At 35.2% G+C, this 60,458-nt stretch overlaps 6 protein-coding genes and 1 long non-coding RNA gene across 7 annotated transcripts; 5 read left to right on the forward strand and 2 right to left on the reverse strand.

The window, feature by feature from the left end:
• Window positions 1-477: 477 nt before the first annotated feature.
• LOC128679088 (luciferin 4-monooxygenase-like) lies at window positions 478-8,124 on the forward strand. The gene is made up of 12 exons (XM_053761080.2): window positions 478-541; window positions 980-1,142; window positions 2,165-2,372; window positions 3,090-3,288; window positions 3,736-3,861; window positions 4,440-4,614; window positions 5,093-5,233; window positions 5,649-5,774; window positions 6,298-6,381; window positions 6,898-7,044; window positions 7,282-7,450; window positions 7,954-8,124. Exons 2-12 carry the CDS (start codon window positions 987-989, stop codon window positions 8,079-8,081), a joined length of 1,659 nt encoding a protein of 552 aa, XP_053617055.1. The 5' UTR covers window positions 478-541; window positions 980-986; the 3' UTR covers window positions 8,082-8,124.
• On the reverse strand, window positions 6,910-7,997 carry LOC128679090 (uncharacterized). Its single transcript, XR_008405717.1, has 3 exons — window positions 7,882-7,997; window positions 7,276-7,425; window positions 6,910-7,023 (listed from the first exon to the last, which is right to left on the reverse strand). It is a non-coding gene; the product is annotated as an uncharacterized LOC128679090 (long non-coding RNA).
• A 1,014-nt stretch (window positions 8,125-9,138) lies between the features above and the next one.
• LOC128679089 (luciferin 4-monooxygenase-like) lies at window positions 9,139-19,301 on the forward strand. The gene is made up of 11 exons (XM_053761081.2): window positions 9,139-9,418; window positions 9,834-10,041; window positions 11,284-11,482; window positions 12,896-13,018; window positions 13,709-13,883; window positions 14,678-14,818; window positions 14,887-15,012; window positions 15,592-15,675; window positions 16,152-16,298; window positions 16,707-16,872; window positions 19,003-19,301. Exons 1-11 carry the CDS (start codon window positions 9,248-9,250, stop codon window positions 19,116-19,118), a joined length of 1,656 nt encoding a protein of 551 aa, XP_053617056.1. The 5' UTR covers window positions 9,139-9,247; the 3' UTR covers window positions 19,119-19,301.
• A 5-nt stretch (window positions 19,302-19,306) lies between these two features.
• Window positions 19,307-21,377, reverse strand: LOC128679087 (uncharacterized). The gene has a single exon (XM_053761079.1). The coding sequence runs from the start codon at window positions 21,256-21,258 to the stop codon at window positions 19,327-19,329; it is 1,932 nt and encodes a 643-aa protein (XP_053617054.1). The 5' UTR covers window positions 21,259-21,377; the 3' UTR covers window positions 19,307-19,326.
• Window positions 21,378-21,479: 102 nt separating this feature from the next.
• Window positions 21,480-32,864, forward strand: kz (kurz). Its single transcript, XM_053761077.1, has 19 exons — window positions 21,480-21,763; window positions 21,923-22,105; window positions 22,379-22,556; window positions 23,006-23,464; window positions 23,810-24,025; window positions 24,466-24,707; window positions 25,117-25,263; window positions 25,564-25,710; window positions 26,424-26,586; window positions 27,234-27,453; window positions 28,040-28,268; window positions 28,843-28,968; window positions 29,529-29,669; window positions 29,999-30,154; window positions 30,329-30,524; window positions 30,950-31,174; window positions 31,709-31,850; window positions 32,322-32,524; window positions 32,733-32,864. Exons 1-19 carry the CDS (start codon window positions 21,689-21,691, stop codon window positions 32,807-32,809), a joined length of 3,525 nt encoding a protein of 1,174 aa, XP_053617052.1. The 5' UTR covers window positions 21,480-21,688; the 3' UTR covers window positions 32,810-32,864.
• A 2,330-nt stretch (window positions 32,865-35,194) lies between these two features.
• On the forward strand, window positions 35,195-46,747 carry LOC128679266 (apyrase-like). The gene is made up of 11 exons (XM_053761386.2): window positions 35,195-35,432; window positions 38,073-38,295; window positions 39,692-39,889; window positions 41,769-41,899; window positions 43,131-43,278; window positions 43,676-43,802; window positions 44,086-44,243; window positions 44,538-44,619; window positions 45,290-45,448; window positions 45,600-45,748; window positions 46,034-46,747. Exons 1-11 carry the CDS (start codon window positions 35,302-35,304, stop codon window positions 46,160-46,162), a joined length of 1,635 nt encoding a protein of 544 aa, XP_053617361.1. The 5' UTR covers window positions 35,195-35,301; the 3' UTR covers window positions 46,163-46,747.
• A 4,490-nt stretch (window positions 46,748-51,237) lies between these two features.
• On the forward strand, window positions 51,238-56,578 carry LOC128679472 (uncharacterized protein K02A2.6-like). Its single transcript, XM_053761753.2, has 2 exons — window positions 51,238-51,392; window positions 52,581-56,578. The coding sequence occupies exon 2, from the start codon at window positions 52,605-52,607 to the stop codon at window positions 56,463-56,465; it is 3,861 nt and encodes a 1,286-aa protein (XP_053617728.1). The 5' UTR covers window positions 51,238-51,392; window positions 52,581-52,604; the 3' UTR covers window positions 56,466-56,578.
• The last annotated feature ends 3,880 nt before the right edge of the window (window positions 56,579-60,458 follow it).

The raw sequence follows: 60,458 nt of genomic DNA on the forward strand, positions 1-60,458 counted from the left end.
ATACATGTACAAAAATTAAAAAAAAATGTTGTGGCTTCTATTTGGTCCCATAAAAACCCCAATAATTATTGTTCTTCAATATTTTCTATGTTATGTACAGAAATAGTTCACTTACAGTTTTATTACATATCTATCTTCTTCTTCATAGTCGTATTCCTCACGGCTGAGGATCGTGGTAATTACGTGGAATGAAACATGGGTACCTACACAAGAACTTTTTGGCATTATTAATGGAGTGGTTTGCCATTGCCATTTAACACACAAGTTAATAATAATCAACCAGTGTGCAGGTTTCCTCACGATGTTTTCCTTCACCGGAAGCAAGTGGTGGTCGATGAAAACTACTATATATGAGTCAGATTTGTATACAAACTCATGTGGCACAAGTAGGATTCGAACCTGGGACCTTTCGAACCACAGTCTTAACCTTTACACCACCACCACTTGTATAGATATAGAATGTAGATTACCTGCCTCGATTGATAACACCAAAAGAGTGGCATTGATCGTCTCGATACTTATACGTCTAGACATTTTCTGGGTAAGTACGCTTGGCTGTAATAAAAGCAAAAATACTTGTAGAATAAATTTTAACACATTGCCCAAAAATATCCCTACAAAATAGTTCCATGTTGGGGATATTATCACCGCATTTTTTTAGAAAAATTAAGCCTCACTGTGCTGAATAGAAGGTCCGATTGATTGGTGCACAGATACAATAAATTGCCTTTGGATTTACTGAAAAATGTACAACATCATTATAATAAAGATCGATAATAATATGTTCATCTATTTTTTATACCAACCTGTTCAACTCTTATTCTTTTTTTTTAAATATTCCAAAAGATTGCCTGCGAGAAATTATTTACAGCGATAAGGCCGCCTTTGGCCCATGTAATTAAGATTATAACTGTATCTATATTTTTATTACGTGCAATAAAGGGTTATTTTATTATATTGTATTAATATTAAATTTTAGTTAAATAATGCACGCCCGGCCCAGAAGGAACGCGTCAATATATTTGTTCCTCGATGATTTGACCTCCAGGGTCGTCGCCAGGAGTGGCATCCCCTCAGACAGGCACCATATCGGGAAATTGATACAGCAGAGCTTGCGGGATGACCCTAACTTTATTTTGCAAGTAGGTACTTTCGTAAAATAGTATTTCAACTAGGTATATGTCTATTTTTTTTATTATCTCTCTAATCCGACCTGTACTGGGTACAATTTTTCCACTTCAACAGTTTTTTTCATATCAAAAGGTAAGAAATCGTTAAAGTGTTATGGCTGCCTTTTGTGCATTTATTGTTCACTTATTTAGGTTTTCAGTTATATTTGTAATACATTTTGTATGTGCAATAAAGAATTTTGTCTTGTATTGTACTTTATTCACAATTAGCGACTTGTCCAAACTTCGCTCGGATAAAACCAGGGTAAAACATAATAAATTTGTACAACCTTCCTTAGGATTTTCACTCATTCACACTCTATTTGTGAAAACTCATGAAAAGTTTATAAGTTTTTCGCGAATAGTAGAGGACTTTGTTTTATAATTTGTAAGGCTCGGGATTTTTTTAGATATACATTTTTAAAAGATGACCTAAAGGGAGCTGGGCGGGAGATTGTTTACCGTGTGCAGGTTGTGTTGTGATTGAATAGAGCCATTTATTTAATTTGTACGAGTATATTCGTTTATAACAAACAAGCTCGAAAACGACTGGACCCAATTTTATGAAATTTGACATTAGAGTAGAATACCGCCAGGAGTACCAGAAAAAAATCCTGGACAATGTAGCAAGCGTGACCGCTTGCTACATTGTCCAATTGCTACGGTGTCAAGCTAGTACGTAAAGTAGTACGAAAAAAAATAAAATTTTAAGTTTATTCTAGAAAAATAAAAAGTACAGTAAATATATTAAATAAAAGAAATTACCAGGGCAATACTTTATTGCCGATAATGACCACAGATCAAAACGCTGTTACCAATGTAAGTACTAGAATAAGTAGAAAGTAAACATCAGATACATTAATTAGGTGATCAGTTAAGGTAAAAAATATTCTAAGGTAATTTATCATTATTACTAATATTAAAGTCTTAATGTTTGTCGAAACGATTGTCATAACCATAGATAAAAGAAATATATGGTCATAACATACTTTTAGATTGATGCATCTACCGATACAAGAGAGACTAGTGGGTCAGTACTCAGAAGATCCACGCAATTTGCTATAGCAATGAACAACTTTGGGATCAAATGTGGTGACGTCATCGGCCTGGTTGTACCAAACCGTCGGGAAGTCTGTATAGTCATGTACGCTGCTCTGTACCTTGGCGCGGCTGTCGCTTGCCTTGATGTTAACATGGGAATTAGTGAGTATTCGTCTATTTATATTCTATTATCTGTATTCTTCCTAAGATCCACTTTCGTAATTTTTCTATCCTAATTAGCACTGTCTTCTGCACCATCATTGTTCGGACAATGATGTTTTTGGGCGTATGTTCTGTCTAGACGATTTTTGATGTCATTTTTCGTAGTTGCCCCTTCACGTGAGGACGCATTGGTGCCTTTCGTGATTGAGAATGCACCCGTCTCTTATCTAGAATTATAACGACGATAAATATATTAAAGCTTATCACGTAAATGACAATTGACCTTGCAAGGTTAGTGAATGAAAATTCATGGTTAATCAGCCGTCTAGCGCCATCCTAAATCGTGATAACTAAATCGTGATGCGGGTTGCCAATTCACTTCACTTTTCACTATCCAATTTTTTGACAATGAGACGCATACGTAGAGGCATTGTGATGCGATGCGAAGTGGAATTTGATTATTGATTGGCTGTCTCACATTGAACAGTGAATTGAAAAGTCACACTACGAGTTCAAGTAGGAATGATTAGATTTATTATTAAAAGTACAATTTTTTTCTTCTTCTTCCACTGTAAATTTCTTTTGGATACCGTTTTATTTAACTAATGTATTATACTGAGCATTTCTATTGTAAAAAAGGAAGTGTTCGAAAATACATAGGTACCCTGTATACAATGAAATTTCGACAAATATTTATGTACTTTTACGATTTTTTAGATGAAATGCAAGAGGTTCTAGACAACGTAAAACCACAGATTGTGTTCAGCATGAACGACTACATTAAAACCGTTGGAGAATCCGTAACAAGAGCGAAACTGTCCTCAGAAATAGTCACTCTAGATGCTAATGATGACCACTTAGATATTGAAACATTTTTGCGAAAATTCGGCGATGTTTCGAAAGTTGACGTGTTCAAGTAAGTTATTCAGCTATAAATTAAGTTATATATTTCAAAGTTGTTCCTCCTTGCAAGGTAGTCTCCAGGTTGTCACAGCGTTTCTTGGCAATGTGTCCTAGTATTCTTCGCAGGCCAGTGTAGTCGTTGTTGGAAGACGTAAGTTCGTTGGTTTGGTGTGCTGTCGCATATTACCCCATTCTGATAATAATAATAAAAATTAAACCCAATAACATCAAAACTCTCCAAAGGGCCTTTAGGTACGTGTTGGATCTATTATATCAACCACATGCGCAAGCCTTTCAAGACCGGACTTTAGGTATGCCGTGAATCCCAAAAGAAGAAACAACAATAAAATAAAACTTACTAAATAATTGGAATTCTCTGATAGAGACTAATAATTTAGACTAGCAGAAAAACATTAAATTAAAGAATGTCCCGAAAACAAAACATTTTTGGTGTCTTCAGGCCAACTGAATTTGATCCATCTCAGACGATCTCATTCCTCATGATGACCAGTGGAACAACCGGTGGCGCAGTCAAATTTGCAGCTCTTTCACATGCCAGCATTTTGTATGGATGCGTGGATATTTGGTAAGACCATAATCCTACTAATATTATAAATTCGAAAGATGTATGTTGTTTGTCACTCATTCACGCAAAATCTGCTGGACCGATTATTATGAAATTTGGTACATGGGTAGAATATAACCTGAAATAACACATAGGGTACTTTTTATTCCGAAATTTCCACCGGAGCGAAGCCCCGGCTAGTAATATATATATATATATATATAATACTTATTGATCTTTAAGATATTTCATGACTTTGTTGACCAATCGAATCAAATTCGATCAACAATCTAATTATATGTGCTCAATACCATATCTTAACATGGATAATGTTCTGCTCTGCTACTTGCAGTATGCTGTATGTGTTCTGCTGATTCTTATCAGCGACTTCTATTAAAATATATTATATTTTAAATATAAGTCGCTGTCGTATCTATCCGTATGAGCGCGATAAACTCAATAACTACTGAACAGATTTTGTACAGTTTTGACTAATGGATAATGTGGTTCCTGATGAAGAATTTTGTGTATAATGTTTTTGGTTTTACCTGAGTAAAGCCGGGATGGGCCACTAGAAATAAATAAAGAATGATCACCAGGTCTCGACAACACAAGTTCCCTGACCCAGAGAGAATGGCGTTGATCCTGTCTCCGCTGCAGTGGGTGTCAGCTATATTCCACTACGTATTGTCTCCAGTACTCAGATACACAAGACTTCAGTCTCCATTACGACTTGACAAGCCTTATATTTATACCATGATTAATAAGTACAGGGTAAGATTTTTTTCATTTCTTTAAAAAATATATTCTTGATTGTCACATTATAATAGAGTGGAGATAGAATGAGCATTCGCTTGCTTGATGTAAATCAGCCTTTATGTTAATTTATTTATCCATCCTTTTCTACCACTTGCCATTTCATTCAACACTTGACAACATTCAACACCAATGTTGCAATCCAAATGTCTCTTCTTTATGAATTCTCATTAATACTTAATTTCAAAGTTGTATGTTTATTATCTCTCATATCATAGCATGTCAAGCTCCTGCACTAATGGGAACACTCCATGTCCGTCGGTGGATATCATACGAGGTGATTAAGGGCTAACACTTAATCGTATTAATGTCGTAAGACAACCATGGGCGGTTTATCATATTTTTGAGTTCTCATATTCACTTTCTTTTATATTACACACCATGCAATGTTTTATTATATTTATGTTATTAATAACTTAAATTTCTTCTTTTCCAGCCCACTCATATGATCTGCAGTCCTCCATTAATGGCTAGTTTGTTGAATATGGACGATACCAACAGCTGTGATCTCTCTTGTTTCAACTACATCGTAGTGGGAGGCAGCTATGTCAGTCCAGCATTACTTAAAGCCATCCAGGTGTTTATTACCATTTTTGTATTGTGTGATTCTTACAGAATTTTATTATAATTAGGTACTAAACCTACTAATATTAATAAACAAAGTCGCCCTACGCCTCTCTTTGTTTCTAACTTTAACTACGCACCGGATTTTGATGCTGTTTTACTGTTAAGTATTTAGAACAGTATATTCCTCGAAGGTTTATCCATATGTATGTAAATGACCCCATGCGAAACCGTACCAAGTAGCTAGTATTGATTTTTAAAAGAAAACTTAATTATTTACCACAAAAAAATGGAGAAATCGAGACCTTTGTTGACACGACCTTTGTGCCTACTATATGTACATTGTACACTGTGTCACAAACTTTTTTTTTGTTAATCTTTAGAAAACAACAAAAAAATATTTTTATTTATAAAATGTTTTATTACAGAAAACTGTGCCTAATACTGATGTACAAGTGTTATACGGACAAACAGAAATGTCTGGCATGATAGTGTCAGCTGATGATAAACCTATAGAATCCGTTGGTAGACTCATAGAAACTGTTCAGTTTAGAGTAAGTATACTTAGTACAAAACTTTAGAACATTTCCCAATCGAGACAATGAAAATAATTTCATTCATATAATTTACGTTTGTTTCATCTGAGGATTTTCGTGGTTTTTTCTCATCTGTCGAGCGACGGATAGTCCGCAATATTCGTTTTCCTTCTTTTTCGTCTCTCTGTCACGGTCGTCGGCATCCCTAGTTGTCAGACCATTGGCACGCATATCATTCTTGATGACATCAGCTACAATTATACTCATTCACTTATTTATTCTTTACGGGGTATGCAGAGTCATATAGTAGGGAAATCCGAAGGCCATCTTAAATAATTATTTTATGCAACATGATAAACTATAGAAACCATTAGCTTTCAACATTTTGTCATTTCATTCATTCATTTAATTTATTTGCAAACACCTACCTAAACAGTAAGTATATACCTAATTTATAGACATGTCTATCAAGGCAATTTAAATATTTTAAGATATAATAAATAAATACATTTAATCAAATTATGATGTCTATTATGTTCAGTTAATTGACCACAATACTCACGAAGACATTGTCGAACCAAACAAGACTGGAGAACTTTGGGTGAAAGGACCAGGATTGTTCAAGGTAGGTACGGCCAGAGTAAAACTTTCTTGTATCCGTTTATTTTACATTGCTTTCTTTATATTTATTATAACATATTAATTATGTAACAAATTAAAATCATACAAATTATATTAAATTACCCTTACAAATTAAAATTATTAAATTTACACGTACTTGTAAAAATACACGTGATTTCGGAGTTAAAAATGCTAAAAAAACGTCACGTCCCCCAAGAACCTACTCATCTATACTATGATTATAAAGAGGAAGGCGTTTGTGAATTTGTGAGTATGTATGTTTCAGGCGAGTAATCTCCGAAACAACCGAACGGATTTCAAAAATTCTTTCACCATTAAAAAGGTACATTATAATACTAGATGTTGTCCGGGGCTTCGCTCCCGTGGCAATTTAGGCATACTATCAGATAGCATCTACTTATAGCAATCTTGTATAATTTAGTACCAGTACAAACTCACAAACGCTTACCTCTTTATAATATAGTATAGATATATATAAATATTTTTTGCATTTCCATAGGGTTATTACAACGATCCAGGAAGAACAAAGGAGACATTTTCAGACGATGGTTGGTTCAAAACTGGCGATCTTTTGTACATGGATGAACATCGCTACTTGTATTTCGTAGATCGATTGAAAATGCTGCTGAAATACAAAAATCATCATGTTAGTATGTTTACAACTTTTTATTTAACTTGCAATGTGTATATGCACATAGTTATGAGGGCATAAAAATCTAGAGCATCAATATTGAAGCAGATATCCTCAACCGATTGAGGTGAAATTTTGTATAAGTACAATTTAAGTTTAGATGACAGTAATTCATTCGTTATACGAGATTTTTAACGTTTAAAGGATTGTTTTTTACTATTTTCAAAGACTGAATATTATTAATACGCGTAGGTATCTCCTGTGGAAATCGAGAACGTGATCCAACAGCACCCTGGAGTGTACCAAGTGGCCGTGACTGGCATAGTGGAGGACTTGGAGTCTGGAGACCTGCCCGTGGCATGTGTCGTAAGGAGACCTGGCCATGACGTTACAACACTGGAAATCAAGGAGCTTGTTAAAAGTAGGTCGATAAGTTATGGTTAACAACGCGATAGTCGATTTGGTCTGAAGACGTATAGTTTGTGTATAGTATGCTCAGTTCGTATACCAATCCGACCATAATACGACTCATGTACCTATTAGTTTTCATCGACCACCACTTGTTTCCAATATCATGATGGATGGACATTGCGCACTCTAGTCGATTATATCATATAGTAAGTATGTGTAAAGATTTTTATTTATTTATTTATTTAACCAAAGTTATGAATATATTAGTAGGAAAGTATGGAAATAGACTAACATTTGGTATGTAGTATGAATATGGATAATAGGTATTTATTTACTTGAAATAGATCACACTAGATCATCGAAAATCGGTTGAATTTTTGTACGATTTTTACCATTAGATAGTCTCATTCCTGAGGATGGTTTAGATGTATAATTTATTACGGTTTTACTCAGGCGAATCCGGGACGGGCCGCTATATGTACTAAATGAAAGCACATTTTCCATCCTTTTCAGACTCTCTGTCAGATACGAAGCAGCTGAGAGGCGGAGTCATATTCATGGACCAGTTACCTATGACAGCTTCCAGCAAAATCAATAGATCTCTGCTAAAGAAGATTGTTACTGAATTAACAAAGGAATAATGGATTTATATTTTATTTACTAAATAAATACATTTTTATCTAATTTTCATTTCGTTTTTATTTCGTTTTTATTTCGTTTTTATTTCGTTTTTATTTCGTTTTTATTTCGTTTTTATTTCGTTTTTATTTCGTTTTTATTTCATTTTTATTTCATTTTCATTGCCAACAGAAGTTGTCGAACAACCCGCCGAACCAGTTTTTAGAGTCTCTCTACAAAATAAATAAACAAACCATTTAAGGTTTGTGGTGCTGTTTATTACGTAGGTATGTGATGTAGGTTTGGTCACTACTTGCCGTTAGATAGTGGTAGGTAGTCGTAAAAGTAATGTCAGATCCCTTTTTTTTTGGAAAGTTTTCCAAAAAAAGGAATCTGACATTACTTACTTAACATTATCTACATCTAGGCGACTTTCGTAAAGTCTAACACCAGGCGTAGTTTATATGTGAGGTTTTTTACCGCTAGGAAAATCCAGCAATGTACATAACGTCGAAACCACCAACGTTCGGCGAACAGTTTTTTTATATGCCGGCACAATAGCAAAACGTGGCCTTTGATTTTCGCAACCTGAACCTGTGCCCTGGACACTAGTACACACCGTAAGGAATAACATATATTTCCAAATTTATAATTAATACATAGCTAAGTATACAAGGTATAGCGGTCCATGGGGCTCCGATGCTCAAAGGCTGAGGAAGGAACCGGGAATACGCTTAGATGAGAGAAAGAGCTAAGTATTCAAAGGTACTAAGGCTAAATATATGTATTGATTTCTATTTTAAAACTCAACTGACTAGATGTATAACCAAATAAAGTACACAAAGTATATATAATATACCTACTACATGAGACTAAAATATTTAAAGTATACCTAGTCAAAGCCAACGATGGTAAAAAGTACATTTATTTATGGAGATAACATAATATAATTGTGAGACGGTGTTAATTGTTCCAAATTCTCGTCAGAACTACATGATATCAACGTTATCTACGTCACCTAATTTTTTAGCCTCACACTAATAGCTATACGGATCCCTCGACTGACAAACGATATTCATTCAAATGATAAATAAGTTCAACGCACACAATATAGATAAATTAGATCTATTATATAGCAGACCATACTTCATTCATACTATATCGTTGTTGGCAAGTTAACATATTCATAATGAACGGTATTTTGGACAATTTCCAATTCAAACCTAGTGACGAAGTCAATTGGTACTTCGAGGAGTTGACAGCGAAAGTTGTAGCCGATAGTGGAATTCCAACGGATATTTATCATGTGGGAAAAAACTTGCTGAGGGTTTTTAAAGATAATCCTAATACAATTTCTCGGGTAGGTACAGTACCATATTTTTTGTTTGTAATGTGATTTAATTAGCTAATTAATCAATAATTATTATTGATTCAAAATATATACTTTTTACTTAAGTTAAGTTTAAGCAATGCTTTCAAAAAGTCGCTTTCTTTGGTTGACGGTCGACTTATATAAAAATAATTGATAAATAATAACTTCATTGGTTTTTGTTTTTTATAGATTACTTTTACCTAAGTCACGGTAGTTAAGTTATATCTAGTAACTGGGATCACATTTATGTAAATCTAATCATTATATTGAAAATATCAATGAACAATATTAACATTGCTGGTTTTATATTGCGGTAAATCAAATCTCACATTAAAACTACGCAATGTAAACGCATTCGGCTAGGGTGTAGCCGACATAACAATAACATGATCTCTATCACCAGATCGACGGCGCCGTGGGCCAACACTACACGAACCGACAAGTTTTGGAAAAATCCGTCAAATGTGCCACAGCATTCAGAAAACTGGGAATAAGAAAAGGCGACGTGGTGTTGATACTAGCCCCTAATCATCTGGACCTGACTGTACCTTTCTATGCCTGCTTTTATATCGGCGTCATAGCCGCTGGGATCGATAGAACACTTCGTACAAGTGAGTGCATAAAAAACCCTCTTTCTCTCATTTCAGCGTATTCCTGGTTTCTTCCTCAGGCTTTGACCGTCGAAACCCAGGGTTCGCTTTCTTTTTCGTCTCCACTTTGCACGATCATCGGCAACTGTGGTTGTCAGACCATTGGCACACGTATATAATACTCGATGACACCAAGCCAGCATTTCTTGGGTGTGCCACTTCTGTCAAAGCTAGGCGGGAGTGGCATAGCCAGACATTTGTTCCCTACGTAATTTGCGGGTCTGCGCAAAAGGTGGCCGTACCAGGGCAGGCGGCAGGCGGCACTCCTGGAGTTTGTGGCTATGTCAATGTTACGGACATGAAGACTTCCACGAATACGTGAGTCAGGTAAGTGTATTTATGAATGATTATTTTTATGTTATGTCCGACCTAATATTGGAATCGATGGTTTTGGCAGAAATCGAAATTTTCGGTTACTAAATTAGGAGATAAAGTCGTCTACTACTTCGGGTAGGTTGCACCATTCAACTTTGACGTTAACTTTAACATACTTTATGCTTTGCGTTTTTATGCGCCGGTTAAAGTTCACATCAAAGTGGACTGCTGCAACCCACTCTTAGTAGTTTTATCTCCTAATTTAGATAAGAATCTACTGTAATAAAGTTTATGTTGATCATAAAATACTAAATACCTAAATTGGAAAATTCCACGGTCGCACGTAGCACGATAATCTGTAACTATCATTGTAATATTTTTATGTCATAACGAACAATTCTTGTTTTTTATCCTTAAAATTGTAACTGAGGAAACAACCCTGAAAATGTCAAAAGATAGAAGAATAGATAATAGATAGTAGAAGATAAAGTTGACAAAGATTTTGATTTGGTCTCATCTTTTTTCCTCACACGGTAGATAAAGCCAAGAGTCACATATTTATATAAAAAAATGTTTAAAATGGGTCTCTCGACATGGTGTCGAATGACGTCGAATCGACATACGTTGTGGCGAAAATATTTCAGTGTGGTACATTGGAGTGAAAACTTAATGAAGCCACACCCATTAAGTCGAATGACACCACAGCGACGTGAGTTGTGGAGAAAAAGAATTGTAATTTATGTGCATATTATTACAGGCCAGTTTAAATTATTTCGCCACAACGTCATTCGACACCACGTATGGGATTCGATTAAAATTTATAGTCCTTTGAGCCAGGCCCTTTGCCTCGGTCCATAAATTAAAGAAATAAATATTTAATGATTTCAGAGGAACTGTCAAACGTTTTCACTATAACTAAGCCGAAGATAATCTTTTGCCAAGATGAGAAATCTAATGAAGTTCAAAAAGCATTGAACAATGAAAAGCTGGATTCGCTCATTATCACTTTTGATAAAGGAGACACTCACACGAGTTTTTCACAATTCTTAGAAGAATATGGGGGGCAGGAACCTGTTGAAGATTTCAAGTAATTCTTTTTTTTCTATTAAAATCAATATACTAGTTATTCGCCGCGAACATAGACAGATTTTACAAAATTGTGAATATTTCGAAAACGACTTAGCCGATTTTGATGCTCCACGACTTTATTTTATTGACCTACATACATCAGACCAACGTTTCGAAACTCATTTACTTATCCTTTCATCTCATTTTTCGTTTAAAATTTTATATATAGTGAAAAATAGTCATAATTATCCATCGATATAGGGTTAAGGCAAAATTTAATAGTGCGACATAATACTGTAATGTCCGTTACAGTGTTTAGCCATGTCCTAAATACTACTACTTAACTTCTGGATGCAATAAAATATACATTCAATCAAATATCTCAAAACACCTTTTTCAAAGTTACAGTCTTTTGGCTTCACACGGCAGCGCGTGCCGTGTTCAACAATAATAGCTATCTACCTACATTTTTAATTCCACGATATTTTAGAATCTATTCATCCAATTTATGTGCTATAAAAGACAAAATTTATTCTCATGAAACTATCTTGATGATTAAATAACTTTTAATCATAAGGATTAATATGCTTGTGTAAAAATAATTGTCAAAATGCACCTTTTAATTTACATTATCTCTTTACATATAAAATGCCTTATAGTTACTTAATTATAAAAGATAGATGTATAGTGTCGCGGAATTTTTTATGGATCTACTAAAAAACTATATTTTTGTAGTACATTATATACATATATAACCAACATTAGAGCCAACGCACGCACGTAAAGATTTTAGGTAGTGCTTTTTTTCGGATTAGGTACTTTATAAGTGTTCATTGATATGGTTGAAAAATAATTTATTTAAAAATAAATATATACCTATAGCAATCTCTGATAATGTAGCTTTCTAATGGTGAAAGAATTGTTGAATGCGGTTTGGTAGCTTCGGAGATTACCCGCCTCAAACATACAAACAAACTCACCTCAATATTTTTTTTACAAAATTGTGAATATTTCAAAAAAGTATTTTGTTGCCCCACGAACTTAGAATTTCCATTGGCAGATCCTACATACCTTTTAAATTTTATCAAAATCGGACCAACGGTTCGAAAGTTGTCGCATTACAAACGGTCAATAAAATCAATGAATGCCATTGCATATTTTTCTTCTAGGGTATTTGTTTATACTACCAAGCAGGGGCATCATACGCGCTTTGCATACTATGTGCATTTTGATCTTTTGCCACAGTACCCTGTAATTACACTGCCTCTCTTGCCATTCAAACGGGAACACAATAATGAAAGCACTGCTGTAAACTGGCAGTAGAAATATAGCTCCTGACTATATGTAGTTAAAGTAATATTAATGGTAACGTAACTAGAATTCTGATTATCCACAAATTTATGTATCTTAATGTTTATCGAATTATTTTCAGAGCAACAGATTTCGACCCAGCTGATACGATTGGATACTTGCTCTCAACTAGCGGTTCAACAGGTCTACCCAAATTAGCCGCGATAACTCACAAAAATTTATCGATCGGAGGAAGATTGGCATGGTATCTATTTTATGATAGAATAGCTGCGCCCCGAGGCTTCGCTCCCGTGGGAATTTCGGGACAAAAAGTATCCTACGAGTTTTTCCAGGTTGTAGGTTAATTAGGTTATAGGTTATTTTACCCGTGCACCAAATTTCATAATTTGTCCAGTAGATTTCGCGTGAAAGTCGTGAAAGTACTCTTTCACGCGCATTTATAATATTATTATGATTTTATTATATAAAATTAAGATTTAATTATAAAAAATAGTGTATATCTATCTATATATATATAAAATTCTTGCGTTACTGAGTGACTGATTGACTGACTGACGGACGGTTCCCTGGGGAGTGTAAGTGAGCACTAAGAGTGGGTATTTGGAAATTTCACCCCGATGAATGGGGTGAAAACATTTTATATGAAAGTTCTACACCGTTGAAGTTAGTGACTTGAAAATTTGGGTTTTTCACAACAAATTAATAAATACGTGTTTCAGATTTTTCTGAAAATTTAACCTCCACCCCTACAAAATTTGGGTGAAAATTTGTATGGGACTTAAAACAATTTTCAAGATAAAAAGCTGAAAATTGGTAAACATAGGTACTCTTCATCATTTTTCTTAAGGAATGATTTTACTATGAAATTCAAGCGGGCGAATTCGCGGGCAAAAGCTAGTTTGTTATATAATTACCTATTAAAATTAAATTTCAGGGCAAACTACACAAAGTTCCCTGAATGCATAAAGATGCACTTCAACATATCGCCGCTGCAGTGGCAGTCTGCTGCTCTGATGCACATCACGACTCCCCTATTGAAGATCCCTCAGTTGATAACCTCAGGATCATTGACGCAGGAACACTTCCATTATCTACTAAGAAAGTACCAGGTAAGGATTTAGCATTTTTAAAAGTTATTTTGCACGCAAAAACTACTGGGTAGATTTTTACAATTGTTTAGCTCTTAGAAGGTCTGACTTAACTCTTATATAGGTTTCATCGCGATATCAATAATGACAGATATCAATGAGTTTCGAACCGTTGGTCTGATGTATGTAGGATCTGTCAATAGAATTTTTAAGTTCGTGGGGGCATCAAAATCGGCTACCTAAGTCGTTTTCGAAATATTCACAATTTTGTAAAATCTCATCAAAATTTATTGTATTCGCGAGGTCTAACTATTTTCCTATAGTTAAGCTGGATCATTATGAATCTTCTTCAGGAGTTTCAGATCTTCGATTTTTATACATCAACAGAAAATGCTCATCAAACTGAACAATGTTTGTTAAGTCGTCATTTCTATATTTCCTATAGTTTATATGCACCGTTATGGGTCTACATCAGATCTTCCAGATCTTCGATTTTTATATCTCAACAGAAAATGCTCGTCAGGCTGAACAACTTCTGTTAAGGCGTCATTTCTATATTTCCTATAGTTTAGCTGTACCATCATTGTTCTCCATCAGGTGTTCCAGTTTTCAAAATCATTTATACCCTATATGTTGCCCAGGCTTAATAGCTATATAACAAAAAAGTTTCATTCAAATACGTCCAGTAGTGCCGAAGATTAGCGTGTACAATCAGACATACAGACAGATTTTTTTTTCAGATTCTTACTCTGTTACATAACTATGTAAATTTATTTAATGTACAAGATTTGTTTTATTATATGTATTGATTTCAGCCCAACCTATTACTGAGCAGTCCAAATCTAATGACTACACTACTGAAACCAAGCAAGAACGACTCGACACTTTTGTCCTGTCTAAATATAATTTACTTAGGAGGAAGTACAGTCTCCAAAGAATTGGTTCAACAGATCAAGGTATGAATAATATTGAGAAAAAAAGATCGGTTTCAAAACGTCAAATATTTTTTAAAATGTTTTTTTAGGATATAACGCCGAAAACATCTGTGGTATGTGTGTACGGTTCAACAGAAATGTCCACTATAGCTTTCGTTTTGGCAGACAGCCCATTGGGATGTGTCGGCAGAGAGGCTCCTTGCTTCAAGTATAAAGTGAGTACCTATATACAGAGTAACTTCTATCCTAACTAAAATTATAAATGCGAAAGTAAGTTTGTTTGTTACCTCAAACAATCTTTTAGAAATTTTGCATAAGTATGGAGAAGGACGGAGGGTACCTGCTTTCATTCTGGAAAATTAACGTGGGCGAAGCCGCGGGCAAAACTAGTACTAAATATATTCTCAAACATCCTTTGAAACATCAGCTACAACAAATAAAAGATATAAAACAAAGTTCTCCTTTGCGCCCTGTTTCTAAGCCTTTTACTACGCAACAGATTTTTATGATGTTTTCCCTGTTATTTAGACAATTTACTACGAAAATTTTAAAGACCTCATGAGAAAACGTGCCAGATAGCTGGTTAATAATAAATTAATTTCAAAGGATTTGCATTAATCGTGATCTCATCTAGCCATGATGGATGCAACTCCATTGAAACGTCAGCCGAAATAATGTCCCGCAGATAAAATATATTAGCTAATAACTATCATGATTACTTCTTATTTCACATATTTTCTTGGTTTTATAAAATTTTGTAGTTTATTAATGTATTCGTTGGTTTCAAATTTTAGTTGGTAAATACAGAAACGAAAGAAGTTATTAACGAGCCCAACGTGCCAGGAGAATTATGGGTCAAAGGCCCTTCTGTATTCAAGGTAAGTACATAAAATAAAACGGCAAACACAAAGCACTTACACAATAAAACACACACACACACTTATAAAAGTGTTTTCTATTAAGTACTCTATCTATATAATCTAGCTAATCAAGTCATTTTCAACCGATACGCGTGTGTAGACCTTAGTTTACACTTTTATGTGTGGTGTAAATAAACTTTTTATCTATATAACAAGACTGAGGCCGAATGGGTACATTTTGGTACAAGAAGGAGTAATGATCGAAAAGGTTAGGGTTAAAAAGACGTGAGTCCTTTTTTTGGATTACCTATTACCAGTTTTTAAAGTTGGGATTTCAAAAATTCATTCTCGTGGATTTTTAGGTACAAAGCAAGCATTATTGTACCTAATAATGCTCCTCAGTAGATTCTGCTGCAAGCACATAAGTAATGTAAAACAAAGTGATGAACACAAAGATTCAATACATTTATAACTACACTTTTTCAATTCGGCAGGGATATTATAATAATCGTGAAGAAACGATAAAAGTATTTTCAGAGGACGGATGGCTAATGACTGGGGATTTGCTATATAGGGACGAGAAAGATAACTACTTCTTTAGCGACAGACAAAAGTTTCTACTCAAATACATGAACAATCAAGTAAGTAGGTACTTCATTATTTATTACTTCTCAAAAGCTACAGTAGTTTGTAGCTTTGGGAAACATTATTTAATTTAAACGTCAAAAGGTAACCTACCCGTAACATTTCGAAATCTTCAAAATTATGGTTTATTTTTCAAGCGCTTTCAAGAGAGAGATAGAGAGAGAATAAGACATTTAAGAGGAATAGTGATCAGCTGCGAACTGAGTTAGCTGGCTGATAGTGGATTGACAGAAGAAATCATTGTACCTAGCTTAGTAGAAATATAGTAAAACCATTAATAGTACTATAAAAAATAAACGTAAAAACCTAAAATAACGTGGTTCTGTAAACAGTCTGGAAGGCAAAAAATTGTTTTAGGTTTATTTTTCTTTCTCTAGTACCTAGGAATTATGTGTTCATCCTAGATATCACCAACGGAGTTAGAACAAGTAATCCGAAGCCATCCAGCGGTCCTCGATGTTGTGGTGACTGGCAGACCAGATTCGATGGTTGGAGATTTAGCAGTAGCTGTTGTTGTGCCTTCTCCGGGGAAGGTTATTAAGGCGGAAGAAATTATAGATATCGTTAAAGGTGACTTTGAAGCTACTAGTTCCTTACAACATATATCGAATATTTCCATGGTTTGATGAGAATCTTACCTATATTACTGGAAGTCCCTATTATACTACGAGGGCTGCTATTTATGTATCCGGAATAACAAAATTAAACAAACATATATTATTACATATGGTTTTATTGTTTCTCGAAGTATTCTCCGCGATGATCTATGCACTTCTGCATACGATGAAACCAATTTTCAAAGCACTTTTTCCATTCTGATTGAGGTATGTCCAAAACGTGTGTTTTGAACGCATCAACAGCCTCTTCGCGGCTCGAAAAACGTTGACCACGTAATTTATTTTTAATGTTTGGAAATAAATAAAAATCATTGGGTGCCAGGTCGGGGCTGTACGGCGGATGACCCGTCAATTCAATCTTTTGACCCTCCAAAAAATTATTTGTTTCAGCCGACTTGTGGCAGCTAGCATTGTCGTGATGAAGTATGATTCTGCGTTGTGGGTTGTTCTTTCGTATTTTTTCAAAGACTTCTGGCAAACAAATGGTGGTGTACCATTCAGAATTAACCGTCCTACTATTCTCTAGTGGCACTGTAGCTACATGTCCGTTGATACCAAAAAAACAAGCGACCATTTGCTTTAAAGTGCTTCTCGCACGAACAACTTTTGTTGGATTCGGTTCATCTTGAAAGACCCACACCGTTGACTGCTGTTTAGTTTCAGGGTCATAAGCATAGATCCAGGTTTCGTCACCTGTGTAGATATTATAAACAGCTTTTGACGTGCCACGGTTGTATTTTTTTATCATTTTCTTACACCAGTCGACACGAGCCTGTTTTTGATCTACGCTCAAGTTGTGCGGAATCCAACGCGAACAAATTTTTTTAACAATTAAATGTTCGTGTAATATCGCGTGTATACTCGTCATACTAATGCCCAGAGACGCCTCTATCTCGCGGTATGTAACATGACGATCTTGCATTACTAATTGTCGCACAGCATCAATATTTTGTTGTACCACTACCGATTTAGGACGACCCTCCTTAATGTCATCCGTGAGCATAGACCGTCCACGTTGAAATTCCTTAAACCAATAATACACAGTGGTTTTCGATGGTGCTTCATCTCCAAAAGTTAAAATCAGTTGTTCGATGCACTGTTTTTGAGTTAATCCACGCCGAAAATCATAATAAATCATCGCGCGAAAATGTTCACGAGTTAAATCCATGGCAATGAAGACAAGCTATTTTCAAAATTGGCGCCAATTGAAAAAAACAAATGACAGGGACATGAAAAATATTTATTCTCTAGCCGAAGAGTTCTATTTTCTAATGTTGTAATTACTTTTTAAATATTCTAGAATTATTGGCCAGTTCCGGATACATAAATAGCAGCCCTCGTATATTACTACCTATATAGTAAACTGTCATATTACCGTGAGAACAGTTACCTTTATGATACCCGTGAGGCATATTTTTGTAGGAGCTAAAACTAAGTCAATATACTTATCCCATCTCTTTTAATTTTTATGTTGATTTAGTTAATTTATTTATCATTTCAAATTCCCATCGTTTTCCGATTTGAAATATAGAACATTTACTATCCAAATTCATTGCATATTAGTTAGCGTCATTTATATTAAAGAATTTATTATTGTAATAAACCCTGAGTTTGAACACGCTAATCTATTTAATCTCTAGAACAATTTGGAAAATTCTGTATGTGATGATGTTTGTGTATGTGTATGATGAGCTCACGCTTGCGCGATGTTTCTTTTCTACAAAACAAATTCTGTCATCCATCAGTTTTAGCTGTTGTTACCTTTAAATGTATTTGCTAGTGATTTACCAGCCCTTCTTTATCGAATACCGAGTATAATTATTTATAATATACTCAGACAAGATTTTATAGTTTGGTCCTTCGTGGAAAAGCGAGCAAGGCAATCGAATGGACGATCAATGAAAAATTTATAGATATCTACGCGATGGTCTTTGATGGCAATGGCGGCAGATCAAAAAAGATTCTGAAAATAAAAGGCGTGATATTCCACCAGCATATTCTTACATATGATGCTATATTGACGAAGAAGGCTATCAACAAATATGCGGGGTGCAAATGAAGTAATTCATTAAATACTTTACAGATAATCTCTCGGAGTCGAAGCAATTACGAGGTGGTGTAGTCTTCCTTAAAGAAATGCCGCTTCTTGCCTCTGGAAAGATCGATCGTCAGAAACTGAAGAATTTAGTTAGTAACTAATTAGTCGTGGTGTGCCCTTCACCAAGGTTCTCCACTTGAGTGAAGCACGTGGACTTAAGGTCCGGTGCCGTAATTATTCTCTAATTTTAATAGATAATTGTATAGTATTAAGTATATTTAAAAATATATAGATATTTTAAGTACTGAATTATTTGCATTTGGAACATCTATTATAATAAAACTAAATATTATTATAATGACGTTTTTATTAACACTTTTGTAAATGTTTATCACAGAAAATGCATTTCGCTTTCCTATTATACAATTCAATTCTTGCAGTAATACCACAGACCACACAAATAAGATAGTCACTTGTCTCAATAGGCAGAAATGATACGGGACAAAACATATTAAGGTGACCACTATCACATGAGAAGCCTTCAATTTCATTGTCACAACATTGACAGGTATATTTTTTCTCCTCATTCAATGAGTTATACACAATTGGAGAAATCAAACTTTCTAATTTCAGATTATATTTTTGACTATAGTAGTTTAAATAACTCTTTGTTGCGTTAAATGATTCTTTATCAAAATTACTAATACAATTTTGTATAATCAGCTTGTGAAATTCATTCAATTGAGACTGAGCATGTTTTAAAATAACTTTTTCTTTGACTTTTTCTACATCAACTGGTAACAGTTTTCGAGAATTAGGAATTCTCAGATTATTTTCTAAAGTTTGCCATACATTTGCTATAACTAAATACAATTTCAAGTAATAAGTGTCCATTTCGCCATCTGCGATCAATTGTGTTAATTCAGAAAGTGGTAAGATCTTCGATTTCAATATATTTTGTCGCACCAAAACAATAGCATCCCACAGATTTATAATGGATTTTATTTCATTATGAATTAAAAAAGGCAAATTTGAATTGTCATTCAATTCTGTTGTGAGGAATAGAATATCAATTTGAAGATTTCTTTTTCTAATGTTAACTGATCTGTCTACAGCAACTGCAGTGATCATTCTTCTGTTCTGAGATGAACCCAAATCCAATACCTCATAATTATTATAAGAGTCTTTAATTTCAATTAAACTGTGTTTTACAACTAGATTACCATTTGAAAAATCAAAATTTATTTGGAATATTTGAAAATTGGTAGTTGCTAATAAGAACTCATTTGAATTTACCGCAATGGAGGAAATTTTATAATCATTAATATTTTCTGCATACTGTGACAGCACTTTGTAATTTTCATCTAATGTTTGAACAATAAAATGCCTATGTTTGTCATAGAATAATATAATTTTATTATTAACTTTAGTGTAATTCAGATACTGAGTAACCATATTATCTCTGTGAGGCCAAATAAGATGTTTATTTAGCATTTTAATTTTCGTATTTATGCTACATTCATATAGAATAATTTGTCCAATAACATTGGAGACTACTAACAAACCATTTTTACCACACTTTTCTATCCATAAAACACATTTCACTTCATTAGAATTATCTTCTATGCTGCCTCGAAAATAAGCTATTAAGTTATCATCATTTTTAACTTTAAGAGACCACAAATGTATGTTTCCATTCTTTTGTCCTAAAATTATAGAACACGATTCATCATTGGTTGGTATAAAACACAGAGCACTGGACTCCACAGTGTCAGCTTTGGTCTTCAAGTCCTCCACGCATGTCGGTAGTACCAAATTCAATTCTTTGTTGACACATGCAGACAAATCAAGCAAGTTTGTCCAAGTGCCATTTTGTTTTCCAAATAGAGTTACATTTCCAATATTGTTAAGGACTGCTAATAACGGTTCACGATTAAAAGAGGCATCAGGCGACCATTTACAATCAATTACAGAAGCCATTTCTTGTACAATTTGAGCACTGTGAGGCCACAATGAAGGGTCCATGATAAGTTGCGTAAGTTCGAAGTTACTCACACCGTACTTGATAAAATTGTTTGAAACTAAGTAGGTGGCTGGGCTTGACTTCGGCGTTGGTATCATATATTGATTCATATTTATCGTTTTGTCCATATAATTGATATCATAGGCAAATTCGAAAATATAAATTTCTTTAGGAGTCCGCACTGCAAACACTGTATTGTGCCAACATATAGATGCTTCATCTGTTTTCGAGACAGTAATAGATTGTCTGCAAAATTCTTTCAATGAATGTCGAAGCATATTTGGTTTAATAAATCTATATATTTATTTAAAAATAGTTAACAACAAAAAAACAGGCGCTCGTCACGTTACACCAAACTTACACTCCATTTCAAAGCTTCACAGTGATATTGGCAGTTGTCATATCAGACATGACGTTTTCCCCGATTAGGTTGTAAGTGACTCATTCACTGTCCTGCTAAAACCTCTCTTTGTGTCCTGCATTACGCACAGCAAAGGTTTAGCTTACTTCTATGCTTGCAATAGGTACATTATTAAAAATTGGTAGTATGTCATATAAATCAAGTCAAATGACAATCAAAAGTCAAAAGCACATGCGAAATGTGAATGAAACACATGAAACGAGAGAGAAGTTTATTCATTGAATTTAGAAATATTATGTTAAATAATTTTAATATCAAAGAAATAACTTAATTTACATTTACGTAAGATGGGAAAATCTAGACATAATGCGAAGGCGCGGCAAGTCGTCAAAACCAACATTGATAACACAGAGACTCATGGGGTAAGTAAATAAATATAATTTATTTGGAACGCTATCCAAGTTATAGCTGTTCAAGTTTAGCAGAACCAATATTTACACATTGGTTTTGCTAATTTCTTTATTAGTTTGCTTTTCCATCTAACTGCAAGCCGATTTTTTTAATAATTGTATTATCAACAGATACAAATTGAATTTTCTACAAACGAATATGGAGCATCGGACCCTAGCAATCTTCTTGTCCTACCATCAAAAAAAAGACAGACTAAGGTTATATCAGAGAAGAAAGAAAAAGCAAGATTTTTATCTAAAGCTCAGAGGAAGCAATTAGAAAAAATTGTTGACAAGAAAAAAAAGAAGGAGAATGTAAGTACTTATAAATGTTATTTGACCATAGGATTCTTCCTTTGAACCTTCATATTCCTGGACAACTGATTCTGTAGTGTGAGTTTTAGTAAGTAAATGTTAACTTTAACTCAGATGTTTATAGGATCAAAGCAACTCTAATTGTTTGGCACCTGATAGCATTGTTATCCTATTATTTAAATTTTTATATAAGCGTAACCTCAAAATAAGGCCTCAGTTCTGTTACTATAGTTATTGTTTTAGATATTATTTTGATAAAAAACTTTGTTTCAGAGATCAGCACTTCTAGAGTCTTTATCACGAGTGCAAGCATCTCCCTCAGAGGTGCAACAGATGACTGCCATATCAGCTGTTCAGACCATTGGCCTGAGAAAGTTGAATGAGTTCAACCTCGAAGCTAAAGTGGAGGCTCAGGAACCAGCACAAAATAAGAAATTTAGCAGCATTGCTGGTAATTAAATGTCTCTCTTTCATCCTCACATGTTCCCAGTTAAATACCATAATGTACCTAAATTTTGAAGATTCAGAATTTTATATCACCATGCTGTTATTTCCTCTACACCAACTTCTTCATTAAAGTAGGTGTATGTGACTTCGTTTTTACACTACTGACAGACATGCGGCCCACCGGATGGTGCTTGATCACCCTTGAACACCTTCAGTACAAGTCACAACTCATTTCCTAAATTAGAATAGAACTTAGACTACTTTGTAGCCTTTAGGTCTTTTAGTATCAATTCCATACACTCCAACTCCATACACTTCAACCAGATAAACTATCATTATTAAATAGTATATACTATAAGTGCAATTAGTTCTACCATAAAACTTATGATAGAACTAATTGCACTTACTAATGAGGGCAGAGTTGTAGTAATCAACAATAAATAACAATTTCAGGAGCCAAAAAGCGCCTACGCCTTCTTAAAATGGACAATGCAGGGAAAACGAAAAAGAACAAATATGATCCCAATGTAGTAGGTCTTGATGAAACCTCCAGTGAAGAAGGCAGTTCTGAAACTGATGATGAATTAGAAGTTGTACAAAATGGCCATGAAAATTCAATTCACAATAGTATTAACAAAGAAAATAATGTAAATATAAATATAGAAGAAATTTATGAAGAGAAAGAGACAGTAGTATCTCAACAAAAAGAGAAAGAATTACTGGAAATTCCTAAAGAAGATGTGAAGGTAGAAAAAAAGAAACCATTGTTGGAACATACTACAGTTCACATAGAAGTTAAAAGAGACCCTAAAGTGCAAGTGGCAAGGTTGAAATTGCCTATATTGGGAGAGGAGCAAAGGATCATGGAGTTGGTTAATGAAAATGAACTCTTGCTTGTGTCTGGTGAAACTGGTAAGTAAATGATGATGCTGAGAATGCTTGTTATACATATAATCTGCATATAATGAGAAAAAACCCTAAAATATTTTTTTAATATATTTTATCGTAAAGTGGTGGTTGCCTGATGAAGTTGATGTACAATAAAGAACCAAAAGGACCCACTCAGTGAATCAACTTTTGCAGGGCTAAATTTAAATTTGAAGGAGTCTTGAACCCCTTCCTCACTTGTCTGCCACAGCCTCGCTTATTATCATACAACTTTTGTTAAGAGTAATGGCAATAGGAGATGTCTGTCTGTCTCCTCTTTGATTTTGCTATGCGGTGTTCCCATATTAATTTGTAAATTTAAATTTTCAGGTAGTGGAAAAACTACTCAAATACCCCAATTTCTCTACGAGGCTGGTTATGCTGAGCAGAAAATGATAGCGATAACTGAGCCGCGTAGGGTGGCTACTGTGGCAATGGCGGCCCGAGTGGGCTATGAGTTGGGGCTTTCAAGCAAGGAGGTGTCCTATTTGATGCGGTTCGAGGGAAACGTCACTAAGGATACCAAGATTAAGTTTATGACTGACGGTAACTGTTTTTTTTATTGTGTTCCTTTAGGAGGATTTGGAGTAATGAGGCATTGTATTTGTGGCATGGTAGATATTGCTACATATTCATAATGTTATATTATGTATAACTAAATATATTATAAGACTAGAGGGAGATAGAGAATTATTTGAAGCAAAGGTGACCCAGTGGTTTAGACTGAACAGACCAACTGTGATTGTTCCAGTTTGAATCCTTCTCAGGCCACATGAGTTTGCATACCAATCTGATTAATGAAAATAAGTTTTCATAAACCACAACATGAGTAGTTGATAAATTTATCATCCAGTGCGTGAAATGGAGAAGACAATGGCAAACCACTCTATTAATATTGCCAAGAAAAATAAGAACTTTGGCCTAGGAGCCTAGGAGCAGTCAGTGAGAGGTGTGAGGTTACAAACTATTCTTTTTTTAATTTCTAGGTGTTCTCCTAAAAGAGATTCAGTCAGATTTCCTCCTAAGCAAATACTCTGTGGTGATCATAGATGAAGCCCACGAAAGGAGTGTGTACACTGATATTCTCCTAGGTTTATTATCTAGAATAGTGCCCCTGCGCAGGAAAAGAGGGAACCCTTTAAGGCTAATCATCATGTCTGCCACATTAAGGCTGCAAGATTTTACTGAAAATAGTAGATTGTTTAAGGAGCCACCGCCAGTTGTCAAAGTAAGTGTTTTTTTTTATTTATTTCAATATTTTTGTTTTTTTTTCTCTGGTTATTTACATATGATAAAAAATGTACACCGCATTAGCCGCAATTCTTTATATGTAATAAATATTATCATACAATGCTTTAAGAAATATAAGTTTCGAATCCTGCGACCTTTCTAATATTATCCAGTATGAGCTAAAAATGTCTGATATTAGACCTCCATGGCGTAGTGGTCATCAGGGTTGTTCGCAATCTGGAGGTCCTAGGCTCGTTTCCCAGCACATGCAAGTATTTTACCTGTGATTACACATATTGGTCTGCGGTTCTGTGTGTGTTGTGTCCGTTTCGGTAATTGTGTCTTAGCTTAGAGTTTAGTTGGCCGTTGGGTGTTGTCCATTTACTTAATTATTTATTTACTTTCAGATAGACTCTAGACAGTTCCCGGTGACTGTGCATTTCAACAAACACACGAACAGCGACTACTTGAAGGAAGCGTACACGAAGACTGTCAAAATACACACGAGGTTGCCCGAAGGTGGCATCCTCATATTTGTTACTGGACAACAAGAGGTACATAACATTTTATATTTAAAAGTTTGACGTGAAAAAGTGCCTGTGAAGGTCTCATTTCTGAAATGATTTGATTTTGATTAAATCTTCAAAAAATTAAGGATGAATAACCTCAAGATTTTGAAATAGGACGCCTGCTTTGCATTAACCCTCCTTGGAAATGCTATTGTTGCCTATCAGCTGCGTAGGCTATGCGTCCCTTAGTCGCCTCGTACGACATCCACGGGAGGATATGTTGTGGTTCTATTGTAGGGCGGAAGCACACGGTCGATGTGTATATGTATATTATATATCTTCCAGGTTCATTACCTGGTGCGCAAACTTCGCTCGTCATTCCCGTACCGCAAGGACGTGGACTACTCCAAGCTGATCGTGAAGAGGCAGCCGGTGGCCGACGCGGACGCCGCCTTCTCTGAACCCGAGGACATTGAGTCTGATGATGATGAGGTTAGCATCTGTGCCAGTCTAATGCCAGTAGTTTGTAGCTTTTTGAGAGATTGCTACATACTTGATTGCTTGACGACCTCGGTGGCACTGTGGCACTTTACCACAAACCCGGGACCTCTCGCTTCAGAGGTCCCGGGTTGGATCCCCGGTCATGATGGAAAATGATCTTTTTCTGATTGGCCCCGGTCTTGGATGTTTATCTATTTAAGTATATGTTATAAAATATAGTATCGTTCAGTTAGTATCCCATAACACAAGTCTCGAACTTACTTTGGGGTTAGCTCAATTTGTGTGATTTGTCCTAATATATTTATTTATTATGTATACTGTTTCATATTGCTCGCGTAAATTTCCACGAGAACAATTATTTTTACAGGAATGAAAGGTACCCTATGTCCTTCTCCATTTTTAAAACTACAATGTGCGAATTTTTTAAAGCTGATTCCGAGTTTCGGAGCCTCACAGCCCTGAATGCAACTAAAGTACGTGAGGATGGAATAGTGTAAACTGTTTCAAATGAAGTCAATATTAAAGTCTTTGTTCTTTGAACTGTCAAGTTTGAATTAACTTTATTGCAACAAAAAGGAAAGACAAAATAAAACAAACGGATGTAGCAACAGCGGAATTATCCCATAGAGGGATCTCTTCCAGTCAACTGACAGGAAAATAAATACAAATGCATATTTCAGCCGCTCACAAATTTTTATTTGCAGGTAGAAAAAGAAATGAAGCGCATAAGAAAAGCGCGCAAGAAAGCAAAGTTAAAGTCCAAAGTTCTGCCGAAGATAAACTTGGACGATTATGACATGCCAGATGACGATGGTCAAGCCGATTTGGTTGATGATGAAGACAGCGATGGACACCTCAGTGATTCCGGTAAGATATAACTAAACGCCGATTATTAATTCCACGGAACATTCTGACATTTCATAAATGTTGCCAACATTGAAACAGCGGAACTGAAAATGAAAAACATTTGAGCAAATTAAAAAAAATAACCTAATAATTAATTTTACGTTTCGTATAGAAAAACTTGAAATTTAAAATTATAATTGCGAAATAGTAATTAGATTTTTTATTGTCGTATTATCTAAGCTATTTTGTTTATTTGGGAAAGATGATTTGTATTTAAAAAATGGTAAGCCCTTCTGGCATAATAGGGACCAACACTGTTTGAATGAGTTACTTTTGGCATTTCTTCTCAGCAGTGGTCGTTCCGAAATGCTAGTAGTTTGTAGCTTTGGTAAATATAATTTAATTTAGAATATGACGTGAAAAAGTGCCTGTGAAGGCCTAATTTCTGAATAAATTATTTGATTTTGTCTCGAAGATAGCTCAATGTTAGAATAGTGTGAGCGACCGTTACAACTTGAAAAGTAGTATCTATCATTGGCAAACTGGGGTACTTTATATAGATCTTGAGTATTTAGTACATAGGCTACTATTTACCTCAGGCGGACTTTTACATGATAGTTTATAAATTCAAGTGCTACGTCACCATAACCTCAAAATTTTTGAAACAGATGCGGAAGAAGACAATTTAACGGCGTCCATAAAATCCTGCCGCCAACCTCTATGGGTCCTACCATTGTATTCCATGTTGAGTTCGAGTAAGCAGTCCCGTGTGTTCGACGCCGTGCCCGCGGGCGCGAGGCTCTGCGTCGTTAGTACTGATGTCGCCGAGACGTCGCTCACGATACCGCATGTGAAGTATGTGGTTGATTGCGGCAAGAAGAAAATGCGGTTAGTTTCTCAATAAAATTTTCTTCCTCCTTGCATTGTATCCTCATTGTTGAGAGCCCGATCTTTATGTGTCACCTTTTTGTGCACTGTGTTCCACTATTCAGATCTATGTTCCACTGTTTGAATGGCGTCGTCTTGGGTGAATGGGTCGAGCGAATCTGGTCGGACTAACGTAAGGGACATAACGTCCTCTGAATCTCTTTCCATGTATTTCAGTTTATAGGAGCTTTATATAAATTGTTTTAGATCCTATCAATATATTCCATGGTAAATTCGAGGAATAATTCACATACCGTGGCTTGAAACTCAAATAAATATTTGTAAATTGTGCGAAAATTGAATTGTGTTATTTCAGCCAGTTAAATATTCTCTGCTAAATCTGTCCGCGTATAGGTCGATAGCACTAGTCATGTTATTTTTAAAATAGAATGCTATAATTAATACACATTACATAGTAAGATTTAGAAATAAGTGACAGGGTGAACAAGGATGAACAAAGTACAATATTCTTCCTTTTCATTGTGTCAGTATCACAAACTGATCCAAAAACGACATTTTTTTTGAGAAAAATCCGAATGGATTCCAGCGTGTACGACCACGTGACGGGCGCGAGCGCGTGGCGCGTGGTGTGGACGTCGCAGGCCAGCGCGGAGCAGCGCGCGGGGCGCGCGGGGCGCGGGGGCGCGGGGCACGTGTACCGCCTCTACAGCAGCGCCGTGCTGCAGCACGACTGTCCGCCGCGCCATGCGCCCGACCTCTGTCGTCGGCCCGTCGACGATCTGGTGCTCATGATGAAGTGCATGGGCATCGATAAAGTGAGTCTCGTTATTCTAGGTCATACAGTGCATATTACCGTTACAGAGTTACCGTTTTATACTACTGAGCAAGCAAACGGGCATGTCAGGTGGTCACCGCTGTCTATGGTCGCCTCCAACACTGTGTTGTCACACACACATTGCCAGCTTTGAATTAATCTTTTCAGTTTTATAATAATTGTGTAATATTCTCAAGCATTTTTTTTTGTTCTTATCTAGCCAGCCCCGAATTAAAGTTCGTAAAGTATTTATAAGCAACTTTCAAGAATGTTCTTTTAAATTCTCCCACATACTTTTACATATTATCGAAATAATCTAACTGTCGCACCTCTCTGTCTGAACGCGATAAATTCAAAAACAACCGGACGATTTTTTGTTCGATTTCACCAAAAGAGATTTGGTTGTATAACTTTATTGTTTTATCCGAACGAAGCCGGGACGGGCTGCTAGTATATATATTTTATGCAAGATTTATATAAACTACCTAATTGTTTTATTTTTCTCATATTTTTTCAAAACTAAAACATATATATATTTAATATATTACAGCGTACTCATTTTTTCATATTATCAGGTGGTAAACTTCCCATTCCCTACGGCGCCCGACAGGCTACTGCTGCGATTGGCTGAGAAACGTCTAGAAACTCTAGGCATTCTAGAGAAACACGAAGACAAGAAGAAGAAGATCGATGATGAAGACGTGAGATGACTTACATGTGTAACATTTAAAAAATAATAGTCTTGTAACGAGAATAATAACACAACGCACGAACTCGAATACTTTCCTTGTCACCTGTCCTGCTCGACGCGCAACGATGACGTCTTAAGTTTGCACACGGCACCATCCATGGACCGCCTTTATAAGCCGTACGCGCCACTCCAAGCTCACTTAGCTAGCAGCAGCCGACACTCATACTATAACCTTTATGTGGTCTTTCAGTAGCGGTTAGTCTGGGTCCCAGAGAGCGATAGCCTTTACGTAGTCCTCTCTGTAAAACCCTAGGGAAGGCAAGGAATGCGATAGCCCTTATGTAGTCCGTTCCGAAACCTTCAATTAGGAATTCACTTTTAAAAAATCCGATACAAGTGGATTCGTGGATGGTGCCGCTGGTTTCCCTTTGATTTCTTTGATTGATATCTTTGATTTTGGTTTTTACGTTTCGTTTCTATAAGTTTTAGGAGTAAAGTTTAAAGATTTTCACATAACTTTCATTGTAAAATTTTATATAAGTGTGGTTTATATGAATTTGAATGTCACAGGTCTTAAAAGTAACTCCGCTAGGAAAGGCAGTGTCGGCATTCCCGTTGCTACCGCGATATGGCAAGATGTTAGCGCTCAGTCACCAACAGAATCTCCTGCCCTATACAGTCGCCCTGGTGGCCGCACTCACTGTGCCTGAGGTAACAATTTTTAATGTACATTATTGATACAGCATCACGTCTTTATATACCTATAATATATAATTATATATTTAATAGACATGCATAAAAGGGGTATAATTTAGCAAAATACTACCCACATGTTATAGCTATATTCAAAATATTTTTAAAAATGCATTATTATGATATGAATAACCTAATGTTAATGACTTCTGGCGAGGTACAAATCCTCAAAGGTTTATTGCAAGAACACGATGTTTTTGTCACGTTTTCAATGCAATAAGATCTCTCTGGCGACAATAAAAGCTTCAAAAATGTTATTTTTGAAAAAAAAAAAACAATGATTTTAGATAATGAGTGGCAACTCGTCCAGTTGGCCGGCGACTGGCCACACTCTGTTGCTGGGCGACCCCGGCGTGTTGCTGCGAGTGGTGGGCGCTGCGGAGCACGCGCACTTTAGGGGGGAGGAGGAGTTGTTTTGTGCTAAATACGGACTAAGAGAGAAAGTGAGTTACTTCTTTGATTGGCTAAGATTATGAGTTAGCTGAGATTTGACAACCTTTATTACGTCCAAATAACGTCCAAAATTTGACTACCTTGACTATAATAATAATATCCAAAATTTGACTACCTTTTAGACGAGTATGAAACCGTATTAATTTATCCAAATTCTCCTTCAGGCCATAAAAGAAATCCGCAAAATCCGTAAACAGCTGACCTCGGAAATAAACCTAAGCGTGGCCGGAGTAGACGCGGCCATAGACCCTGAGATGAAACCGCCCACAGACAATCAAGCCAGATTGCTGAGGCAGCTTGTTTTGAGTGGTTTGGGAGACCAAGTCGGCAGGAAGATAGCCTTAGATGAAGTCAAACAAGGTTTGTTTATTAAGCCCCGAATACACTATGTGTTTATGCCAGTCATATGGCTGTATTGCTTAATTGTCACTAGCTAACTTTTTAATTTCCAAAATGTCAAAACTGTCAAAGTCACGTTACTTTTTTACTCTATCTGCTCAAATTTGGCGCGCTTACCTGCTACGCATTTTTCGATGTAAAAACTTTCATAATTACATGAATACAAATAATTCACAAGTTTATCGTTATTGATTTTCATTGGTTTCGGTGTGTCGGCGAAGATAGTAAAAAACATTTGACGCGCAACATATTTTTCTTTCCTTTTCAGTACAATATACATACATGAGTTAATATCAGAAATTAGATCTTAGGAATTTTTCACGTCATATTCTAAAGGAGAGAGAGAGAGAGAGAGAGAAAGAGAAACAAAGTTATTATTTTTCTAGGCGAAGACAAGCGCAAATTTAAATACGCTTACCACTGCGGCGAACTGGAGGAACCAGTTCACCTCCACTCTTCATCCATACTCCGGAAGACTATTCCTGAATGGGTGGTGTACCAGGAGTTATATGAGACAGGGGCCGACGATCGCAGGAAGATGGTCATGAGGAATGTCACTGCTATCGAACCAGAATGGCTGCCAGTCTATGTGCCACAGCTGTGTAACTTAGGTAAGGTCTTTATTTTTAACAAAAAAAAAACTATGGGTAAGGGTGCCTCTCCAACTAGTGAAGGTTAGCTATCAGTATTCTTAAGTGCTTTTTGTTTTTGGCTCTGCGCAATGACGCATATGCTTTTTAACTAATTTTCAAAATTAATGAGTAGAGAAAATTCTGTCAATGTAGTCACAATACTAAATGGATATTGTGGGCACTGTTACCGTTTTAGTGAATTGTGTCCAATAGAAAGCTACTTTCTAATAAATCTATCTAGTACTACTTTATTAGGCTTATGGTATTTTTAAATTTTCGAGATCGATAAATATGTGATGATGTGGCTAGCGAGCCAGGAGTGCTCTCTAACAGACCTTAAGCCTAATTTCCATTACAATATTAATGACACTAAATTTCACGTTTGACGTCAAGTTAAGTTTCAGAAGTCTACTTGAATTCGACAAAATTTAAATAAAGTCACTGAATTATTTTTGTGTCGCTAGTTTGGTAATGAAAATTCGGCTTAAATAAAGTAAGCATTTGAATAAACAGGTGAGCCGCTATCAGATCCGCCACCGCGTTATGACGACAAATCCGGCAGAGTGAAATGCCACTTCCAGGGCTCGTTCGGGAAGGCCGGCTGGGAATTGCCCACCGTGGAGATTGATTACCCTGATAAAATGGAGCGGTATAGGTGAGTTCTATCCTACACTACAATTTTTAGTTGAAGACCTTATCTAGTCGCACATTAGAGCCAACATTAACATTGTTAGATTTTTCGCAAATAAATTGATCAAAATATACCTAATGATGGCGCTTGTGTGAGTTTATAACGATATTGGAAAGGCGCGACTTATTTTAATGTATTTTTTTTATATTTTAATAAATAACAATAATGTATTTTCATAAATTTAACATTACTATGCAACGGGACCCTATTTGTCAAAAATGCGGCTTTGCATTTTTGTCGCTATTTCTCTAAAAATGTCAGTGTATAAATAAGAAGGCCCCAGCGCCTGTTTAACAATAACCTCAAAAATTACTATGTTCGCAATAACCTCAAAAATTACTACAGTTTCTTGTCATGATATTTTAGCGTATAATTTACGCGGGCGAAGCTGGAGATAAAAGTTACAAAAAATAACTTCAAATTGTCTTCTCGCAGATGGTTTGCACGTTTCCTGCTAGAAGGCGCAGTGTTCCCCAAACTGCGTAAATACGCGAGTTCACTCCTTTCTCCACCATCGACCATGGTCAAAAGTTGGTCTAAGTTACAACCGAGGACGGAAATATTGCTGAAGGCATTGATAATGAAGAGAGCCGGCACTAGAGATGCGATGAAGAAAGTTTGGGAGGACCAGCCAACTTGTGAGTATATTTTTGAGAAACAATCCTTAAATTAATATTTAAGGAATTAGTGTTAGAAATTATATATTTATTAAAATAAATTAGATTTTTAACTTGCACTTATTATAGATATATATTAGATTTTTAAAGCACAAACTGACGGACTGAGTGACTTATGACTGAAATGTATTACTCGCACTATGCAATATGGTTATAAATGTTGTTTCAGACCTGCTGGACGAATATTTGAAATGGCTACCGGAGTCTGCACACAATGAAGCGACATTATATTGGCCTCCATTGTGAATTGACGTTTAAAAAAAATATTTGTAATATATGTAAATAAAATGTATTTACCTTATTGTATTGAGTTATTGTCTGTTAGCGCCATGCCCTATAGCTACGTTGTGACGACGCGACAACGCATATTAAAAACGATTGATTCTTTCTATTGAGTTTAGAAATATTTTCATGCAATGATAACCCTTACAATTAAGTCAACGCTCTGATTTCATTTGGGATAAAACAAAAGATGATAATGATTCAAGATAGCGATGAAATCTGTGGGCGGGAAATCCCGATAATTATACGTAGATAAGATACAACAATTTATATTGCCAGCTTTAAAAAATACGAAAACAATTTGACAAAATAATTTTGTAATGACAAAGAGTATATAATTCGTAATAAAATTATCGAAATATGATTTTATTCCGCATTAATATGTATGTATAAATATTGTTTGGACATGTTACATTGAAGATTGAATAGGATGCGAACTCTACGATTTTTATTCTCACCTAATTAAATTAAAAATCCCAAAGTTTGTAGCTCGTTGTAACCCAGTAGTTTGTAGCTTATGAGAAATAACTATTTAATATAACAATTGACGTGAAAAGGTGCCTGTGAAGGTCTAATTTCTGAATAAATGTTTTGAATTTGAATTAAAGCTTCTCGGTGAAGAACCATTTAAAACTAGCGGCGTGTGGAGCAGAAGAAGAAGAATCAGCGCCTACTTTTTATTTAACTTTTTTATTATTACTTATTACAATATGTAATGACGACTCCACGCACAATCACTGGACCAGTTCACCGAACTTGGCGGATTCAGCATACATTGCTAGTTTTTTATTAACAATGACATGAATATTGCGTAGTTTGTATGAGTTTTAATTTCGTTCGCGTCAGTATATTTATCCGAATTCGGCGATAGTGTGTAGCCGGCATGAAATGAGGCTTTTTCTACTAGTCAACCAGGAAGTGTTGTGGAAAGAAAAGCTTTTCAGTTTTTGTATATAATAATCAGTAATCATAATCAATATTATATAAAACTCTTTCCTTACTGAGTGACTGACAGACGACGTACAGCCGAAACTACTGGGCGTAGGAAGCTGAAATTTGGCATGTAGGTTCCCTGGGGAGTGTAGGTGAGCATTAAGAGAGGATTTTTGGTAATTCCACCCCGAAGGAGGTGAAAGGGGTGTAAAACTTTTACTACACCGTTGAAGTTAGTGACTAGAAAATTTGGGTTTTAGTTGTTTACAACAAATTAATACATACGTGTATCTGATTTTTTATATAATTAACCCTCAACCTTCAAAAGGGGGGGTGAAAGACTTAATACAATTTTCAAAATAAAGTGCTGAAAATTGGGTAAACATACTCTTCATGATTTTTCTTGAAGAATGACCGATATTTTACTATGCAATTTACGCGGGCGATGCCGCGGCCAATAGCTAGTACTTTATATAATACTTAATACTCCTATTTTCTTACAATGCACGTTTATCTTACGCTACCTTACTTTGTGCGTTACCTAAATTATTTCCTTTCAAATACTTGGTTAACTCGAAGAAATCCCTTTCTGGGATAAGTCCGCCTTAGTAGTAAAATAAAGAAAGAGACGCGTACACGCGTCTATTTCTTTATTTTACTATTTTCTCAGTATGTGTTTTCTTCGTGCAATAAAGAGTTTACAAACAAACAAACAATAATATCCCGTTATATATGATTATACTGACCTATGATTCAGGAATCCCCTTTAATGTATTTATGTAAATAAAATAATTTAAGGTCAAAGTTTAAGCAAACAAAAAAGTTAGTTTCAAACACGATGATGAAATATTTTGAAATTCAAAATTTCCGAAACCTCTGATGCTTTTTAAAAATAAAATAAATAATTGCATGTGCAGAGGTACAATTTTAAAAGCTTTGAGGAATTCTATCATGTGCATGGATTTAGAAAAGTACTTCGATGGAGTACCTGCTAATTCCATTGGCGTTAGCGGGTACTCCGTCCTTTTAAAGTACTTTTAAATCCAGGATTGAAATAACCATAAAGCTATTTTCATTGTGATGTTGTCGCATGTCAAATATATTCAATGATATAAAAACGCCAAATGTTATCTATTATTTTTTCAAGATTTCTTAACAATAATATCAAACATTTATTTTATTTGAAACTAGAAATAATTACAATTTTAAAACATTATTTAAAAATTAACATTAACTTTTATCAACCTTTTATACGGTCCCAATTTTTCACCTATTTCTATAATAATTTATTAATTAAGTACCTATTTTTCTTATCCAAATGCCGTAGTAAAGTTGGCATTCTCCGTTTTGGGATGATAAAATGAGTCAGTTCAAGCATACGGCTACCATTCATAAATAGACATCCTTCAATTATATTATCAGTATCGAATTTGCTTTCGACAGAAGTGATCGTGTGCGGTGGAGTGTAGTGCGACCGTGAGATCTTGAGCATGTAAACATTGCGATTGTTAATCAAGATCAAGATGGGTCCAGTAGGTTTTAAATTGTTTTTAGGGTTAGCAATTTGTAGTGTTTGTTCTGTTTGCAGTATTGCGCTTCCGTTTGAAGGACTTTATGACTTAGACATCATTCATTATAATGATTTTCATGCAAGGTAAGTACAATAATATATATTTTATACTAAGTATTTGTCGTCATTATGAAAAAAATAATTCTAATAGGTATGTACCATGGGAAATTTTGAATATAAGTCGATGTTAGTTCAATACCAATTCATTAAATTCAGATTCAAATATACCTACCTAATTAAGAACTGAAATAAAAATAATTTAATTAATGAAAAATAATTTAATTAATGAAAAATAATTTAATTAATGAAAAATAATTTAATTAATGAAAAATAATTTAATTAATGAAAAATAATTTAATTAATGAAAAATAATTTAATTAATGAAAAATAATTTAATTAATGAAAAATAATTTAATTATTGAAAAATAATTTAATTAATGAAAAATAATTTAATTAATGAAACATAATTTAATTAATGAAAAATAATTTAAAACTATTTTCTTATACAAATTATAAGAAGGTATATTTTTGTTTATATATTACTGATGAAATGAATCATGTGAAATTGGACTCTAGACTACAAAAATAGATACCTACTTAAAGAACTCTACTTGTGTGCGTATATGTAGTTAATATTATTTTTCTTTGAATTCCAACATAGTTGGCATAATGAGATCATTGTCTTATCCAAACATTTAGCCTTTTGTTTTATGAAACAGCGCTTCTGTGGATTCTTCCATTGTGAAAGTAATTTATTCAGCATTTGTGAATTAATTGTCTAGTGTTTGCGAAAACTGTTTCTCGGCCGCAAAATTATTTGAATCATAAGTTTTGTTTTTAAATTTTTTCTTTCACAAAAATAAATTTATTCGATAATGTTATACAATTTATATTATTATTATTATATATGTTTGGTCAAGATGTTTTATATTTTGTACACTTTAAAAGAAAATTGGTACCTACCTACATACAACACAATTTGGAATACCTAATTACTTAATACAGTCGTCTTTAACCACTAAATTTCAGTTATTGTTATTGTTAGGCACTTCGTGCGATGTCTCCAGATCGCGGGAAAATTGCCGGTTACGAATCCCACGCAAACAAAACTGCTGACAAAAACTAGTATATTGAAAGTGTCAAATTGAACTCATAACACCTAAGGTTGGTTTTTGTTACGAGTCCTAACTTATAAAACTTTACAGTACTTAATAATGTTGAATTTTTTCAAAATAAATGAAATATTAGTTAAAACCTAATATTATTTTATCACCATTTTAAATGAAAACATTTATTAACCACGGAAGGAATTTTCCTTCATTTATATGTATATTGCCAATCATATTGGAAACTAAACTTATTGTTTTATATAATATATTGCTGTAAATCATAAAAATACATTGATAAGACTTCCTAGAAAAAACAACATTTTACTTATAACTTTTATAAAGTATATATTTAATAATTACGTACTGGTTGTGAATGTACCAAAGGCCAGAGACAATCGATTTACTTTTCCTCGAGCGATTTGTTTAACGAAACGTGTCCTACAGGAAGTGACTGCGATTGCCGCATAGCTTCCTGTAAGTACTTAGCTACTTACTTAGATCAATATCCGCGAGGACGAAGAAAATTGATAACACTTAGTCCACCCGGTGATAAGTTTATCGATAAATAAATTGACACCACTCAACAACCCACATACACACACACACACACACACTCTATTTGGTGGATAAAACACAGGAAAAATACAGATAAATCTGGAAAAACTAAAATATTTGGCCGCACTTAGAATTGAATCCAGAACCTCCAAATGTTTGATGGACGGGTATGCTCCACAGAGTCAAAGTGTTCTTTTCTATGGAGTCATTTGCAGGTTATTCGCTTCATACACCGTGGCATTTGTAATATGATGTGGCAGTGGTGTAAACTGACAAGGGACTTTTGGCAAAATATGATTTTCAGAAATTCAAACTACTTAGTTATATTTTGTCACGGTCCAACTGGTATTTCGTCAGAAAGCCGTCAAACAAGGTTTTATTGGGTCAGCGAATGCATCGAAGTGTAAAATAATAAAGTCATAATTTTTATGTCGACCGAACTAGGGTTATTTAATTATATTGAGATAATAAATATTAGCTGTTCCCCGCTGCTGCGTCCGATAATAAGTAGCCTATGTCGCTCTCTAGGTTTCTCCACACCAAAGATCATACGCAATACGCATCATAGATCCAACGCCCTAATTTGAGGTAAATGAAGGACATACATACTTTCACATATTGGGATATGAATGTATATGGACCAAATATTATTTAGGTAACTTTAATATAATTGTTAATTTGAATATTAGTAGCAGGTATCAGTTTTACTACCTACTAGTTAAACAGTACTTACCTAAGTATAAAATATAGATCCAATAACTATTTTTTTTGTATACGGCACAATTGGTATTATTTCGCGTCACATAAGGCCGCAGACTGGGACAATGACAACTGACAACAACAACGAGGCAAATTACCTACTTTTTGTCTTAAATCTCATCAAATCAAATATATAAAAGATTACATACTACTTAGCTAGATAATTATTTTAAAACTTTAATGATTTATTATGACGCGCTATCCCCGATTTTAAATTCATCTAATTTCCAAGTTTTCATCCTACATCGGGCCGCTGTAAGCAGCCCTGCCTTAAACCTAATCTTGTCAAATTCATTTCCAGATTCGAAGAAACATCAGTATCATTCCCGACATGCCGTTTCAACAACAACTCTTGCCTGGGCGGGTTCCCGCGGCTGTACCACGAGATCCAGGTCTTGCTGGAGGAGAAACCAGACGCCGTACTGTTGAACGCTGGCGACAGCTTCCAGGGCACCTACTGGTATACACTACTCAAGTGGAACATCACCCAGGAGTTTATGAATCTCCTGCCTCATGATGCACATGTGAGTGTATTGTAGCGAAATTTACAAAACAGTAATCTTACAACTTTAAGGAAAGAAGTTATAAATGTGGCGATTGTTCCATTTGCCGTGCTCGACAAGGCCCACAAATATACTTTTAATTCAGAATAAAACGATAGGTATAGTCAACAGTACATCAAGTTATCCTGCATGAAGCTCTATGTCGCGGTAATAGCAGCGAGTTTGCAATGAATTTGGGCAGGTTGATGTGCTGTTGACTGTACAAAGGTGGGTGTTGACTTACAGAGGTCATCATGGCAACTTTACAAAAAATTATGATTATTGTCAGAAGGCTCGTGCGGGAAGAAATGTGTGGACCTAGCTAGAAACAATTTGGCCTCGCGGTATACAAAGGGCCTCGCGTAACTCATGTTTAACATAGTTGCTCGTGAATGTATATTGCCTTCTGTTACCTAAAAATGGCCTTTATAAAATGTTCGCTGGGCTTCGTGAATTGGGACGTTGCCTGATGAATCCAAATCCTAGTAAGGTCCACGTGTAGGCGTGACTAGGCCTTTGTATGTGCTAAGTAAATATCGCCACAATGATTTTGTAGTGTAAACGTGACAAATCTTTCTGTAATAGGTAAGTACGTTACATTCTTATCAATGTTTTGTATTCGTAATGTCACCTGTTGCATAACTCATTATTTTATAGCATGTCTCTAAATTTCGACACTCTAGTACCTGTTGGCAAGAAGAAAGGATTTTTAAAAAATAACGGTACAGCAAATAAATCAATATTTTTGTAAATAGTAAGTTTTCTTAGTAAGTGAATTATTTTATGTAATTCTTATGAGAATAAAGTAATTCTAAACCTAATAACAGTAGCTACTAAGTAGAAAAGTATTTATAGCTTCTGAACACAATAAATTTTCAAGAACAAGTAAGTTTTTTAAGTAGGTCATTACTAATACTATTTCCTACGTTATACAAATGGTATGTTACTTATTGGTATATAACCAATATGGTTACACATTAGGGCAAACTGAACGAATTTAGAAATAAATAAAATGGCTTAGGGGCCGAATAAAAATAAGAGCACAATACAGGGTAGGTAGGTACTTTAGAAGTAGGTAGGTAAGGGTATCAAAATTCTCATTGGATAGAAGAGCAGATTTCGAGAGGAAATTACAATAAAAAATATTATTTTTTATTTAAATGAAAAACATTAAATTATTGAAGTAAAAATAAATAAAAAATATAACGAAACCTGTATTTTGGTAGAGGCATAATTCCAAAGCGCAAGTGAAGAAGGCGCAACTCTAGTCCTGCAGCCTTTTATAGCAAAAATTAATCTTCAAGAGTAACATGGCTATTGTTTATCGCGAAAAACGTGGGAGTCGCTTGTTAATCTACTAAAATTGCAAATTCCCCAGGCCATAGGCAACCATGAATTCGACGACGGACCAGAAGGCCTGGCCCCTTACCTCGCTGCTCTCCGGGCCCCCGTGCTGGCAGCCAACATGGACACCAGCGACGAACCTTCCATGCAAGGGCTGTACAAACCCCACATAATAGTGGAGAGAAAGGGACGGAAGATTGGTATCATCGGGCTCATTACCACTGACACTAAGGTGAGGTGCTTTTATCACGAAGTCTGACGACCTTTGTAGTCTATTGGTCATCATACTGGACTGTTACACTGGAGGTACAGGGTTCAAACCCCGGTCAAGTCAAGTTTGATCTGGGTCTTGGATGTTTATTCATGTATTTAAAATAATAAATAAAATATGTTTTTATTCATCTACCATAGATCCAAATAATTTAGTAAAAATTTGGCTTAATACTTACTAACTAATGTTAGTAAATATATAATAAGATGTCCTCATCTATCTTGTTGACATAATTTTCCATTCTAAAGCGGCTTTTAAAAAACTTCCATTTTACCCGATAGACAAGCTTATAAAGCAGGGACCGGACATGCCGTTCGTTTGCTTAATCCTTTGAAAAGCTTTCCCATATTCTTATGTAACCTGTTCAATGTCTAACACCCAATCCAATGACTATCCCATATGGTGACTAACCCTTTCAAAGGATTTCCCATATGATATGGCTAACTCTTTCGAAGGGGTAACCCGTTCGTTATAGCGCTTACCCTGTTTGGCTTTCCCCTTAAATGCCTGCGGGGGGAGAGGAGTGTAGTTTTCATCACACCCCGCTCCTGTGCAAATTTGCGTAGCTCCGTGTGTGAAGAGCCTAAAAGACACGAAACGACACGTTGAATCGTGTATATAATAACGCACCGCTGTACCGCACGCGCTTAGTAGGTATTTATTGTGCATTCCAATATATTCAAATTAAGACCGTATGGCCTGAGCTTAAAGCATAAATTAGCCTGCTATCTGAACGGGTAATCCCTTCGTATGACTTACCTTAAAGAAAGGGTTTTATAGTCGTTGATATATATGTATAGTCGTCGCTTACCAAAGCAAATAAAACCCCATCAAAACCCGTGAAAGGGATAACGGTCCGGTCCCTGTTATAAAGTAGTGTGTGTAATATTATGGTAGAGTATCTCACACTATATTTACATAATTACACACACACATACATGATGTGATTTTTTTTATCTAGGCTATCATAGATCCCTATCGAGAGCAGCCTGTTGCCATCCCCGCAGGAACCCATCAATTCTTTGATAAATAAAACAATATTTTCGAACTTAGGTTAGGGGCTAACTCAGTCTATGTGGTTAGGCTATTATATAAATTGATTTATATTTACAAAAACAATTGCATAACATATAGGTACTTAACATATTGTCATGTGTTATCTTAATCTGACGAATCTCACGCCACCGACGTGTAGACATCACAATAAAATATTTATTATATCTAGTTATGAATACTCTCAGATATAAGTGCCTAGATAACGAATGTCTTCTTTATTATACCTACCTATATTAAGGACTGTTGCTTAGGAAATAAAGTAAAAGTAAATAAATGAGTATGTGTAATACAACTAGCTGTTGTCCGCAGTTACAATCGGATGAATGATCAGACAAATTATATCAGTTACATTGTCATATTTGTCATACAAAATTATATGTATTATCACTATTATCATCGTACCTGTTTCACAATTAAATATTCTTATTCGAACTTTCACCCATATTTTCTTACATGCTGATAGAAAAAAAAAACCTGTTTTCTCGGGGTTTTAACTAAATGCTTAATTTAAGTGAGTGATATAAGACGCAAGTGTTAACGTCATTATCGTAGTGCGTTCGAAAACATAATGAATAATGAAATTGCACAGCGGAATTTAAAGGGGCATTGAGTGGAAATCTTGTGGAAAACGTGGAAATCTTTTCTTATTATCTCATCATAGATCAACAAAAAGAAATAAAATTGTATTACGCATAGATTACAGGTTCCTTTTTGGTGAAGATTTCAGCTAAATTATCGGTAAAATATATTTCATCAAATTAATATTCATTATAATAATTTCCAGCAACTGTCATCACCAGGCAGAGTGATCTTCACCGACCCCGGAGAAGCGACCCGGAGGGAAGTGCAGGCGCTTACTGAACAAGGGGTGGACATCATTATTCTGTTATCACATTGCGGATTGGATGTTGATAAGTATGCAATAGTTTATATTTCTTTTAGACTAATGGCTCATTCCGGTTTCGTTCGGGTAAAAGCATCATTAAAATTTCCTTAGGAATCAGACTAGGTTGATTTGACCTAGGCTAGGTGAAAACCGTTCAAAAATCCGTTCACGTTTATACAAACGTGATTAACTCGAAAACTACCGGACAGAGACAACAGAGAAACTTATTTTTATGTTATTAAGGTTATACAATACGTTAGACGAAGTTTTTTTCTGCAATATTCACCAATTAGGTAGTAAATGACAATTTTTGTTGTATAACTTTGGTATGTTATGAGTAGAACATGATAAACAGAACTGGGTTTTAAAGATAACAATGTGAAAAACAATTAGGAGTTTTGTCCATAAAATATATTGTATATTTATGTACCATTCAAGTCACGTTCATATAGTTCATGTAAGTAGATAATATGGATCGACTTCTGTCTGTAGATCCACATGAAGATTACAGTCTACTTATTCAATTAGAAACAATTGTCCATAAATGAATGCGGTCACGAACTGAATGACACTGGTGATTACATATAGATACAGATATAGAATTGTGACGTAGGTATTGTAATTCAAACCTAGGTGGTGCTAGAGTAAATTCAAACCTTTACGTCACTTTATGTTTGTGGAATTAGTATATACCTAAGTATATAGTACTTACCTAAGTATTTAAAATAATCATTAATGATTTAAAGTAACAAGTTTCGTTTAATACGTATACCTATGTAACGTTTGGATGCACAAAAAAGTGATTCTAATTTTCTAACCACAATTTAACAAAATCGAAATTGTTGAATAAATAAAAAAAAAGAAAAAAAAAGGTACGTAGCTAACGCCGTAACAATTTAATAAGGGCCCGCGAACTGCTGCTATGATTGGGACGCGAACATTAGGTGGTCCCTGAGGTCTACTAGTGGAAAGAGGGCACCTTGGCATTGCTGTTCAAGCAACTTTGTGATAGGTTATGGATGTGATGGGATCAGGGAAGCTAACTCTTTTCACCATTGTCATTAGGCTACTACAATAATTAGATAGGCCCAAACCGATTAAATTGTCATAGGATCCAAAAGGTATAGCTATAATATATACTAGATGCCACTAATGAAAAATTAAACAATCATTTTACAAATGTTTTCTATTTGCGTAAAACTTTTGTACAATCCAATCCATTTTCGAAAATTAATTTAATAGGTATATTTATATTTTCAGAAAATTAGCGAAAGACCACGGCGAGCATATAGATATAATCATTGGTGGCCACACTCATTCGCTGTTGTGGAATGGGCCTGCGCCCAGCGGCGAGGCTGTGGCGGGCTCGTATCCTGTCTTCATTGAGAATACCGCTTCTGGGGACAAGGTCAGTATATCATCACCAACAGCCATTTAAATGTCCCCACCGCCGGGGCATAGTAATATCCATAATAAGGAAGAAGGCTCCTTATATATTGATAACACGCGGGCCCATTGCGAATTGGCCGGTTTTAACAGCTTCAAATACAACCGGGGCCAACGGCTTAAAATTCCTTCCGAAGCACGGAGGAGCTCAAGATTGTGATCATTTTTGATTACCTACCCAATGACCAACCAATTATGTAGAGTTAAGATCCGTAAATGAATGAAAAGTATTAAAAATATTTATAATTCTAGAATTGCAAAATGGAAAATTCTTGATTTTCAAATAATAAAATGATGAACTCGACCTACCTTTGGAAGTGACCTGCATTAAAAAAAATACCTGCATTTCTTCTTTCCAGGTGATGATAGTACAAGCATCTGCCTTTTCGAAGTACATGGGCAATTTGACACTGTCCTTCGACTATCTTGGACGATTGATCGAATGGGACGGGGGTCCTATCTTCCTAAACAGGTCTATAGATGAAGGTAAATATGGGCGAATGTTATTGTAACTTGTTCTTTGAAATAAAATAAATTATACTCCAACTAGTTAAATCGGATATATATATATATATATATATATATATAATAAAAATAATAAAATAAATATAATAAAAAGTTTGTATAACATGATATCCTGTGCCGTCCCAATTTTAGAATATACTATTGCTAATATACTTTAATGAGTATTATTGCACAGTGCCTATAGTACAGTTATTTATTTTCTTCACTTTCTTCACAGACTGTATAGAATTATGATATTTTACAGACCAGGAAATTAAGTCAAAACTGGAGCCGTACGCGAAAATGGTACACGAAGCGGAGAATGTAAAAATTGGAGAGTCGAGTGTGTACATGAATTCGGATGACTGTGTGTTCGGAGAGTGTGTTTTGGGAGACGTGCTGGTTGATGGATTGAACGAATTCGTAAGTATCTACAGGACAAGAACATCTGGCCCGGTGACACCGTCAACACCGACAGCGTCGCTGTTCTCTAATCCCACTAATATCTTGGGAATTTCTTAAAATATATTAATTTTCGCTAAGAAATAAACGAAATTAATTAAAATGTGAGGTGGCGCTAGTGTGCATAGAGTAATCGCCTTAAAAGCTCCCAATTCACGCAGATTACCCTCCATAGTGTCGCTCCCAGCGATTCATACTTGCATGCTGTTTACGCGATTTAGTTTGCACTGTTTTAATCTACAAAAATATTTTCAGGGGAAACTACATATAAATTCAAGTCATGATTTTCTGTCATTCATGCAACGAGGAAACATCAAAGCTTCTATACGAAATGGAAGTAAGTATTTTTATGTATATAAAATAGCATGCCTATTATTTATACAGATTAAAATATTCTCGAATACCGAAGAAGAAAATGATAGTAGTCAGTTCATTATGTTTCACCTAAATGCTTTGATCATTACATAATGAATACTTTGAAGTACCTAAGTACATAAGAAGATACATTCGATGGAAGATAACTGTTAAACATCCGTACATAATTGTGACCTAAAAAAAAATAGAAAATCTGTCCAAAAATGACGGAGAAATTGTTGAACATTCATGAAAAAAATAATACACTCGAACATATAACCTCATATCTGCAAAAGTCGATATATTTTTTTATAATTAAAAACTTATTAACTTTATAATTAAAATACTTTAGATTTTGAGTAATAATCCTGATTGTTTTAACTACACTGATATACTTTAATGAGTATTAATTATGGAATAAATGAGTATTAATTATGGAATAAATGAGTATTAATTATGGAATAAAAACAACTAAACTGATATAAATCAGTTTAGTTTTTTTTATTCCATAGTTACAGTATAACAAAAATCACATTACGTTTATACTGTCGTATCATTGTTTATTGTAAACAACAATTGAAATGAGCGAACATAGACCATAAATAAATGCGATACATTTATTTTCATAAGCTAAAGTTTTTGTAAATTTTTAGGTATAACCTACGGCATGATGTTCGAGTTGTTACCCTACAACGATAGGATACAAACGTTTGAGATAGAAGGAAAGTACATCAGGGAAGCTTTGGAGAGGAGCGTCAGGAGTGCGTGGGCTTACCATCCCTTCAAAGGGCCCTTGGTGCTGCAAGTCTCGGGTAAAATAATAAAAATAATACTCTACCAATTTGCAGTTTCTATCCCATAAAATACTTTTTATTTATTAGCTGATGTTATCCCACTGCTGGGCAAAGACCTATGCGTCGCCAACCATCCCTGCCCGTTGTTGATAATGCTTTTATTTTTTAGGTCTCCGCGTCAACTACGATCTATCGAAGCCGGAGGGCGAGCGCATAACTTCAGTGGTCGTAGGTTCGAGTGCCAGTCCGCTTGGCGACGACACTCTTTATCAAGTTACTATACCTGCATTTCTGTCTGATGGTGGGGATGGGTTTACTGTAAGTTATGTTGTATTTTTTAAAGCATATTAGGCAATGAGAATGCGGGAAAAATATGTATATATAAGTATATAACAATTATAAACCTCTGGCATAATAGCGTTTTTCAGCAGTGTTAGTTCGGGAATTCCAGTAATTTGTATATTTTTTAAGAGAAATATAATCAATACCTATTCAAATTCGACGTGAAAATATGTCTCTATCGGCCTATTTCTGATGATAATCTATCTGACGGGTTGCAAATCAGTTTGCACCGATTACTGATATTAAAATTTTCTTTTACAGATGTTCAAAGAAGGCAGGAGGAATGTACAGGTGATAGGTCGAGACCAGAATGCTTTCCAGGATTACCTTAAGAAGTATTCTCCATTGAACCCTAGTCTTGATGGAAGAATTATTATCACTAACGGATAGACGGAAAAGCTGTTTTTTTTACAATATTTAAAAAAAAACTGCTCGCATTAAAGTCAGAAATATGTTTTATGGAGTTATTAAACTGTACCATCAATAGCACTTTAAGATATTCATATTCACAGCAATCTCGCCTCTATTACCGCGGCATACAGGTCCATACAACTTGTTGAATTTATTAACGTAAATAACTAAGTAATGAATTTTCTTTCATTACCCTCTCTCATTTTCCATTTCCCTCTCTCATTTTCCATTTTTCCCAGTTCTTCCTCAGCCATATTGTTAAGGCCTGAGCACAGAGTTCGCTTTCCTACTTTTTCTACTCCACTTCGCTCAGCCTCTCTTTAATACACTACACATATGCAAAACAATAATTTTTCTCTCATAGGGTTTTCTCATATTTCTTCCCCAGCCGTTGAGCTTCGGAACCCAAGGATCGCGAAATCTTCTTCAGACCTCATTGCATGTAATTGACACCTCCATAATAGCTCCTGCCAGTGCTATACTATCCTCATAAATGTATGTTGAAAATATCTGTTGTTTTTTTAAGTGTCGAATATTTAATAAACCAAAGTTACATTTAAAAAATCGTATGCATTTTTATTTTTAATAACTGGTATAATACCAAATAAGAAATAAATACGGAGGCATTTTGCACTTTTAAATTAATTTATACCTATGTACCAACATAGATAAAAAAATTACTTTTTCTAAATGTCAGAAACATGGAGCTTGTAGGACAGTAATTTTTAGTGCCGTCATTATATAGGAGACAAAAAGCTTTAAATAACCTACCACGTAAATACTTTTCCTACTTTATTTTGAAATCAATCAATAGATATAAGAACATGGAAGTGTGTCAAGTAGCCAATTTATATGTATAAACTTTATATATTATTATTCAAGTAGTCGGAAACAAAAGTCCTAGAACCAATAGAAAATTAGAAACGTTACAGTGCGACAGAAATGCGCTTCGACGCTCGTTCGACTAGCAAATATTTGCCTAGAGCGGTCGCCGAGCGGGTATTGAAGTATATATCTAAAGTGAAAAGAGTTGACAAGATACCATTTTTTCGTATTAGGTACTGTTAATAGTTGAGTAGATGTTAATACAGGCTTAGCAAATGGTCAACTCTCAACGGCTCACACCATGGAGCTGTGGGTAGCAACTTTTTGATGCAAAGCATGCTCAAAAGCAACTCTTATTATCTTTTTCATCTGTGGTCCGACCTCTCTTTCTTATAATGTATAAAAACATTTTATTTCATGTAATAACATTAATTATACAGTAAAAATATCAGTTACCTATATTATATACCTTACAGACTAACATACGTACGTATACATATAAAATATACTTAAAACTATGTCACACGTATGACGGCGACAGCAAATAAATATTAATTGATCGACGTGTGGAGCGCCGAGTCAGCAGGCAGTCGCAATTACTTTCACCGTGTGCAAGGAGAGGTCGAATCTTAAATGAAAGTCTTACACAAATATATACTTTGTTTCAAAAAAATTGTTGTGCTGGATTTGGTATAACTTCTAAGGGCTACTAAGCACAGAGCTTGTATGTTTAATCCAATGAACAAAAACACAGAAACTGGCACAACACACTAAAATTACCAGGTTTCTTGTCTTCTCCACGTATCGTTATTCAATGTTAAAAATATTTTTAATGCCGGGTCACCTTTTGGCAAACATCTCATTTTTGTAGACCAGATTTTTACATTCACCGAAAACAAATGTTTACATCAAACAAATTCCAATTTATTTATTTGTTATTCATTTACCTAAGTATTTTTTGATAAAATTACAAGTACCTAACATTGATCACGGATCATTACGAAAGTGACATGCTTATATCTTTTAAACCATCTCTACTTTAGCTTGGTCTAGTATTCTAGATCGTCATCATATCGAGTGTGTTATTGCTAACACTGAGCAATAACACACTCGATTTTGTTCAAGTCGCCTAAAGGCATCTGACATGACTTTTACGACTACTTACCGCTATCTAGTGGCAGGTAGTCGCATACACACTACTGAACTAAACTGTCCACCAGTGTGCAGGTTTCCTCACGATGTTTTCCTTCACCGGAAGCAAGTGGTCTATGAAAAACACTAGGTATATATAAGTCAGATTGGTATACAAACTCTTATGGCACGAGTAAGATACGCATCTGAGACCTTTAGATCAACAGGCGGGCGACTTAACCATTACACCAAGACCGCTTCAGAATTCTAGATGTCTATTGTATGTGGGTAATAGATACACACACCTATACATATATTTATATCTGTGCTGTGCTAAGCCAGGATATATCGCTGGTTTATGTACGAGTATGTATCGATCTAAACAATATCGTTGACCAGTGGTCGGCACAAGACGTGAGGATTGCCATTAACGACAGACTGCCTCACATACAGATATTGCTATCAAACACATGCACGACTAGTGGGTTAAGGTACGGTTCCATTGTCACTTCAAGTTCGTTTTTTCTTGTCTTCATTATGTAAACAATCGTACAGAAATATAAATTGAAATAAGTAGTAGATCTTTTTAGGAAATCATTGTCGTGAAATGTTTTACTTCAGAATATAATAGTTATTAATATTATTGATTTATTTTAACTAAACTCAGGTATAAGTACTGTAATGATACTCCTTCATTACATTTTAAAAACCTCTTTATTGCATTTCGAACGAAGAACAGAAAAACCAATAAGATTTTATTTGATGTATGTTTTGACGCAGTCAGCCCCCAGAGCTGAATAAGATTGTTTAAATGTAAAGCCTCGTAAGGAAAAACTGACTATACCTATCAGCAGCGACTGTATCGTGGATATATTTATGTAATAAATGTAAATAATCTTTTAGAATAAAGCACATATTTTTTTCTTCTCTCCATATTATTATTAAGTTGACAAGAACAGAACTGTACCTTTAGCAGGACACTAATATCAAAACTAGATTGGTTTCATCGTTCGTGAGACGAGATTAAGTCGGCTCGACTTGATTAAGTCTACTAGGCAGACGCCGAAGGTGCATCTGATTCTAAGGGGCTTCAGGGGTTACCACATGACTTTTGTAAAGCCAAGGGGTTTTGTCAACGATTTTACGATGGAAGCTATAATGTGTAGTTTTTGCTCCTGGTTAGGACCTCTCTGTATCCTCACGAGGATATGTAACTAGGCGCAACCTAACTGATGCTATAAAATGCGAAAGTAAGTTTTTTGTTTTTTACTTCTTCACGCTCTATATCTACTCAACCAAACCAATATTCTTGAAATTTTGCATAAGTACATGTAGTTTGAAGAGGGATATAGGGTATTTTTCATCCCAAAAAAAACCTAACTGTTGCCATCTGAAAGTAGTACATTTTGCGGATGACACGTTGCTAAAATTTTGCGAGATAAAAATCCATACTAATATTATAAAGAGAAAAGTATCTACTTACACATAAAAAAGTTCCATCAACATCAGCCATTGTAATCTCGCCACTGAATTGGCTAGGATTTCCTTATGGTTAAAAAAACCCATAATTTAGATTTAGAGTCATAAAATCAACAGATAAACAACACAAAAAGCTGTAAAACACGAAATGGCAAACAAAAAATCTCGACCAAAATATCTCCGAACACCTGGTTGAAAACGTGTGCTTGTTCACGCAAAAACAAAAGTTTCATCAGCTAAATGGGCCCACGAATATGTCTGATGCCAGTGCACTGAGGGCCTTCATTTTGACACCTATTTTCCTCTGCCCTAATTTTTCGGCAAACGATATTGCTAGTCCGTAGACAGAGAAAACAATAGACTTCGTCTTCGTTTCACTTATACAATAGAAACAATTTTTTTTAATTTCCTCGGGGCAAGTGCAATATCATATTTAATTGCGTACATATTTAAATATGTTTACTGCAGATATTTTTAACATAAAGCTGACAATGTAAACATTGCTCTTGACATAAATTATGTCTAACTACCAAATTACATTCTAACGATCATGCACCAGCGGGTCAAAGCAGAATGTTGGCCTTCAATGAAACAAACCAAAATGAGATACGATATTAGTTTTATTCTATGTTGTTCGGTTTTGCTTTTTATTTTAAAATTCCAGTCTAATATTATAAAGGCGAAAGTACCATACATGCTCAAACTGCTGGGCCATTTTTATGAAATTTGGTATTGAGGTAGCTAATTCCTTGGATTAACATAAGGTACTTTTTTTCTCGAAAGTTCACGATTTGTAGATGGCGTTTTCGTATTTAAAACGGGTATATAAAAACTCGCGGGTGCAGTTAGCAAAAAATATGTGCAGACTTTGGCAAAGGCAATCTATTGAAGTTATGCCAGTGACCCGGATGGGTCCGTCCTACGAATGTCGATGCTAATTTTAGTGGCGAATGAAAATAGCGTTTTTGACATTGTAAATTAAACTTAATATACTTTATATACGACTTTACCTTGTTTATAAACGTATTTTTTTATTATGACTATAATTAACCTTTTTAATCCATTTCAGATAGAACGCATCATGTCTTTCCGAATCGTCCAGCTTCTGGAAAATTTCTGGCCTGACCGGGAAAACGTAAGATGAAACTGAGATTGTCTAACTTGCGCTGATTAGTCCAAGCAACAATGGCCCTTCTATCTAAAATTACGAGTTCTGGTACCTCGACGGCGACACGGTTCGGAGAACATAATAAGAAATCAAATATTTTATTTTCAAAGACAATTGTCTATTTTTGTTTGTGTGTAAAATATGATTGCCGATACTGATAGACTGCAAATACCATTGCTATAAGTTTTAGCTTCCTGTTATATGTATACTTGGATAATATTTTATATTTCTTTTATAATACTGTTGTTATGTATATTATATTTGATTTAGAAAGTCTGCGCTAAAGTCTATGGTAAGAATTTTGTGAATTTGTAGTTTATTGTTTGATAAAATGTTATATCTAGTACAATAAGTTTGGACACCCGGACAATAAACCAATATATTTAATAATAAAATGATCAAGTGAAGTAGGTATGTATATTATTGTAGTGTATGTGAACCTACATACACTGTCTCGTGTGTCGAGTAGATAATGTCACTACATCAGTGTCACGAGAGCCGTAGGCGAGTGTGGATGTAGGAGACAGTTATCACTAGGACATTGCCGAGCCAGTGACGATACAGACGAGAAATTAGGAGGAGTTACATGTGGCGACGAGGAAAAAGGTATTATTATAAATTTATCTTAAAAGGGAAAAGATAATAACCATTTTATAGGGAATTTCATAATCCGGTCACATCAAAATCCGTTAGGTTTAAAACAAAAATATGAGATTGTGTGTACAATTTTTCACACCGATAATACGATGATAAGTACGTAGATGTGTGTGAATTTGATCATAATATAAAATTATATGCATCTTTGATAATATTTTATGTTTGCATACAAAAATCATAATCCGTAAATTCAAATTAATTTCTTAGGTACGCATTCATTAGTGTTTTATTTTATAACCCAATGAAATTATATACGTACTGTGACTAAACATTATGATGTATATCTGCAAGGCATTCTTATTTAGCCGCATTATACAATTTTTACAAATAGAAAAATAAATTATCGGGAAAATAAAGCCAATGTTAAAAAAAAATAAAGTGAAGATAATAAACCTATACAGCCAAAGTTATCTACACAGCAAAAATTTTTTTTTTTTCTCATAGTACAAACATTCATATCACGTCAATTGATGTTACGACATAATAAAAAAAAAAAGTTGAGTTTTTATTGCGAACGTTTTCAAAATAATTTTAATTTTGGTTGAAATGAAAACCTTATTAGGTACCTACGCAAAGTAGCTGCAAATATTATACCTAAATTGATAAAGTTAATAATTAATACACACAGAAATTATTTGTTTTATTGTAGTGTTTGCCTTGTAGGTATAGGTAGTAACCTCCATTAAATTGGAAATGGTTGTAAAACCTCCATTAAATTGGAAAATTACTGGTAATTCTGTGTGCGACTGAAGCATAGACAGAAGTTACCTCCATTAAATTGGGAATGGTTGCAAAACCTCCATTAAATTGGAAATTTATTGGTAATTCTGTGTGCGATTTAAGCATAGACAGAAGTTACCTCCATTAAATTGGAAATGGTTGCAAAACCTCCATTAAATTGGAAACTTACTGGTAATGCTGCGTGCGATTTAAGCATAGGCAGAAGTTACCTCCATTAAATTGGAAACTTAACAGAAATTACCTTACACGGTAATGTGTTTGTAGTTAACACTTTTTGATAGTTCTGTCATATAACAGTCAATTAAAAACAGGAGCCCCTCGTTTAAAATATTGACTTTCATGCTTACCACGAGTAAGATGGAAGCAACTGAAAGACTATAATTATGTTTATTTCAGAATATCCCAAACAATTTGAAAACCATGGCTAATACACTACCGCCATTGGAAGCGATAGACGTTGAGGGAGATACTGTTTCTGTTGGAGGTAGATGGGAAAAATGGAAGCGAGCACTGCTGATATATCTTGATGCCGCCGAAATTACAACACCTCAAAAGAAAAGAGCGACATTATTACATTTTGGAGGAATTGGTCTCCAGGAAATTTATTATAATTTACCCGGTGCTCATGTTGAAGTGCAGGACGGAGTTGATATCTTTCAGGCGGCATTAGAGAAACTGGATGAATTCTTTCTTCCTAAACAAAACCGTGTGTATGAACGCCATATGTTCAGACTCCTTAAACAAGACGATGGTGAAAAATTCGAACGGTTTTTAGTTAGGCTTAGGAAACAGGCGGATAAATGTAATTTTGACAAAAAAGATGATCACCTCATTGACCAGATCACAGAGAAATGTGCCTCTTCTGAGCTACGTAAGAAAATTTTAACCATCGGTGACAGCATTACTCTGGAAAAAATTATACGTGAAGCTAATACATTGGAAATAGTAAACAATCAGTTGGAAAACTATGGGAGCAAAAAGGAAGGAGATAAGGAAATAAATGCTATACTGTATAAAAACAAAAAAGAAGAGAGTTTACAGGAAAAACAAACGAGTTTCAAGAGGAAAAGCTGTGGTAGGTGTGGCAGTACTCGTCATCAATCAGAGGATGATTCATGTCCAGCAAAAGGGAAAAAATGCCATCATTGTGGGAGAATTGGACACTTCCGACAGTATTGTAAAACACCAAAAGGATATGTGAAAAGGAAAAACGAGGAACAAGGAACCTCAAAAGATAATAAAGGACAAGCTCGAAATATAAGAGATAATAAGAAAAGGAAAATAGAAGTAGACTATGTTTTTAATGTTGAAGATGATGCAACAGTGGACTGCTCGATTGGTGGTATAAAAATTAACATGTTAGTAGATTCTGGCTGCAAAGTTAATCTGATTACAAAAGAAAGCTGGGAAAATTTGAAAAGTCAAGGAGCGAAAGTTGGAAATCAAGTCCCTAACCCTAACAAAATCTTATTTGCTTACGGAAGTGATATTCCACTTAATATCACAGGATCGTTTGAAACTGAAATTGCCATAAATAATCGGAAAGAAGAAGCTACAGTTTATGTTATTTCTGGCGGTACTAGAGATCTTTTAGGAAAGGACACAGCTAAAAAGTTAGGCGTTCTTAGAATTGGCGTTGAAGTAAATATTATTGACAACGATAAAATATTGCCATTTGCCAAAATTAAAGATGTGCTCATTGAAATCCCCATTGATGATACAATTAAGCCCGTATCGCAACCATATAGACGGATACCAATTCCTTTAGAAGAGAAAGTGGAAAAGAAAATTCAAGAATTACTTACGCGAGATATAATCGAAGAAGTCCAAGGACCTTCAAAATGGATATCTCCAATGGTTCCTATACTTAAAGGAAGTGGTGATATAAGATTATGTGTAGATATGCGACGTGCTAATGCAGCTATAATGCGAGAAAATCATCCTTTGCCATGCATGGATCATTTCCTGCCTAAGGTTGGTAAAGCTAGATACTTTAGCAAATTAGACATAAAGGATGCATTCCATCAATTGGAACTTCACCCAGATAGTAGGTACATAACCACCTTCATCACATCTAAAGGATTATATCGATATAAAAGACTGATGTTTGGTATTAGCTGTGCTCCAGAAATTTTTCAGAAAACCTTGGAAAACCTTTTGATGAAGTGTGATGGCGTCATAAATTTCATCGATGACATATTGGTTTTTGGTGATAACGAAGCTCAACATGATATGAGACTGAGGAAAGTATTGGACACACTTAGGAATAGTGGGGTGTTGTTGAATGATGAGAAGTGTATATACAAAGTACAAACCGTAAACTTTTTAGGACACGAATTGACCCCCGATGGAGTGCGACCCTTGTCCAAATACATAGACAGTATAACTAACTTCAGAGTTCCAGCCACTATTGAGGAACTACAGAGTTTTCTTGGTTTGACAAATTATGTTAATAAATGGATACCTAATTTTGCAACTAAAACTGAGCCATTAAAAGAGATTTTGAGGAAAAAACTAGGGAAAACTTCTGACATCAGTCCCTATTGGTTGAGTGCACAAGATAAAGCTTTTAAAGATCTTAGAGCAGCCCTATCTCACATAAAATCTCTAGGATACTACGATGTTCGAGACCGAACACAGGTCATCGCTGACGCTAGTCCAGTAGGGCTAGGAGCTGTGTTAGTCCAGGTCGACTCGAAAGGTCCAAGAATAATTGCATATGGTAATAGAACGCTTACTGATTGTGAACGGAAATACAGCCAAACTGAAAAAGAAGTTTTGGCACTTGTTTGGTCCGTAGAACACTTTAACATCTTTCTTTTCGGGAAACAGTTCGATCTTGTTACGGATCATAAACCTTTGGAGATATTGTTTGCGCCAAAATCTAAACCCTGTGCAAGGATTGAACGATGGGTACTGAGATTACAGTCCTATAAATTCACTGTGATCTATAAACCAGGGAAGATGAATATAGCGGATCCTCTATCACGTCTATGTGTTTTGGGCTCTACAGGCAAATCTGGAGGTGATGAATATGTACATCAGATAGTTGAACTGGCTAGGCCTAAAGCTATTTCGTTGAAAGATATAACTCAGGCTTCTTTAAATGACAAGGAAATAATTGGCGTGAAGAAGGCAATATACGCACAAGAGTGGGTTGAGTCTGTGAAAAACTATAAAATTTTTGAAAATGAACTATGTTTTTATGGCGATATACTGCTCAAAGGACATCGAATTGTAATACCTCAGATATTGCGGAAGAACGTTCTTGATGCGGCACATGAAGGACATCCAGGAGTGGTTGCAATGAAAGGTCGACTGAGATCAAAAGTGTGGTGGCCGAGAATCGACAAGGACGCAGAAAATTTAGTGAAATCGTGTAAAAGTTGCACGTTAGTTGGGATTCCTAATCCCCCCGTTCCTATGAAGCGACGCGAGCTTCCTGTAGCTCCTTGGATTGACGTGGCAATGGATCTGTTGGGCCCTCTGCCCAATCATGAATACTTACTGGTACTTGTGGACTATTATAGCCGTTATAAAGAAGTTAAGATTACTAAATCTATCACTAGCTTACAGATTATCACGCTGCTTAAAGAAATTTTCAGTAGACTTGGATATCCAGTTTCAATTACAGTAGATAATGGTAAACAGTTTGTCAGCAATGAATTCCGAACATACTGCAAGGAATGTAACATCACATTATTCAATACGGTTCCATATTGGCCTCAACAAAACGGGGAAGTTGAAAGGCAGAATCGGGACATTTTGAAACGGCTCAAGATTAGCGTTATAGAAAAGAAAAATTTACAAGAAAGTCTGTGGGAGTATCTCACAATGTACAATAGTACACCACATTCCACAACCGGAAAGACTCCATCGGAACTATTTTTCAGACGTCAAAATAAAGATAAAATTCCTTCTTTACATGGTTTAGATAGCCTTGATATTGATACGGATGTTAGAGAGCGGGACAAAATTCAAAAGGAGAAAGGAAAGGAATATGGAGATAAGAAGAGGAGAGCTACGGAATCAAATCTGAATGATGGTGACAAGGTTTATATTAAGAATATGGAAAAGACAAACAAACTCAGCTCGGATTACGACCCTACACCCTATACAGTTGAGTCTGCCAAGCACGGAGATGTCACTGTCAGGAATGACGAGACTGGAAAGGAATTGAGAAGAAATGTGGTCCACCTTAAAAGAGTAGAAGGTAAATGGACCACAGTTCCAGACAAAAACCTTGACAGTTCAGGAAGTGATGATTTGTCCATTGATTAGATAGGTTCAGTAGGTATAATGCTCAAGAGCGATTCTGATTATAATAGTGTCAGTCATAAATTAGTACCATTTCTAGAACGAGTTCAAAAAGCAATATAAATTCTTTAAATACATCTGTAGTTTAATTAATTTAACAAGGGAGGGATGTAGTGTATGTGAACCTACATACACTGTCTCGTGTGTCGAGTAGATAATGTCACTACATCAGTGTCACGAGAGCCGTAGGCGAGTGTGGATGTAGGAGACAGTTATCACTAGGACATTGCCGAGCCAGTGACGATACAGACGAGAAATTAGTAGGAGTTACAATTATAATATGATTTTATTTATTTTTACACATTTAATTTATATCACAGACATATTGTTAATACTTATTATGTCAGTGATTTATATACAGGAGTAATATTGGCACTTGTATGACATGGAGATGGGGGCGTTGGTATAAAATTTGAATTTAAAAATAACGGGTCCCGCGGCCACTCTTGGAAACCTTCAAATGTCAATTTAAAATGTAAATTTTTTGTTCAACAGCAGCGACTACCTCATCGGGCCAGATAAGTTTGCAAACCTGTAGTACCAATTTTTTTCACATCCAGGACATGAATGACATTTGTTTTTTTATGTGGCCTGTGAGACGGCTTACTGTCAAAACTCTTACATACAAAAAGATTTTATTTACGAAATAAGATAAATTGTAGATAAATCCCATTCCAACACTGACTAAACCGTTATGGAGAAAGGTTCCACCTACCTCTTGAAAGTTTATCTACTTTAGATAATCTTCTTGACATTTGCTTAAATATAGTTCGGTTTCTAGAAAAAGAACAGAAAGAAAATACTGAAAAAATACAATACTTACATACCGGGATAAAAGGTTCAAGCAGGCGAAGTTGCAGGCAAAAGCTCGTTTATTTATATGTATTTCAGCTTGTGTAATATTAAAGCTCTGACATAAATATTAATTTATTACTGATGCTATTGCTAACAGAAGAATGTCTCGCTTACATTGGATATAAGGCCTTACTTACTACGTTCACTTTCAACAACCAAGGTCAGCCTAGAAGAAAAACCATTATACCTACATGTACTTACTTAACTTGTAGAAAATTTAATTTAGGTAGCTAAATATAGACATTTCGCCACGGTAGGTATTTCAACTGTTTTATATTTGTAATCTTTTATGCTGATGTACTCATAAATCAAAGATGCTCATAACACAGATTATTTTGTCTTCTTCTTCTTGACCTTATCCCACTCATGTGGCACGGTCGGCACGGTATGTAAGTTCCTTCCATTTTGTTCTGTCATTTGCCATATCCATTGATACTCCTTTCCTGTTCATACTATCCTTGACACACTCCATCCATTTATTTTTATGTATTCCTTTATTCCTGGAACCCTTTACTTCCATCTTTAATGCCCTTTGAGTGACGTGATTTTCATCTCTTCTTAAAATATGCCCGTACCAGCCTAACCTATAACTATGTAATTTCTCATTAACTGGTGCTACTTTCATACTTCCTCTTACATACTCATTCCTTATTTTATCTAATCTAGTTACCCCGCACATCCATGTCAGCATTCGCATCTCTGTCGCATGAAGTTTCCTTTCGTCCGTCACTTTCGTCGCCCAACATTCAGATCCATACATTATGACAGGTCTGATAACTGCCTTATAAATTTTTCCTTTCAATTTAAGGGGAATATTAGGGACACATGTTACACCCGTCACTTGTCTCCATTTTGCCCATCCTGCTCCAATACGGTTGGTTACGTCCTGGTCAATATCACCGTCACTTTGGATAAGTGAGCCTAGGTACTTGAAATTGGAGCAGACTGGTAAGGTCACACCACTTAAGACAATTGGAGAGAAAAGAGAGGGACCACCAAAATCCAAAAACATATGCTCCGTTTTGGACCTACTGATCTTTAGGCCTACGTTCTCTAATCTCTCCTGCCATTTTCCCAGTCTGCTCTGTACCTCCGACCCATCTTCTCCAACTAAAACGATATCATCAGCGAACATCATACACCAGGGCGCTTCCTCTTGGATGTCTGATGTTAGTGCGTCCATTATAAGAATAAATAGAAAAGATATAAATAGGAAAGAACTTAATGCGGAGCCCTGGTATAGACCCACACCAACACTGAACCTATCGGTGACACCAGCCGATGATCGGACACATGTGCTCGACTCGCAGAACATAGCTCGTATTACCTGTATGTACTTGCAAGGTACCCCTTTCGATTTTAAAGCCCACCAAAGCACTTCCTGTGGGACTCTGTCGTATGCCTTCTCGAGGTCAACAAATACCATGGGTAAATTTCTATGAACTTCTCTATGTTTCTCGCAAAGTTGGCGCAAAGCAAATATGGCATTCGCTGTTCCTCGAGCAGGCATAAAACCAAATTGATTATCAGAAACTATACACTCTGCTCTTAATCTCCGTTCAATAACTTTCTCCCAAACTTTCATACTATGTGACATTAGCTTTATTCCTCTATAGTTGTTACAATCTTGTACATCTCCTTTATTCTTAAAAACAGGTACCAGGGTACTGATACTCCATTCGTCCGGGATCGCCACTTCTTGTATCAACTTATTGAAAAATAAAGCCAACCATCTCCATCCATTCTCTTTCAGCAGCTTCCACACTTCCACTGGTATTCCATCAGGTTCCACTGCTTTCCCCCTTTTCATACTATCTACCGCCATTTTCACTTCGTCAATACTTATTTCATCGATGATTCCCATATTAGCTGGTATATTTTCTAACGCCTTTGTCCAATCATTTTCCACATTCATTAATTCCTTAAAATACCCCTTCCAACGATCCTTGATCTCACTATCATCCGTTAAGACACTTCCGTTTTCATCTTTAATGCATATTACGTGGTTTATATCCCTAAAACTTTTCTCTCTTGCTTTTGCCAGTCTGAATAAATCTTTTTGACCATGTGGACTATTAAGAGATTTATATAACTTATTATGCACCTTGACCTTTTCAATGGCTACTATTCTTTTAGCTTTCTTCTTACATAATCTGTATATTTCTTTTTTACTCTCTTTTAGGCCTAAATCCGTATCATTCACATTCTGCCATTCTTAAAAAGCTTTTTTCTTCTCTTTTATTGCTTTTTGAACTTCCTCATTCCACCACCAAGTATCTATTTTTCTCTTACTACTCTAGACTCACCTAACACCTCTCTGCCTATATTTTTAATAACACAAGTGATTTCATTCCAACATTCATTTACTATTTTCTCTGTTATATTGCTTAACTCTACAATTTTATCTGTTAATTTTTCCTGGAATTTTTCTGCTAAATCTATTTTATTTAATAAATGCCATTTAATTTTTGATTTTGGAGGAGGTTTTGGTTGTCTTTTTGTGAAATTAACTTTGAGTTTTGTTTCTAATAGAAGCAATTTATGTTGTGATACTAGAGCCTCCCCTGGTAACACTTTACAGTCTATTATTGATCCTATTTTATTTCTCTGAACTAAAAAATGATTTGCGTTTTGTGATTTCCACTTTTATATGTTATAAGTATCACGTTTTTGGAAGAATGTGTTTACTATTAGCAGATCGTAAGCCTGAGCAGATTGTAGAAAAGTCTTTCCTTCCTAATTAATTTCACCAAAACCCCATCCTCCATGAACTCGTTCGTATCCTGTATTGTCTTTAATAAAGTTGGAATATGATTACAATCTCAATTCCAACATAAGCCCACCATACAACTAAACGTAGCCTTCGAGTCTCGTCAATTCCTGGTTCTAAGTATTAATAATATGTGGCTCTGTCTACCTCGTAAGGGATAAAGACGTAATACTGTATACTAACAAACATCTAAAAATCCTAGACAAACTTAAGTTATCTGGTATAAATAATGAAGAACGCTCTGTACTATCGAACGATCACAAAAAGTTTATTCGAGTTTATCACGTACTCACTGGAATCAGAAACATATAAGTTTAAAACATTTGACATGT

The sequence above is a fragment of the Plodia interpunctella genome, chromosome 21, assembly GCF_027563975.2.
Source record: "Plodia interpunctella isolate USDA-ARS_2022_Savannah chromosome 21, ilPloInte3.2, whole genome shotgun sequence".
Classification (NCBI taxonomy): Eukaryota; Metazoa; Arthropoda; class Insecta; order Lepidoptera; family Pyralidae; genus Plodia; species Plodia interpunctella.

Excerpts from the sequence above, each read along its gene's own strand:
- LOC128679088 (XM_053761080.2), top strand. The coding sequence starts at position 987 with ATGCACGCCCGGCCCAGAAGGAACGCGTCAATATATTTGTTCCTCGAT. Across the intron at positions 2,373-3,089 it reads TGATGTTAACATGGGAATTA|ATGAAATGCAAGAGGTTCTA; the intron begins GTGAGTATTCGT and ends ACGATTTTTTAG. Across the intron at positions 5,775-6,297 it reads TAGAAACTGTTCAGTTTAGA|TTAATTGACCACAATACTCA; the intron begins GTAAGTATACTT and ends TATTATGTTCAG.
- LOC128679089 (XM_053761081.2), top strand. The coding sequence starts at position 9,248 with ATGAACGGTATTTTGGACAATTTCCAATTCAAACCTAGTGACGAAGTC. Across the intron at positions 11,483-12,895 it reads GAACCTGTTGAAGATTTCAA|AGCAACAGATTTCGACCCAG; the intron begins GTAATTCTTTTT and ends AATTATTTTCAG. Across the intron at positions 13,019-13,708 it reads ATCGGAGGAAGATTGGCATG|GGCAAACTACACAAAGTTCC; the intron begins GTATCTATTTTA and ends ATTAAATTTCAG.
- LOC128679087 (XM_053761079.1), bottom strand. The coding sequence starts at position 21,258 with ATGCTTCGACATTCATTGAAAGAATTTTGCAGACAATCTATTACTGTC.
- kz (XM_053761077.1), top strand. The coding sequence starts at position 21,689 with ATGGGAAAATCTAGACATAATGCGAAGGCGCGGCAAGTCGTCAAAACC. Across the intron at positions 25,711-26,423 it reads TTGAGTCTGATGATGATGAG|GTAGAAAAAGAAATGAAGCG; the intron begins GTTAGCATCTGT and ends TTTTATTTGCAG. Across the intron at positions 31,175-31,708 it reads GCCACAGCTGTGTAACTTAG|GTGAGCCGCTATCAGATCCG; the intron begins GTAAGGTCTTTA and ends TTGAATAAACAG.
- LOC128679266 (XM_053761386.2), top strand. The coding sequence starts at position 35,302 with ATGGGTCCAGTAGGTTTTAAATTGTTTTTAGGGTTAGCAATTTGTAGT. Across the intron at positions 38,296-39,691 it reads TCCTGCCTCATGATGCACAT|GCCATAGGCAACCATGAATT; the intron begins GTGAGTGTATTG and ends CAAATTCCCCAG. Across the intron at positions 39,890-41,768 it reads TCATTACCACTGACACTAAG|CAACTGTCATCACCAGGCAG; the intron begins GTGAGGTGCTTT and ends AATAATTTCCAG.
- LOC128679472 (XM_053761753.2), top strand. The coding sequence starts at position 52,605 with ATGGCTAATACACTACCGCCATTGGAAGCGATAGACGTTGAGGGAGAT.